We start from the raw sequence: 71,443 nt of genomic DNA, 5'->3' as shown, positions 1-71,443 counted from the left end.
TCTTAATCTCAACATTTACTAATACATTATTAAAGACAAAAGTTGTGTCTGTTAACATTAGTTAATGCACTGTGAACTAACAGGAACATTTTTATTAACTAACACTAATAAATCCTGTAAAAATATATCACTCGTTGTTTGTTCATGTTAAACTAACCCAAACAAGATCTTATTATAAAGTGTTATCAGGTTTGAACAACATGAGAGACAATAAATGATCATGTTTGGTTGAACGATCCCTTTAAGACAAGAATAGAGCGATTTTCTGTATTGATTTTTCACAGGTGTTTTAGCTCACTGGTCTTTTGAATGACGCATTGTGTTTTAGGGTTAAATCTGTGAACTTGACAGATAATGTCCTGGCAGAACCTTTTCTGTTTTTCCACAGATTTCTCTCACACACAACGGGACGAGCTCTAATCATTCTGTGTCTGTACATTATTGTCCGGCGCTGAAGGCCGCCGTGGCTCCTTTAAGCGGCTCTGCTGGTCTGTAACGTCCCATGGCCCCTCACACACACACACACACACCAACAGTGTTTCAGCCTGAAACTATGGCAACGGAATAAGAAAGCAGTCGCCATGATTAATAGATGAGAGAGGCAGTGCCAAACGCCGGGCCTGGGGACGAGACACATGCACTGTCCCTCTCTCTCTCTCACACACACCGCCGCATGTGGAAACACACACACTCATCAGAACGACACCGCAAACTCTCCCAGAACCTGTGAGAGAACACACACACACACACAAGCTTACAGCAGAAAACACAAATGAGTCTCAGCATCATTCTGTGATCATATTCACCTCCTCACAGCATTTACAGTCAGCGTATCGTCATCACAACACTTATTGATCTGCTTTCCGGCTCAAAACTCTTTCCTACGAATCCCACGACTGAAGCAACACAGACTTCAGTTCGCTGATATATAAACAAAACACATCCAGCCTGACTGACTTCAGCACAAACTTCACCTTAAACTACTGCTTTTCGAATATGTTATTATTTCCCTAGATTATATTCAACAAATGTTTGTTGGGCTTTTTTAACACCATACCAGGTTGAACAGCATAATTGAGTTATTAAAACTTAGAATAGAACCGAAGATATTTAAGCCCCATTTATTTGTATTCAATAAATAAAACACTAATAACAGGCATTTACTCCAATCACAATTTCTCCATAAATCACAACTACAATCAGAATGAAGCCATTAACAGCCATCAAAACACGCACACACTAAAAACTCTTGGGTTATTTTTTCTGCCCAAGTCCTGGGTTGAGCCTTTTGGGTCATTTTTTTGGGTTATTTTTCCAGTGTTTGGGTAGTTTTTGTGTTACACAGATCCTGGGTCAGACTTAACCCAGTGTTGTAACGTCTGACAGGTATGGACAGGTTATGGAGTTATCAGTTCCCCCGCCGAACGCGAGCCATCTCCGGCCCGAGATCCAGCGCCGTTACGGTGGAAACAGAAAACAGAGACTGGTCCATTACACTTTAAATGTTTAATTTCTACTTCTAATATTTGTTAAATGAGCTTAAATGTAGGCAATATGTATTAAAAACAATAAAATATGATCAAAAATAATCATGAAAACCAGTGGTTCTGTGGAGTATTTAAAAAAAGTTTAGAGGATTTAAGTTAATCCTTAAACATTAATTCATGTATGAAGTAAAAAAAAGAAAAAAGAAGCTAGTATTATAGTAAAAATGAATCAAGCCATTATGCTGGGTTAAATAAACAACCCAATTTGCTGGGTAAAATGAACCCAACATGTGTTCTGCCCTATGTTTACCCAGCCCTTGGGTTGTTTTTAACCCAGTGTTTTTAGAGTGCACTTTACAATGAGGTCTCATATTTGTATATATTTGTACATCATGTATTAACCTTTGTTAGTTAATACAAACGTTCATGTTAGTTCACAGTGCATTAATGCAATAACTAATGTTAACATGTATTAGTAACTGTTGACATTAACTAAGATAAATAAATGCTGTAGAAGTATCGTTCATTCTTAGTTCGTGATAACTAATGTTAACAAATGAAATATTTGAGTGTTTTAAAGCTCAACAATCAAACTGTTCAAAACCGAACCGTTAAAAATAACGAAGACTTTTTCCTGCTTCAAACACACATGCTCTATAATCCACTTAAATGTTCCAATTACGCAGTAATGTGCCGCCCAGAATCGCTCATGCATTACACATGATCATAGATGAGACGGATCGACAGCGTTTCTGAGCCTGTGATTTACACTGCGCTCCTTTAACATAATTGAGTGCAATTCATCAATAATTCAGGCTGAGCGGATCCTCCTGGCCTTGACTGAGAGAATGTAAATACACTAGTGTGACGAACAGCCATCAGTCGCGCTCAATGCCGTTCTCATCCGATGCCCCTCATTACAATCTGCTTTTGTGCCACTAAATTCAGCGCTTTATCAGCCAGACGACTGACGGCACTTCCTGCTGTTTACCTTCAGAGTTAAATTCTCTCTTTTTAATGCACCATGAACAGAATAAACACTGCTAGATAACCTTTTCCTCACTGCTAACCGCACGACATTTTCACTGAAAATGAATCACGATCACAGAAGTGTTCAAACTAGACACACATGATTATAATTCAGGTTTTTCCCACATAAAAGCAGCTGTGTGATTCTGTTCTTCAGACACTACACTCTAAAAAAATGCTGGGTTAAAAACAACCCAAGTTGGGTTGAAAATGGACAGTCCCAATGATTGCCATGTTTTAACCCAGGGATTGGGTTGTTTTAACCCAGCAATTATGTTGTTTTAACCCAGCGAGCAATTGGGTTGTTATAACCCAGCGATTATGTTGTTTTAACTGCTGGGTTAATACAAAACAACCCAATCACTGGGTTAAAACAACCCAATTGCTCACTGGGTTAAAACAACCCAATTGCTGGGTTAAAACAACCCAATCGCTGGGTTAAAACAACATAATCGCTTGGTTATAACAACCCAATCGCTTGGTTATAACAACCCAATCGCTGGGTTAAAACAACATAATCGCTGGGTTATAACAACCCAATCGCTGGGTTAAAACAACGCAATCGCTGGGTTAAAACAACCCAATCGCTGGGTTAAAACAACATAATCGCTGGGTTATAACAACCCAATCGCTGGGTTAAAACAACATAATCGCTGGGTTATAACAACCCAATCGCTGGGTTAAAACAACATAATCGCTTGGTTATAACAACCCAATCGCTGGGTTAAAACAACCCAATCGCTGGGTTAAAACAACATAATCGCTGGGTTATAACAACCCAATCGCTGGGTTAAAACAACCCAATCGCTGGGTTAAAACAACATAATCGCTTGGTTATAACAACCCAATCGCTGGGTTAAAACAACCCAATCGCTGGGTTAAAACAACATAATCGCTGGGTTATAACAACAAATCCAATCACTGGGTTATAACAACCCAATCGCTGGGTTAAAACAACCCAATCGCTGGGTTAAAACAACATAATCGCTGGGTTATAACAACCCAATCACTGGGTTAAAACAACCCAATCGCTGGGTTATAACGACATAATCGCTGGGTTGGGTTAAATGTTTGCTCAACCTGCTGAGTAGTTTTGTTTAAAAATTACTGTATTTCTTGCTTAAAATGAACCCAAATTATGTTGGAAATGAACATTTATTAATAAGTTTAATGAATAATAATTAAACAATAAACATTTATTAAATTGCTTATTAATAAATGTTCACCTTTTGATTATTATTGTTGCCTCTAGTAATTATGTGTCTGATTTTGAATTTCTAACCTATTTTGGGTTCATTTTAAGCCATCAATATAGTCATTTTTAAACAATAACTGGGTTAAATAAAACTACCCAGCAAACATTTAACCCAACCGCTGGGTTTGTCCATTTTCAACCCAACTTGGATTGTTTTTAACCCAGCATTTTTTAGAGTGTAGGTTATATATAAACTGAAGTAGAGACTGAATCAGTTGCACAGCCGACGTGTTTCAAATAAAACACCTGAAATCCACCTCAAGATGAAGCCACGTGAATTTAAAGCCCTGATAGTTGTGGAATCTTGGCTCGGTCGGTCAGGACGCGTGGCCGTCTGCCATATCACAGGGAGAAGAACACAAAACCGACAGCAGACAATGAGATTAACAAACACTATTTTATTCTGAGCCACAAATCAAACCGCTCACTGCTGAGAACGAGCGAAAGACTAAACGCTGACCACAGATGCCGTTTATTGTTATAGCCAGCTGAAGAAGTCTGTCGGATCGCGTTCATTCAGGGATAAAGTCATAGAAACGGGCCGAGCGCTGACACGGACACACCCTACACGACCTCAGGGGTCACAGGAGCAAGACCTCGCCTCACACACCTCAGGGTTCAGTGTCCAATACCTGTTACACACGTACAAATAAAGGATCTATATTGGCATCTGTAGGTTCCATGAGGAAAGAAACTTCCATGGAAACACTAAAGGTCCTTAAAATGATCTTCATACTAAGAAAAATGGTTCTGTTAGGGAAAAAAAATTTGGAACCTTTATTTTATGTCAGTGAATACAATAATAATAATAATAATACAGAAAAACTTAAAGCAAATGACCATCTGACTGTATCACATCATCTTCTGCAGACTACAACAGCATATTCATATTTTCATACCTCCGTCCATTCATAACTACAGCCCTGCGCTGCGCTTCACACATTTATTACATTGCAATGACATTTATGTCAATTTCAAAAGATCTCATAATTAATTAAATTTACAGTAAAACCCGGTGATGTTGTTCTCCGTCACACCCTCATATTCCCTGATTTTATTTACGCACCGCTAATCAATGAGTTTATAGCGATGCATTAAACACACGGCGGTAGAAGTTTAGCGGAGTGACGTCATAAAACCTCCGCGCATTCGATCAAAGTAACGCGCGAGAGAAAGAAACAAAAACGTTCTAAACATCATCATCATCACAAACACAGTACAGCGGCAGCGCGCGCGATCATATGGAAGAGCAGCTCGCGCTCAACTTGAATCTCTCTATTATACGTACCGCGTTTGACACCTTCTTCACATCGATAGATCCATCAGAAATCCCGATCACATCCGATCACTGATCGATCAAATCCGCAGAAATATGAGAGAAACAACGAAAAGAACAATGCGCGGCTCATTCAGCTACACACACACGAGCGGCTGCTCATCCTATTAGAGATGAAGCTTTACTGAGCTGAGCTCACAGCAGCTGTCACACACACACACACACACACACACTCACTCAGGGAGGAGCCTCGGTCCTCTGCGAGCTTTTGTTTCATCGGAGCTGCTGTCAGACGCTCATCGCGCGAAATTCACCAGCACTATCACACTTACACACGAACAGTGTGTGTGTGTGTGTTTACTTCACAATTAATACAACACAAGCACGTGGAGCTTCATCACACAGACTGACAGAAACTGACACTTAATTTTATTTTATTTTTTCCTTCTCTGTTTTTCCTTTAATTATATTGGTGGCATATTGATATCTTATATGGGCATCTACCACCGTTCCATGTAACCTTTAAAGTCAAATGGATAATTATCGTTTGTTATAGAATATTGCATGATTTATTGGTGCACATCATTATTCATGGTCCTCCTAATCTTTAATCAGATCAATCTCTTGCAGCATCTCTTCTCTTCTCTGATAACGAGGGCGGGGCAACCTGTCACTCACATGAGATCCACCAATAGCAAACCACAACCATTTAACTGTCCAATCAAATCAAGCCCCGCGCTACATTTATTCTTGTTTGCGAAGCCGTTTCATTCGGATTTATGTCACAATAGGCGAGAAAAGATGCAGACTTCACTGCGAAAACCCCCTTTTAGAACTTTTTTAAATTTATTTATATATTATACACTAAAAAACAAACAAACAAACAAACAAAAAACAACCCAATTTGGGTTGTTTTTAACCCAAGGGACAGAACACATGTTGGGTTAATTTTACTCAGTAAAATATAATGGGTTGATTCATTTTTACTATAATACTAGCTTTTTTTTTTTTTTTTTTTACTTCATACATGAATTAATGTTTATAGATTAACTTAAATCCTCTAAACCTTTTAAATACTCCACACATCCACTGGTTTGCACAATAATTCCTTTATTTTCAATCATATTTTATATCATTTTTAATACATATTGCCTACATTTAAGCTAGTTTAACAAATGTTAGAAGAAAAAATTAAACATTTAGAATTAATTCAAGTGTAATTGGTCTCTGTTGTCCTGTTTCCACCGTAACGGCGCTGGATCTCGTTCCGGAGATGGCTCGCATTCGGCGGGGGAACTGATAACTTCAGACCGCCGCCCTGCGTTTCACTCATAGCCGAAAAATGCTGTGACTGACTCCATAACCTGTCCGTAAATAATCAGTGTACAGTTCTGAGAACATATTTTACCATTCTAAGTATTTATATTCTGTATCTTTTTGAATAAAATCATAAAATTTTATAAAAAATTTCCATCATGCGAAAAGACAGACGTGACCCTTGTTTAGGTGACTCACATCGCTCCCCTGTATGTTGCTTTGCATAAAATTAAATGATATACAGTACAATAACGGTTTTATAGATAAAATAAAATGTACACAAACCTGTACTTTTACCGATGACATGCAGCAATTTGACGGAGCTGCACTGCTCTCTCCTGAAGAGGGCGCAAAAGCCCTGCAATAAATAACTCAAACCCTGGGTTGTTACGTCTGACCCAGGATCAGGGTAACACAAAAACTACCCAAACAGTGGGTTGTTACATCTGACCCAGGATCAGTGTAACACAAAAACTACCCAAACAGTGGGTTGTTACGTCTGACCCAGGATCAGTGTAACACAAAAACTACCCAAACGCTGGGTTGTTACGTCTGACCCAGGATCAGGGTAACACAAAAACTACCCAAACACTGGGTTGTTACGCTTGACCCAGGATCAGGGTAACACAAAAACTACCCAAACGCTGGGTTGTTACGCCTGACCCAGGATCAGGGTAACACAAAAACTACCCAAACGCTGGGTTGTTACGTCTGACCCAGGATCAGGGTAACACAAAAACTACCCAAACACTGGGTTGTTACGCCTGACCCAGGATCAGGGTAACACAAAAACTACCCAAACACTGGGTTGTTACGCCTGACCCAGGATCAGTGTAACACAAAAACTACCCAAACGCTGGGTTGTTACGTCTGACCCAGGATCAGTGTAACACAAAAACTACCCAAACACTGGGTTGTTACGCTTGACCCAGGATCTGGGTAACACAAAAACTACCCAAACACTGGGTTGTTACGCCTGACCCAGGATCAGGGTAACACAAAAACTACCCAAACGCTGGGTTGTTACGTCTGACCCAGGATCAGGGTAACACAAAAACTACCCAAACACTGGGTTGTTACGCCTGACCCAGGATCAGTGTAACACAAAAACTACCCAAACACTGGGTTGTTACGCCTGACCCAGGATCAGGGTAACACAAAAACTACCCAAACGCTGGGTTGTTACGCCTGACCCAGGATCAGGGTAACACAAAAACTACCCAAACGCTGGGTTGTTACGTCTGACCCAGGATCAGGGTAACACAAAAACTACCCAAACACTGGGTTGTTACGCCTGACCCAGGATCAGTGTAACACAAAAACTACCCAAACACTGGGTTGTTACGCCTGACCCAGGATCAGTGTAACACAAAAACTACCCAAACGCTGGGTTGTTACGTCTGACCCAGGATCAGTGTAACACAAAAACTACCCAAACACTGGGTTGTTACGCTTGACCCAGGATCTGGGTAACACAAAAACTACCCAAACACTGGGTTGTTACGCCTGACCCAGGATCAGTGTAACACAAAAACTACCCAAACGCTGGGTTGTTACGCCTGACCCAGGATCAGGGTAACACAAAAACTACCCAAACGCTGGGTTGTTACGTCTGACCCAGGATCAGGGTAACACAAAAACTACCCAAACACTGGGTTGTTACGCCTGACCCAGGATCAGGGTAACACAAAAACTACCCAAACGCTGGGTTGTTACGCCTGACCCAGGATCAGGGTAACACAAAAACTACCCAAACGCTGGGTTGTTACGCCTGACCCAGGATCAGGGTAACACAAAAACTACCCAAACGCTGGGTTGTTACGTCTGACCCAGGATCAGGGTAACACAAAAACTACCCAAACACTGGGTTGTTACGCCTGACCCAGGATCAGTGTAACACAAAAACTACCCAAACACTGGGTTGTTACGCCTGACCCAGGATCAGTGTAACACAAAAACTACCCAAACGCTGGGTTGTTACGTCTGACCCAGGATCAGTGTAACACAAAAACTACCCAAACACTGGGTTGTTACGCTTGACCCAGGATCTGGGTAACACAAAAACTACCCAAACACTGGGTTGTTACGCCTGACCCAGGATCAGGGTAACACAAAAACTACCCAAACGCTGGGTTGTTACGCCTGACCCAGGATCAGGGTAACACAAAAACTACCCAAACACTGGGTTGTTACGCCTGACCCAGGATCAGGGTAACACAAAAACTACCCAAACACTGAAAAAATAACCCCAAAAAAAAGGCTCAACCCAGGACTTGGGTAGAAAAAATAACCCAAGATTTTTTTAGAGTGTATATCAAATTAAAAGAAAGGAAAATAAAAAAGGAATTGTGTGTAAAACAATCATACTAATAATGCAGCATGCACTGAAACTGAACACACACACACACACACACACAGAGAGAGAGAGGTGAAGCGAGACGCTCTGGGCCCCTCGGCCTTTGTGTGTGAGAAACTCCTCTCCGGTGGTCCTGTCATCTCCGGCACAGTGTGACCCCTGAAACACAAGCTCCATTCAAACACATCAACACTTTATCTACGCTCAAACGTTCCACTACATCTGAATCATTAAAACACGGAGTGAACGGAGAGCGTCGCAGCAGTGTATAACGATGTGTTTATATGTGTTTCTGCGCTGCATTATTACTCTGTCAGTCAGGCTACATATATCTACATCCAGTGCTAAAGCAGTAATTAGAGGGTGTAGCGCTGCTTACATAATGACAGTTCATTTCACGACGCCTGAATCATGTCAAGCATAAAGATGAAGACTAAACCTCAAGCACACTGTTGGAGTACGTTTTCACATTTGATTCAATGTGTTACTTCCCACTTCATTGTAATTATTTGTGAAATTTATTAGAAAATTCTGAGTAAAAAGTAAATTTACAGTTAAAATTACAATAATTTTTACAGCGCAATGAACCACTGACACACTTGAATACTGACAGGAGAACAATTGAATCTCTCAGCAACTCATTGTCTATTATTTTAATCCATGTAACCGTGTTTGTGCATCTGTTTTATTTGCAGCCAGGCAACAGAATCCTGTGATATTTGATATTCACACAACAGAAGTGTTTATGTTTGAGCACAGTTTTATAAAATAATGATATACAGTATATTCTCACTGCGGCCTGTGCAAGTCGAAACAAACTCAATGTAACAGAAGTAAAACATTACACAGTATAATATATTCTCTTTTAAGGTTTTCCACTGGCCACTAAAATCATCCAGATCCGTCAGATGCATAAACTAAAGCCAGCTCTGAGGTGATTTTTCAATCACTGTGTCCTATTCATGATTTATTCCCTTAGACTTTGTCCAGATTAACATAATTCGTCTGTCCACATCAAAGCCCACTGAATGCGAAATGTGAACGTGACAAATCGCTTTCTGTGGAGAGCGTAAAATTAAGAAATCATACCTTGCACGTCATTTGAGGTAAATGTCATATAATATTCAATGTTTTCTACCTTCCACGGTCAGACTCATCTCGTCAGGGTTGCAGGTTTTCACAACAAAACCCGCCCAATTGCTGCTTAAAACTAGCCCAAAACTAACACAATTGTGTGGGTAAAGTAAATTGTAAAATAATAATATAATACTACTACATTTTTTTAAGCAATGATGCATTAAACTGATCAAAAGTGACAGTAAATACATTTATAATATTCTATTTCAGATAAATGCTGTTCTTTAGAACATTGTATTCATCAAAGAATTATGAAGAATAAAATGTATCACGGTTTCCACAAAAATATGAAGTGGCACAGCTGTTTTCAACATTAATAATAATCAGAAACTTTATTAATAATTGAGCACCAATAATATCTGATAATAACTGAGCACCGAAATAACATAGAATGGTTTCTGAAGGATCATGTGACACTGTTTTTGCTGTATTTTTGATTAAATAAACGCAGCCTTGGTGAGTAAAAGAGACTTTATTCAAAAACATAAAAAAACTTAAAGATTCCAAACTTAGTAAACCCAAGTTGGGTTAAACATGGACAAACCCAGCAAATCCTGGGTTAAAAAACAACCCAAGTTGGGTTAAATATGGACAAACCCAGCAAATGCTGGGTTAAAAAACAACCCAAGTTGGGTTAAACGTGGACAAACCCAGCAAATCCTGGGTTAAAAAACAACCCAAGTTGGGTTAAATATGGACAAACCCAGCAAATGCTGGGTTAAAAAACAACCCAAGTTGGGTTAAATATGGACAAACCCAGCAAATGCTGGGTTAAAAAACAACCCAAGTTGGGTTAAACATGGACAAAGCCAGCAAATGCTGGGTTAAGAACAACCCAAGTTGGGTTAAATATTGACAAACCCAGCAAATGCTGGGTTAAAAACAACCCAAGTTGGGTTAAATATTGACAAACCCAGTGATTAGGTTGTTTTAACCCAGCGGTTGGGTTAAATGTTTGACCCAACCTGCTGGGAAGTTTTATTTGACTCAATTATTGTTTAAAAATTACTGTATTGCTTGCTTAAAATGAACCCAAAATATGTTGGAAAATAAAAATCAGACACATAATTACTAGAAGCAACAATAATAATCAAAAGGTGAACATTTATTAATAAGCAATATAGTAATTTTTAAACAATAGTTGAGTTAAATAAAACTACCCAGCAGGTTGGGTAAACATTTAACCAAAAAACTGGGTTTGTCCATATTTAACCCAACATTTTTTAGATAGATAGATAGATAGAACCCTAAAAACATGTTTAAACATTAAAATGAAAAATGAAAAGATAATAAGTTATATTGTTTGTCATATCAAATAAAAGAGCATTTTAAAGAAAGACTGGACTGTTCGGCCTGATCTGAAGCCATGAATAAGTCACACACTTCTGACTCCAGAGCTGTAATAGACTGTGACAGTCGAGGAACGGCGGGTTCAGGCCATCTTTGGGGAGCAGCTGCACATCACCAGAGTGTGTCCTGTGAAATAATAGGAGCTGATGAGGCACTACATACGCTGGGTGAGGCGCGTTTGGATTGGAGTACGGCTCTGAAAGGTTAGATGTAGGTAAACCTGCTGGTACAGTGACAAGCACTCACAGCTTCTGCTGAATAAATAATCGTGCCAGCGCTGGCACACCATAGTGCTCATCAATTTTTCAGCCCGTGCATCGCAGTTACTTACTGGCTATGCATGCGTATGAGCAAGTCCAACATTATCTGACTATTCAGAGCTCACATTTCTTATTCATCATTTCCTGCTGCTAGAAAGACAGTCTTGGTTTTGTGCTGTATGACCTCGAATCAGGCCACCTGAAGAATCCTGCACGAAAAGCTACCCGGACAAGTCCTGATTTACCAGCAGGCCTTATTCAGCGCCAGCAGATTCCCAGATACGAGCGTCCTCACTGGAGCTGCAGGCGTGTCTAATCGTGTCTCAAGATGTTTACGAACACTGAGAACAGGTCAGTCTCTCTCCAAACACAGCATAACACAACTCCTGTGTGTCCGGCGGATCGTGTTTGAGGAACACACACAATCTCAACTGATTGATTGCTTGTGTTGGTGTAAAATGTAACTATGTTATCGCACAGCTCTAATCAGATAAATGCAACTATCATGCATGAAGATATGAAGATTTTATAAACATTAAAGCTGCTTTTGAAACCATGACAAAACATATACAAATAAATTGACTTGACTTTAGTTTAGTTTGAGGTCCACATTAAAACAGTGTTTGAAAACAGTCGATTCCACAGTGACATTATCTCTAAACAATTAATAGTAGTGATTTGTACACTCTAAAAAATGCTGGGTTAAAAATAACCCAAGTTGGGTTAAAAATGTGCAAACCCAGCGGTTGGGTTAAATGTTTGACCCAACCTGCTGGGTAGTTTTATTTAACTCAACTCTTATTTAAAAATTACTATATTGCTTGCTTAAAATGAACCCAAAATATGTTGGAAATTAAAATTCAGACACATAATTACTAGAGGCAACAATAATAATCAAAAGGTGAACATTTATTAATAAGCAATTTAATAAATGTTTATGGTTTAATTATTATTCATTAAACTTACTAATAAATCTTCATTTCCAACATATTTTGGGTTCATTTTAATCAATAAATACAGTAATTTTTTAATAATATTTGAGTTAAATAAAACTACCAGTAGGTTGAGTCAAACATTTAACCCAACCACTGGGTCAAAACAACCCAATCTCTGGGTTTGTCCATATTTAACCCAACTTGGGTTATTTTTAACCCAGCATATTTTAGTAATTTTTAAACAATAGCTGGGCTAAATAAAACTACCCAACAGGTTGGGTCAAATATTTAACCCAAGCGCTGGGTCAAAAAAAACTCAATCACTGGGTTTGTCCATATTTAGCCCAACTTGGGTTATTTTTAACCCAGCATTTTTTTTTTTTAGCAATTTTTAAACAATAGCTGGGCTAAATAAAACTACCCAGCAGGTTGGGTAAAATATTTAACCCAACTTGGGTTATTTTTAACCCAGGATTTTTTTAGAGTGTAGTAATTTTTAAACAATAGTTGGGTTAAATAAAACTACGCAGCAGGTTGAGTCAAATATTTAACCCAACCGCTGGGTCAAAACAACCCATTTGCTGGGTTTGTCCATTTTTAACCCAGTGTGGGTTGTTTTTAACACAGCATTTTTAGAGCTTATTTTACAAAACAGACACAAAAAGTGTGCCAATAAAAAATGTGAAATATAGTCTAACCAAATAATCAAGTTCTCCAAAATTTCAGAGCTGCATATATTGCTGTGCATGAACGGCTCAGGAAATGTTTAAGTGTGCAAATATATTCACCTCTCCTCATTAAACAAACGAGCTTGTTTCAGCGGCTGGAGAATTGGAACGTGTGAAGAGATTGAAGTCACTGAAGGAAGAATATATAGATCATAAATAACCAAAGATTGATTAATATGGCGTCACACTCATAGTTTTCTCTGCAGAAGCACAGGTGATGGACAGACAGCGGCAGGAGGAAGGGTGCTCGTGACCTCCTCATCCTCTTCCTGGATGCTGCTGGAAAGCTCTTCAGGAAAAGGCGCAGTTAATGGGATGGGATATCCGTATACTCCCTGTTTTTCCTTCCACAGCTATTGTTCCCACAGCCTCGCTCACCTTTGGAGGACGAGCTGTTCTTCTCCTGAACGTCTGCGCTCGGCAGAGGAGATATATGACGGATTCTGAGACGAGGAGGAAGAAAAGCCTCCATGATCTGAAGACAAAAGCGAAGGCCTCACACACACACACACAGCACTGGTGCTCTGCCAACAACATACTAAGATCTGAGAATCGCTACACAACAAAGATCCCTCTCTCTCTCAGAGATGTTCAAAGGTCTGCGCATTAAAGGATGCAGATGGTGTGTTAGCACAACATGCGCTGGCCTACGCTTTTTCCTCTCAATGCTTGTTTTTCCTCCTCGGAATATGATTTATGTGTCATTACGTATCATTGTGGTTTGCTGCAGTGCGTTTGAATCATACAGAGACAGAGTGGAAATCATTTTCCTCCATCAAACCTCAGAGAGAGAGACGGCCTGGTTCAGAGCTCAATGGCCGCTGGACCTGCAGGCCTGTAATTACGGCCCTCTGGAGTCATACAATAACATCACTTCAAGAGAACCTCAGAGAGAAAAGCTTCAGAAGCAGCAGAGGAGCCGCAGCGTTTATATAGCAGGAATCTTTTTCCATCATGAATGTTTGTGGAGTCGCTGACATCCATCAGAGGCGGTGGGTGGATGAGGAGAGAACATCAGTGCTTCACTGCTGCCACCTGCTGTCCTCCTCCTCAACATCCATTACATCTCATTCATATGCTGGCTTAAAAACAACCCAAGTTGGGTAGTTTTAACCCAGCGGTTGGGTTAAATGTTTGCCCAACCTGCTGGGTAGTTTTATTTAACCCAAATATTGTTTAAAAATGACTATATGTCTGGCTTAAAATGAACCCAAAATATGTTGGAAATTAAAAATCAGACACATAATTACTAGAGGCAATAATAATAATCAAAAGGTGAACATTTATTAATAAGCAATTTAATAAATGTTCATTGTTTAATTATTATTCATTAAACTTATTAATAAATGTTCATTTTTAAACAATAGTTGAGTTAAATAAAACTACCCAGGTTGGGTCAAACATTAAACCCAACCGCTGGGTTTCTCCATATTTATCCCAACTTGGGTTATTTTTAACCCAGCATATATATATATATTTACACTGTAAAAAATATTTTCATGAATTATAACAAATTTTTTTCTTCTGTCAAATCAGCTTAAATAATTAATGTGGTTCAGATAACATAATATTTTGAGTTTCTGTTGATTAAACCAATCGCCTTCATTGTATTAACTCAAATTTTTTATTTCAATGAACTTAAAAGGCAACCAGGTAACTTACTTTTTTAAGTTAAACCAACAATTCTTTTTTACAGTGTAAACACTTATATAAATATACTCTCCGCAGTTGATTAATCCCAGTACATTAAGACAATTGTTTTGTATTTTTCTGAAATGTTGTTTAAATATGCAAATGAGGCATTATCTAATTAAATATACACAGATTTGCATAAATTTCCAGAACAGAAATCTGAACATTGGATACAGTCAGGATAAAATTCTAGTTTGATTTTGTCGACATATTAAAGGATTTCTCTTTTTATCACTCCATAAATCAGAAAACACTGTCAACAGACAGAAAAATGTAATTTTCAACATGTTTTTAGGAGTAAAATGTTGTATATACAACAAGGTGAATGATATATGAACAAACCTTCAGAATATAGATATGAATAAAAGTTTGGTGTGTGTAAAGCTGCCGAAGTAATTTCTGACTCAAACTCACCGCCTTTAAAGATTGACATCTACAGACACAAACAGATAAAATAACAAAAAATATAAATAAAATACTTTTTTTTTTCAAGAAAGAAGACATATTACGGAAGCAAAATAGCCTAAAATCTTTGCCTTGATCACATGACAAACCTGCTTGAATATTGACCTTGACTTCTCGAGATGATTCCTGTTTGAACACAATATAATATTCACTCAGGAGCAAAAGTACATCTTTAATGACTGCGTGACCTACTTCAGCGGAACATTTACAGCAGCCGTCAGAGCAAAAACATCCTTAAAGCATCTTATTGTCAATGACATGTCAGCCGCTGCATTATTCATGTGAAGTCTGTCCGTCTCATTTAAGTCTTGAAATGCCCTTCACTCATTTCCTCTGTCAAAGCCTCACACACGCACTAAATATTGAATATCATCTGACATGCACAATGTCAGGCGATATCAATTATTAACTGAGACAGAAGATGACCAGAGGTCCATTCAGGACAGAGCAGATCTGACTGTGGACGGATTCGTTTAGTGATGTCATCTGCCGTTATTATGCTGAAATATGATTTATTGCACATAATGGGACAGAAAATTAAATCAAATTCACTCTATTAAAGAGTGAATAATGGTGATGAAATATAGGCCTATTCAATAAGAGAGACAGCTTCTCTAATTAATTATTTTTGCCATATATGCCCAGCTACACTCTTAAAAATGTGGGTTAAATGTTTGACCAATGTGCAGTTTTATTTAACTCAACTTTTGTTTAAAAATGACTATATGGCTGACTTAAAATGAACCCAAAATAGGCTGGAAATTAAAAATTAGACACATAATTACTGCAATTTAATAAATGTTTATTGTTTAATTATTATTCATTAAACTTATTAATAAATGTGTTATTAAACATATTCATAAATGTTAATTTCCAACATATTTTGGGTTCATTTTAAGCAAGAAATACAGTCATTTTTAAACAATAGTTAAGTTAATTAAAACTGCCCAGCACATTGGGCAAACATTTAACCCAACCGCTGGGCTTGTCCATTTTCAACCCAACTTGGTTTGTTTTTAAGAGTTTTTAGAGTGTAACAGAGAACATTCCCATAACTTACATAATATATAATATTCCAAATATAACATTATTAATATTGTATCTATATTCTCACAATGTTGAGAGAAAAGTTGTGTGTTGTTTTAAACACTGAGAGAACATTCAAATGTAACATTCGCATAACATTTTCAAAATATGCAAATGTTCATCTACTACACAGTGTCCTAACCAGACGCCACAACAAGCGATAAAGGCGAAAAATGCGACACACGGAACGCGAAAATTCGGCGCGAATGTTCGGCGCGATAACACTCTTGAATCGAAACAATAGATCCCGCTATTTACACTGGGTGCGAACATTCGCGGCGCGAAAAAGCGAGGATTTGTTTCCCGACCGGTGTGCCGATTTTTTTCCCCCGTCGCTCCGCGATTAAACGGGCCGTCCAATTAGATTTGTGCCTTAATCAGAGTTTTTGTCCTAACTAGCTGCAACGACAACGCGATGATTCCATTTTAGAAACGGTTTCTGTTTTTTCTGCGACGTCGCGGCTGGAACAACAACACAAAGTATGGCAATGATAATCTCAGGTAATGTTTATGTGCTTTATTTAATGTTAAACGCGTATAATGTGAGTTTGAATATCATTTTATAGCCGTACTGAAAGCACGACAATTCACCTCAGATTTTCAAAATAAATAAAAGGAACTAAGAACGTTCAAACTGTCAACTCATTGTGAACAGACAAGTGTATTCGATGACAAAGATTGTTTCAGTAACTCAGTATGTATTTCTAATAACGTTAAAATGGTGTAATATACATGAATTTGATCCATTCCGTTGCGAGTGCCGTTGAAGCTTGCCGAGAGAGCCCGCCCACGCTCTCTTCTGATTGGCTGTGATTTTTGATTGACTTTATCACGTCTCGCGCATCTGGTGTGGACAAATTTTTGTCGCTGGAATCGTATCGGCATCGCGTCTGGTTAAGACACGGTGCTATTTTCACATAACTAAGAAAAAACATTCTTACTTAATTAAAAAACTTATAATTGTGTTAGCTCTGTCATTGTGAAAAATAATTATCAAATAAACATTAAAAATGTATAGAGCATACAAGTTAAAACTCCATCAAATCAAGAATCAGTCCAGTTCTTCAACTCAAACACAGATTATTTTTGAAGAAGGACATCATGTGTGTTTGGAGAATGAAAGTTTAATATTCAGAGCTGCAGTTAAATCTTTATGAGCACTAAAATGAAATGTTACTGTCTCAACCACACCAATAAACACTGCATCAGCAGTGAGCTCGTGGCTAAAGACGCTGTTGGCAGAGATGGTGTGGATAATGTGACCGTCTCAGAGACTCATGGGAATGTAAACGGCACAATAGTCTCATCACTGAAGTGCTGATCTGGAGTCGCGCCAGACTGATCACATGACACACACTCAGCAGAATCGCTTCACTGACACGTCAACTTCTGAAGCTGTTTCAAATGAAAACAAAGCTAGAAATGTTCATGGGTCGATACTTTTGAATGTTCTGAAACAAGTAGTAACATTAAAAAAACATTAGACGAACGTCCAACTAAAATGTTTCAGAAAGTGTTTTAATAATGTTATTAAAGACCAGATAACTTTTTCTGTTAACATTACAGGAAGAACGTTTGTTTATAACTTTGAGATAACCTTGCCTGAACGTTCCCTGTGCACATTTACTTTGATGTATCTTATATTTTAACAGATGTTTTATTTTATAAATAAAGTTATGTTTAGATACACGTTATAAGGGTTATTGACAAATAAGGTTTTACACAATGGAGATATCATTAATTATGAAGTTTTATCAAGTGTTAACAATGAGATTATGTGGTTTTTATAATCAATTAAAACTGCTTTTGTTATTTTTTTACAAAATTTGTCACCAAAAAAGTCATTCGGTTTATCCAAAATTTCGGTTTTACCGAATGACGATATTTTCAAACAATGCTAACAGGCTGATATCTAGCTAGCTAGTAAAATCAAACATTTTATATTTAGTACAAGTTTTTAAAATATTACAACATTTTCCATGTTTTATAGCGGTTGTACCGAATGACCTGATGTTTCAGGATACGCGTATGAGCAAGTGAAAACATGAATTTTTCAAATAGTTAAAAGAGAGTTAGTTACTTTGCTTCACGACCATGTGGTCGTTTGCAGGTGTCTGAATGATGTCACATGATACTGACCACATGACTTGATCCAAAATGGTCCCTTTATATTGGTTACTCCGAATGACATCAATGAAATTCATTTTTCCAGACATTCTTTCTCATAACAAAGCAACGTCTTCTACGCTTAATTTTAATACCATTTTGCACTATGTTGATATATGATGTTATTAAATCATGCCAGAATAAAAAATATATACATTTATTACATTTTAAGATATTTTAATCACAAATGAACGATTGGACGGTTAAACCGAATGACCTTTTGACACTTCAAAATCTTTAAAATACCTTTATATGTAGAAAAATATAATTAAATCCTTTTGGATTCAGTAAAAGAGATCTAGTTACATACTTTGGATGTCATATCTTTGTTTTTTATTATTATTTAGGCCTTTGGACAAAAAAAAAAATAACACGTCACGTCATTGACCCACAAACATTGTTGGGGTGTGTTTAAAATCCTGTTTACATAGTAGCGTTTTTGTATACGAATGAGACATGTGACTCATATGATGCGTTTAACGGTCGGAAAGCAACTACATTTCCCATAATGCAGTGCTCGCTTGACTTCCTGACCCGCACCGCAGAGTCTCCGCACACAAACACCACCAAATCACTGTGTGTCTTAATTATCTCTCACAATGAGAGGAACACGCATTATATTTGAACTTGGGCATAAATGAAACCCGTTTCTGAGGTAAGACGCGTGTGATTTTATTGATTATTTCTTATTGCAGATGTTCGCCTGCTGTCATGCTAATGCTACGCGGCTAATAACATCAACGGTTTCCAATGAAAATCACCAGACGTGCATTAATCGTGATATTAATGACACGAATGACCGAAACGGTCCAGAACCGTGGCATTTAGATGTTTGTAATGGATTGTCATGAAATGTCCTAGTTGCAGCTGTCAGTGTGATGTTAGCACGGCTAGCTGAGGAGCTCGAGCTCTGACTGGATTCTTTGAGAGAAAATCATACAACTGTGTTTTCTTAAACTCACAGATGATTAAAGATTGTATATGTATATCTGCAACTGGATCAGAACCGAAGCATCGGACAGTTGAAACGTTTAAAAAAAGTTTAAAGCTCGTCAGTCTTGACTGACATCACGTGATTGACTGACACATCACAATATGATCATAGACTGTCAGGAAAAAATTGACTTGCATGATGTCATTTCATTGCATTGAATACAATAGTGGTATTTATTTACATCTGTTGTGAAATGACATGAGTGAGTAAAGGAGCTGTTTAATAAAAATGATGAAATAATGAACAGGAACAGTGGCCAGTTGCAGGATAAATACTTCCACTCATACATTCATTTAAAATTTTAATGTAAAATATTGATGGACACATAATGCATCATCTATATATCCGGCACTCTTCTCGTTCGTGTACCTGGCTCTCCATCGATCTATCAGCGGGTTCTGGTTGGGAAATCTCTCTGTGTTTTTACGCTCTAGTTTGATGTAATGAAGGTCAGACTGGACAGGTGTGTCTGTGAGTTTCATCGCAGTCTCTGATTCTCTGTCTGTTTCAGGGGTTCGTGCTGAAACTCTTGTGTGCCAAGAACCATGAACCTCCACCAGGTGCTCACAGGTGCTGTCAACCCTGGAGACAACTGCTTCTCTGTGGGCAGCGTCAGCAACCGGCCGTTCACGGTAAAAACACGCCATCAGTGTCACACTCTGTGTGAGTGTGTGTGCGTGAGAGAGAGTGTGTGTGTGTGAGTGAGTGAGTGTGTGGTGCTGATGTGACATCATGACATCATGTTTCATCCGTGTGTGACAGGCGTACGCCTCCGGCTGTGACATCGTCATTCTGGGCAGCGACTTTGAAAGGATCCAGATCATCCCGGGAGCCAAACATGGGAACATCCAGGTGGGCTGTGTGGACTGCTCGCTCCAGGGCGGACAGGTGAGACACAAACACACAGACACCAAAATCACAACTGCAAGGTCACGTGTTCGATTCCCAAGGAATGCATGAACTGATAAAACAGTGTAGCTTGAATGCACTGCAAATATTAGCTGTCATTAGGGTGTGTTGATCTTATAAACATCAGTGAGAAGTATAACGTTATATATCCACATACATACACTACAGCACAGTCACGTGAAGCAATATATTCTGTGAAGTGCTTTGAAATGATAAAATACAAATAAACATGAATGAAATTGAAGCCCTGCATCATCCATAAGAGTTTCCTGAAGTCCCCGAACCTGTAAACCAGACATCATTTACATGCCAGACATGTGGTGGTCTAAACGTCCTCTTCGCCCGAAGAGCTCTGAAATGCTCTCTCACTTTCCCTTAATTAAAACCATCCAGCCGTAGTGTGCTCACGTTACCAGCTCATTGTTCAGTCAAACACATGAGCGTGGGAACGTTCCTGAAGTGGGGAAACACAACAGACACCGAATGAATTGGTCCAAAGGATGGAGAGCGTTTGAAGTGGCAGGTTTAAAATTCAGCAAGTGTATCAGAACGGGATTATTACTGTGCAAACTTTCTACATCTGCTCTGTTTTCAGATCGCGGCATCGTATGGAAACATTGTTTGTGTGTTTGAGCCGGTGGAGGTCAGTCCGCAAGGGAAAGCACAAAAAGTGAGTTTCTTCTGGGCTAAATGCGCTCTGTTTTATGTGGCGTTAAATGTGCAAGACTTTCCTGAATAGTGCCGCTTGCAACACCAAGATCATGGGTTGGATTCCCAGGGAATGCGTGAACTGAAGAACTGATGAAATACACTGGGGGTCAGGAGTAATAAAGAAATGAATAATTAACATTTTTAATGTTTCTGAAAGAGTCTCTTCTGCTCACCAAGGCTGCATTTATTTGATCAAAAATACAGTAAAATTTTTAAAATATTTTTGTAATGTAAAATATCTGTTTTCTGTGTGAAATATATAATAAAGTGTAATTTATTCCTGAGATCAAAGCTGAATTTTCAGCATAATTACAGTGTCACATGATCCTTCAGAAATCATTCTAATATGATGATTTGCTGCTCAAGAAACATTTATGATTATTATCAATGTTGAAAACAGTCATATGTTTGTGGAAACTTTGATGCATTATCATTCAAAATTTTGCGATAAGTACGATTTAAAATAAAAAGAAATAAACAAATACTTTTATTCATCAAGGACACATTAAATTGATCAAAAGTGAGAGTAAAGACATTTATAATGTTACAAAAGATTCTATTTCAAATAAATGCTGTTCTTTTGAACTTTATATTCATCAAAGAATCCTGAAAATAAAATATATCAGTTTCCACAAACTGATTTCAACATTGATAATAATCATAAATGTTTCTTGAGCAGCAAATCATCATATTAGAATGATTTCTGAAGGATCATGTGACACTGAAGACTGGAGTAATGATGCTGAAAATTCAGCTTTGATCACAGGAATAAATTACAATATATTCAACAGCTGTTTTAAATTAAACTTTTGACCCCCAGTGTATAACTTGAATGCAGTAGATAAAAGCATCTGGCAAATGATCTGTCACAGTGTGTCATGCTGTTTTGTGTTGTTCTGTTCAGCAGAAGCTGAATTATCATTGGCAGAAGAGCGGGCAGTTCGCCCTGCAGTCAGTCGCACACATCCTGACGTGGCACCCAACCGGTACGTGAGCTCAGCGTTTGCTCCTCGTGTCTGAGACGAGCCGCTCGCCTCATCTCTCTTCTCTAACGGTGTTCACAGGTACGTGTCTTCTGACCGGCTCGGCGTGTCTGCAGCTGTGGTGTAACGTGCGTTCCAGCGCAGATCCCGAAGACAAGGCTGCGGCCGCCGATCCTCAGCTCTCCTGGAGATGCATATGGCAATGCAAGTCAGTGTTCATCCTTCACGTCACACTGAGTTTCTCTGAATACACCTCAGACTGCTCCAGTAAATTCTCTCTGGATGTTACAGGTCCGCCGCTCCGACTCACTTCATCAAGTTTTCCCCGGATGGAGAGTTTTTTGCGACAGCAGGACAGGTTTGTGCTTGTACTTGTGATGTTTGATTTGTGATAATGACAAAAAATTATATCTAGATATTTTCTGGGATTTTGTCAATAACGATTATTAGAATATTTTCATATTCATATTCTGAGCAGTGTTCAGTTCACAGCACTGACAGAAATTAACATTTTTATTATGAGCTGATATTTACCAACATAAATTGATTTCCAGGGGGGTTTTTAGCTTTATAAGGGCAATTTTTTTAACCCTATTTCATGTATGCATCATCTTTTAATCAGTAAATTCAATTATAAATATAGCTGCAAGCAGCCATTAAGGGGCCAAAGAAAGCAAGCAAGTAAAATCATCATTAAAATATAGCATTTTATTTCATATACTTTATTATAGTTATTGGCAATTTAATATTTTGTTCAGTTATAGCACCACCAACAGGTGCAATTCCACCTCTTCTTTTTATGTGTCCTCAGAGTGTGCCCATAAATAAGTGTGTCAAATTTGGTGAAAATATCTCATTTCGTTTAGGAGTTATAGACATGTAGATGTAAGAGTACATAAAAATGACCCATGCGTGACTTTGATTGCATTTTTTGCCACTTACTATCAAATTTTGGCATTTGGGCAATAACGTATGGCCAACGACCTATGTTTTCAAATTTCCTACAGTGGTTTTGTCTTGATTGGACTAACGGTTTTGAAGATATTCGCGAACATCGTTTTAACGCTAAATCGCAACGTTGCACAAACCTTAAGGCGAAACCTAGCATGTTGGGTATCGTTGGACTCAGCAAGGATTCGTGAATCTAAGGAGATGGGTCGCATGAAAATAAGTTAACCACATCAAAAGTTATGAGCATATGAATATTTGAATTCACCACTAGGTGGCGCTGTCTCGAAACTTCTCAGGTTCCTTCAGGGCATCGTGCTGATGACCCATACCGAGTTTCGTAACAATACGCTAATGAGTTAAAAAAAATATAGCATTTTGCTACAAAATGCAAAATGGCCGACGCCCAAAATGGCCGATATGGTAAAATTGGATTTCATTCAACTCGGCATTCTTCCCTGAATCTAACAAGATCAGTTTTATAATTTTTGGCGTTTATAAGCAAAAATAGCCATCTCATGACCAGCAGGTGGAGCTGTGCCGAAACGCAGCATGTAACCTCAGGTCATGCTTGTGATGACATGTACCAAGTTTGGTCAGAATACGCTAAACCGTTGTGGAGCTATAGCCTCACGTCAAATTTTGGCATGATCTTCTTCGAATTTGTTTGTGCGTTAATCGAGAATAGTTGGGTTTATCAAAAAGCTTTTGATAACTTTATAGCCAGCATAGTCTGAAGATGATATGATTTGATTTTCATGAAAATTGGAGCAACCGTCTAGGAGGAGTTCTAAAAAGTATTTTTTTTTGGCGGGAAAATGTGGCGGGAAAAGTTTCATGACGGAAAATGACGTGATATGGTGCAATCGAATCGTATTGAGCCAAGGAATCAGAGGAAAAAATAATTTTGTTTTCAAAAGTTATTAGCGTAAACATGAGTGAAACTTTGGACAAGTGGTGACGCTACAGAGTTTGATCTAGAGGCACCAAATTTGCAGTAGTTAATGTTGGGACTTTCCTCTATCAGTGTGCCAAATTTAATTAATTTCCCGCAAGCGGATCTATGGGCTGCAGTAGCCTCCCAGAGCGGAAGAAGAAGAAGAATAATAAGAAGGCCAACGGATAAAATAATAAACCGCAGTAGGCCATTACCAGCCAAATTAAATCAGTATCAACAAAGTCCATTTTTGCACTTCAGAAGTGACACAGAAGCTGCATATAAAGCAGTTACAATTGCATAAATAATGCTATGAAATTAATTTTTTAAAAATAGTATTTTGCATATTGAAATATGAAATTATTTTTCTAAAATGAAACGATACTTTAAATATGAAGCTAATACCGCCAGTTGGTCTTAATGAGTGAGTCAGGTGAAACGATTCAACCGATTCGTTTAAACAGCTGATTCATTCAACTAAGTGCTTGTGTTTATTAATAGATAATTGAATCATTGATTCGTCCAAAAGTGCTGATTCATTTAGGAGCGAAGCACCACTGTGTGTTGCTCAGAGATGCTACGTTTACGTTGGTAAAATAGCGTGCACGTTATTCCAAGTTCATTTGACTGCTTTGTATTGAAAAAATCACAAAATTAAACTCATTGTTCAACCAAAATCTGGTCATCCTCCATTTGAATTCTGTCTCGTTGCAGGACGACTGTTTGGTGAAAGTGTGGTACAGCGCCAGCAAATGGCAGGCGGACATCACCAAATTCTTCACCCCGCTTGACCTGCGCTCTGGGGCAGAGATCAACTTCTCCTTCATTTACCTGGCTCACCCTCGATCCGTCACCGGCTTCTCCTGGAGGAAGACCAGCAAATACATGCCCAGGTGAGCTGAGGCGCAACGGACGCCCTGCAGACGCTCGTCGCACTCACTGCAAAAGCTTTTTGATAAACTCAACTACTCTCGATTAACGCACAAACACATTCGAAGAAGAGCATGCCAAAATTTGACGCGAGGCTATATCTCCACAACGCTTTAGCGTATTCTGACTACACTTGATACATGTCATCACAAGCATGATCTGAGGCTACATGCTGCTCTTCCAGAGGCGGCGTGTGTAACGTGCTGCTGACCTGCTGCAAAGACAGCGTCTGTCGACTGTGGGCGGAAACGCTGCTGCCCAGCGACTGCCTGCTGTCCGGACACAGACACAATCACTGCAACAACGACCTGCCGAAGACAAACAACATGAAGAAGTCCTCCAGCAACACCCTGAACCAGAGCCCGCTGGAGGTGAGCTGAAGCAGAAACCCTAATGTGTGTGTTCACTGATGAAGGACTAGAGCTGCATCTTCTGTCTGTTCACAGCTGAACCTGAAGCCTTCGTGGCGAGAGGAGGTGCGATGTTTATCTCAGCTCTCGTACACGGGTCCTCTGCCACAGCAGCAGAACAAGCACTACGCACACCGAACCAACATCCTGCACGCCAACGCCCTGTGCCACTTCCACATCGCTGCCAGCATAAACCCAGCCACGGGTAACGTGACCTTCAGTGTGACACAGACATGATGCTTACTGAGACGCTTAGTTGATGAAAAGCTAATCATTAAAATGCAATCAATAAATTCTCCTACTGTCGCTCTTGACTCTCATTTCTCTCTGTAACTCTTTCAAACCTGTTGTCAAAATACATGCAAGAACCAAAGGCCTTTGTAATGTGTGCAGACATCCCTCTGCTGCCCTCCATCTCGTCCATGAACGGCTCTGATGAGGAGGAACCAGGAGGCTCGTTCACTGTTCACTGGCTCAACAACAAAGAGCTGCACCTGACGCTGAGCATGGAGGTGTTTCTACAGCAGCTCAGGAGCAACGGCGAGCAGAACGGACCCGGAGAGCGCTACGGTACTGTATAGTACATCGGTATATTAGAGAGATTTACCATATTAACACTGGGTGAGATGAGGGAGAACAGTTTATTCAGGTGCTAGCACATGTTTACATTGAAAAACAACGGAAATGTAGTGCAGTGCAATGGAAAAAGGCATTCTGTGTGAACGGCCCCTTTACTGTGATATGAGATTTAGGTCACACTAGAGCACTAGATGTTTATCAACACATATTGCGTGGGTAAAAAAAGCCGTCGGTGTGTTTACAGTTTTATTGATGACATTTGTACACTAATAAGCCTGTGAGGATTAGGGTTGGGTATCATTTGAATTTTATTGATTTGATTCCGTTTCTGCTTATCGATTCTGATTCTTAGTTTCAATTCTTGCACTTAAAAAAAGCACTTTAAAGGGTTAGTTCACCCAAAAATGTAATTTCTGTCATTAATTCCTCTCCCTCATGTCGTTCCACACCCGTAAGACCTTCGTTCATCTTTGGAACACAAATTACGATATTTTTGATGAAACCCGAGAGGTTTATGACTTGTCCTATAGACCGCAATATAATCAACACTTTCAAGGTCCAGAAAGGTACTAAAGACATCGTTAAAGCAGTCATGTGACTGCAGTGGTTCAACCTTAATGTTATGAAGAGATGAGAATACTTTTTAAACTTTGTTCAACAATCTCTTCTTTTCTGTGTCATTCTCATACATTGTTTACGTCCAGGCACTTCCAGGTTCTACGTCAGAACGACTCATTATTGGCCGGCTCCTGCATCAACATCAACGCATGCGTCGTGCTGATCACATGATCAGCTTTGGCCAATAATGAGCTGGCGTTCGGATGTAAACACAGCAGCGCTGAACTGCATTAACTGCGTCACCTGCGTACGAGACTGACAGGAAAGAGAAGAAATTGTTGAATAAAGTGGTTATTTTTGTTTTGTTTTTGCGCACAAAAAGTATTCTCGTCTCTTCATCACATTAAGGTTGAACCACTGCAGTCACATGACTGTTTTAACGATGTCTTTAGTACCTTTCTGGACCTTGAAAGTGTTGATTATATTGCTGTCTATGGACGAGTCATAAACCTCTCGGATTTCATCAAAAAAATCTTAATTTGTGCTCTGAAGATGAACGAAGGTCTTACGGGTGTGACATGAAGGTGAGTAATTAATGACAGAAATTTCATTTTTGGGTGAACTAACCCTTTAAATGATTTAAAATCACATTAAAATGCAAACACAGGAATCGTAAAGCGGAAGCGAAATGCACGTCTCATCAAATCCCTGGTTCTTGGAAATTCAGAACCGGTTCTCGATACCCAACCCTAGTGAGGATTCACATGCATAATATGAAGCGATCTCTCTGTTCTGAGCAGATGAGGATGAGGAGGGGAACAGCGCTGATGGTGCAGCTGCGAGCTCCGTCGCTCTGCCTACGGTGGCTGTAGATCATCAGGTGGACGTGCTGCTGGGCGACTGGAACAGAGGAGCAGACATGCTGTTCAGCATCCACCCGATGGACGGGTCGCTGCTGGTGTGGCACGTCGACTGGTTGGACGAATACCAGCCAGGCATGTTCCGACAGACACAGGTACAGACCACAGCTTTGTTTGCATCATTAAATCGTTTTCCTGCTTTGAAACAATCTGACTTGACATGGTTAATTCTCTGTTTCCAGGTTTCTTTCGTGTCCAGAATTCCCGTGGCCTTCCCCACCGGTGACGCCAACTCTCTCAGCCGCAGCGTGGTCATGTACGCCTGCAACAAAAACGTGGACCTGGCCATCCAGCACGGACGTCAGCGGCCTGCGGGTCTGCCGCACTCTTCCTCCGCCCTGATCGGCTTGAGTCAGAACAAACCCTCCTCCAACAGCCTGCGCCTCAGCATCTTCACCCCCAGCGTCCTGATGATCTCCAAACATGCCGACGGCTCCCTCAACCAATGGGCTGTCAGCTTCGCTGAAGATTCGGCCTTCTCCACGGTGCTCAGCGTCTCTCATAAGTCGCGATACTGCGGCCACCGCTTCCACCTCAATGATCTGGCCTGTCACTCTCTGCTGCCCCTGCTGCTCACCACGTCACACCACAACGCCCTGAGGACGCCCGACGGCGACGCCACTCTGATGCGCCCGCCGGACCCGTCCCGCAGGAGCAGAGTGTCGTCCGGTGGCGTCTCCCAGGACCCCAACGCCATCTACAGCGAGCTGATCCTGTGGCGGGTGGATCCGGTGGGTCCGCTGTCGTTCTCTGGGGGCGTGTCAGAGCTGGCCAGGATCAACTCGCTGCATGCGTCGGCCTTCTCTAACGTGGCCTGGCTGCCCACGCTCATCCCCAGCAACTGCCTCGGTGAGGACGTCTACCTTGGTTTCTGACAAACGTTGCATAAAAGCAAAATTCAACCTTTGCGTTTGCTTCTAGAATTCAAATTAGTTCAGCCAGACAGTCTTAAGTAAAAAAGAAAAAGAAAGCAAGAGTACAAAACAGGAAAAAGCACTCTGTGTGCGGATTATTTGGGATATTTTTGGAGGTTCCTGCTCGCCACAACCTTTAATGAGTTACTGTGCCGTCAGTCTCATAGAATATTCATAAATGTGTATTCAGCTTATGAATATTTACTGTGCATCTCTAAAAGTTTAATTGATGAACCTTCGTTCTGCTTGAAGCTGATTGGATGTTGGATGTTGGTCTATTTATATTTCATTTCCTTCCCAAAAGGTGTGTATGGAAACTCACCCAGTGCCTGCTTCATTGCAAGTGACGGACACTCGCTGAGACTGTATCAGGCCATCATAGAGGCCAAAAAACTGCTGAGTGAACTCTCGAACCCTGACATCTCCGTAAGAATGAACCTGGCTTTAATATCCATGTGTCAAATAGTAGAGTTCTGCATATATGCATCATGTCTTGTTCTTCCAGAAATACGTTGGAGAGGTGTTTAACATCATCAGTCAACAGTCGACGGCCAGACCGGGCTGCATCATTGAGCTCGATGCCATCACAGACTTTGTACGTATAAGATCCACCACTAAACCAGAGTATCATGTCATTTCCCACAGTGCCCAGCGCTCACCAGGTCTCTCACTGTTTGTTCAGCAGGGGAAAGAGACGCAGCTGTTGCATGTGTTTGAGGAGGACCTGATCTTGGGAAATGAGAAATCGGACGATTGCCTGCAGGAGTCTGGTAGGAGGTCATTCTCTCTGATAACGCAGCAGTGTTGGTTGTGTTTCTGTGCTGTATCCTAAACACTCGTTTTTCTTCAGTTCCCAGCCAGACTCTCTTCTCCGCTCGCTTCTTCCTGGTGGTGGTGGAGATCGCTCAGAGCGGCAGGTCGCTCCTGCACATGTGGCATCTACAGTTAGACGCAGTTCCAGTCATTATGGGTTTGTAATGGTTTTTATTAAGAAAAGTGACATGCTTCCAAGTGAACTTGAAGTCATTCTCAGTAGCTGTTTCCATTCAAAGTTGCGAATTTAACGTATGCACAAATTTGGAATATGCTATAAAACATTTGCGAATAAAGCAACGTTTAAATTACATGTGTACCGTCACTTCCTAGGAAATTGGTGCAAAATATCTGCAATAAAATTGGAAGTTGCTGCAATCGGGCTCTTTTTTCACCATCTTAAATGACTTGCGTTCGGATGGCGTTTGGGAATGCAATTGTCAGCGGAGATCGACTGATAGTGATTTTTTTTATTTTTATAACCGATACCAATTATTTGCATGTTTATGTGCCCGATAATCGATATACAGAGCCGATATTTGTTTTATTTCTGGTTTTGACAATTATAACAACAGCACTGAACTGAACAAACTGTTTTATTTACCACTTTTTAAATACTGTAATTTCTGCAGTTTCACTCCCTCTTTGCATACAGAACAAAACACACATCTACATCAATAAATAGAGTCTGAAAGAGTGCAAAAAATGAAAAATATAGTGCACTGTCACTAAAGTGTCTGAAGCAAGTAAAAATAATTCTAACAAATTTTTAAAAAGAGCATAAAACATTCTAAACTGCCTGAATAAAAAAACATTACTAGTTAATCCCAGTTGCATCTTTTTATTCATAACAACAGCATTAAACAACAGACAAAATAAATATACAAAGTCAAATGTTTTCATATGGAGAACATAAAACGTCTGGAAAAATATTGGTAAAATCGATTATGGGTCAATCTCTAATTGTGAGAAACACTTCTGGGAGGGAATTAAACCAAATCATGCTGATGATAGACTTTGACTCAGATGTTTCAGAACCACCAAACCATTATTTGAGATGCTGTGCAATGCGATTGGTTAGTCCCAATTATCCACTCGTCACGGGACTTTTTTATTTGTGCATCAAAGTATTTTTTTAGTAAATGTGTTTCCATTGTAGTTTTTGCACACATAAAAATTATCCGCCTCAATTGAGCTCGTAAGAATTTATTTTTTAGAATTTATTTGCATAAAAATAGGTGGATGGAAACAAACCTACATGATTGGACTGTTAAAAGTCAGACATGAATACAGGTTAAATGAAATAAAGCCTAAATAACAGCATAATCGCTGCTTTAACATTGTCAGCTGTAAAGGAAAAACATTTCGATGAAAGGATATGCACACAATCATTATATTTCACTGTTTCTGTCAATTAAACTGATTTGTTTCCGGTGTTTCAGAGCAAACTCAAACTCCTGCAAAAAGTGAGATTGCGTCTCCATCACCCACAAACTGCTCACAGTTTAACTTTGAGACGGCCGGCTCACCGCAGGCTCAGAGATCGAAACTCAACACATCCAACCTCCAGAGCGCCTGTCGCCTCACTCTTACCAATACGAAAGTGTTCAGCCAGGAGCTCGACCTCCCGCAGGGTGTTGAAGTCATACGTGTAACACCTGCTGCAGGTGACGGCAAACTACATTTGTGATCATATAGTGCTGCGTGATGCTCTGTGTTTATATTCTGACAGATTATCTACCTTGCAGGACATTTGAGCTCTTCATCCCTGCAGCCAGCTGGACGGGCTCCGTATCTGCTGGCCACATCCTGCTCAGACGGAACTGTCCGGTTCTGGAGGTGCAGCGCTGTCTCTGACCCCGATAGCTCTGAAGAACCGTCATACATCTGGGAGGAGTGGCCTTTGTTAGTGGAGGAAGGCGTGGCCAGCAGCAGCGCTCTGAGCGTGTGCGGTCAGCTCATGGGTCTCAGCTGCTGCCACACCAGCAGAGTTGCGGTAGCACACCGGAGCGACGGACCGGGTTCCAGCGAGCCGCTCATGCATGTCAGCATATTCCAGTGCGACTCCACCGGCGGCTCTCAATGGATACTGGAGCAGATACTTAAAATCAGCGGCTCTTATAGCCCGAGTAGTAATGACTGTGATAAAAGCCTTATGGTACTGAGGGATGGGTTGGTAAACAACAATTGCTTAGCTCTTGGCGGTAAGAGGCAGGTCCACTTAGACTGGGTCTCCAGAGAAGACGGTTCTCATATATTAACTGTGGGTCTGGGATCCAAACTTTACATGTACGGGATGCTATCGGGAAAACCTCCAGATCTGGGACTGTCCGATAGCAGCAGGGAGCACCGCTGTTCCCGCCTGGTTCTTCTCAGAGTGGTGGATTTAGTGTCGTCTGTTGAGGGTTCGCTACCCATTCCTGTCTCTCTGTCTTGGGTGCGAGATGGGATCTTAGTAGTCGGGATGGACTGCGAGATGCACGTCTACTCCCAATGGCAGCCACCCGCCCCGGCCAAGCCGGCGCTCACCACCGGAGAGAACAGTATCGGTACTGGCAGCGTGACATCTCTGAAACAGGAGGGACTTAGTCCGAATCCTTCTAAAAAGACTCTCACTAGGTCCATGACTAGTTTGGCTCAGAAACTCAGTGGAAAGAGAACCGTGTACGACCTCCCAGCTGAGATGGAGGATTCTGGGTTGTTTGAGGCTGCGCACCACCTTTTTCCCACTCTGCCCCAGTATCATCCGGTACAGCTTTTGGAGCTCATGGACCTCGGAAAGGTGCGACGGGCCAAAGCCATCCTGTCTCATCTGGTGAAGTGCATCGCCGGAGAGATCGTGTCTCTGAAGGACACGACTGTCAACCAGGAACGCCGTCTGCGCTCACTCACGATCAGCGCCAGCGGAAGCACGACCAGAGACCCAAAGATGTTTAGCAAGGGCGAGAGCTCGGACTACACTGAGATTGACTCTATCCCGCCACTGCCGTTGTATGCGCTGTTAGCCGCCGATGATGAAACGGCCCCCAGTGCCAAAGAAAGAACGGACAGCGCGAGCGCTCACGGAGCCAGTGCATCCAGCCAAAGTGTTGCTTACGATGAGCTCTTCTCGAGCACCGGTGTCAGTGCGGATGATTTGGACCCTTTTGATGCAGACGAGGAAGATGATAATGCCAAAGTCATTGATCTGTCGAAGTACAGCCCCACGTTTTTCGGCTCCGAGCATGCTCAGGTGTTATCCGGACACCTGCTTCACTCTAGTCTGCCGGGCCTGACGCGGATGGAGCAGATGTCTCTGATGGCCTTGGCAGACACCATTGCCTCCACCAGCACCGACATTGGAGAAAGTCAAGGGAAAGGCCAAGGTCATTATCTTTTATTGATGATTGCAGTTGTTCATTTGTATAAATGTGTTAGATGTGATGAATCTGATGGCATTTTTCAGGTGGAGAGACACTGGATGAATGTGGACTGAAGTTCCTGCTGGCTGTTCGCCTGCACACCTTCCTCCTGACATCTCTGCCTCCGGCTCATCGAGCTCAGCTTTCCTGTCAAGGTATTACAAGTGTTCCAGTATTGGTTCTGCATCGTTGTCCTGGAGTATGTTGGGGGGAGTATGTCAAACTGGTTTGTAGGCAGGGGTATGTCAGGGAGTGTGTCAGGCGGGTATGTCAGAGTATGTCGGGTGAGTATGTAGGAAGGAGAATGCCAGGTGATTATGTCGGGCGAGTACGTGGGGGGGAATGTGTCGGGCAGGTATGTCGAGGGAGTATGTCGGGTGAGTACATAGAGGGGAGTATGTCAGGCGAGTCTGTCGGGGGAGTGTGTTGGGCGGGTATGTCGGGTGCATATGTCGTGCATGTTGGGCAGGTATGTCGAGGGAGTATTCCGAGGTGAGTATTTCGAGGGAGTATGTCGGAGTATGTTGGGCGAGTATGTAGGGGGGAGTATGTCAGGCAGGTATGTCAGGGAGTATGTTGGGTGAATATGTTGGGTGAGTATGTCGGGCGAGTCTGTCGGAGGAGTATGTTGGGCGGGTATGGCGGGGCGTATGTTGGGTGAGTATTTCGAGGGAGTATGTCGGGCAGGTATGTCGTGTGAGTATGTTGAGGGAGTATGTGGGGGGAGTTTGTCGGGCTGGTATGTCAGGGAGTATGTTGAGGGAGTATGTTGTGTGAGTATGTATGGGAGAGTGTGTCGGGCATGTATGTCAGGGAGTATGTTGAGGGAGTATGTTGGGCGAGTATGTAGGGGGGAGTGTGTCGGGCGGGTATGTCAGGGAGTATGTTGAGGGAGTATGTCGTGTGAGTATGTATGGGAGAGTGTGTCGGGCAGGTATGTCATGTGAGTATGTTGAGGGAGTATGTAGGGGGGAGTGTCGGGCTGGTATGTCAGGGAGTATGTTGGGCAGGTATGTCAGGGAGTATGTTGGGTGAATATGTCGGGCGAGTATGTTGGGTGGGTATGTCGGAGTATGTTGAGCACGTATGTCGGGGGAGAATGTCAGGCGAGTATGTCAGGGAGTATGTTGAATGGGTATGTCGGGCACGTATGTTGAGGGAGTATGTCGAGCGAGTATGCGTCAACACCAAGGTCATGGGTTTGATTGCCATGGAAAGCATGAACTGATGAATGTATACCTTGAATTCACAAGGTAAAAATCTTTGGATAAGCCTCTGCCAAATGCATGAATGTAAATGCTAGGGGTGTGACGAGACAAGACACGAGATTGAGTTCACGAGACGAAACAAGACGAGATTTTTACACAGTATTTTTAAGAAATCCTCAATGACGAAATACATGACAGGTGCATTTGAAATGTTTTAACTAATCATCTTGTAATGAATGTCATTTCAGTTCTACTTTCTGAGTATGAATAATCATATGCATTGAAAGACAACAATACTCAAGCACTGTAAAAGGTTATGCCACAAACTGACTGTCTTCTTCTCTCCTGTATGATTTCATATGAATCTCTTCAGACCTTAGAACTGTACAGTTTTATTTATGAGCTTCTACAGCTTTTGACCTCCTAACTGAACACCTTTCCACAAATTGATCATAGAAATAAAAACAGTATAAATAAAAATTAATAACAGTTTTCTCCTAGTTTTAAGTGCAAACAATAAGTGCAAATAGAGACCAGATTTTTCTTCAAGCATGATACAGAGCTGAGAGATGGTTATAACTACACAGCTCAGCCTGAGATCGCTTTCATATTGGGAGATATTTGCATCAGGGAGCCACTTTCAAAATGCTGGGTATTGCTGGGAGTCCTGCTGCACTACTTACGACTCTGTTGCTCATGTTGGATGAGATGGATGGGATTGAAGCATCCATTATCCAACTGAATCAAATGATTTTTATTTCTATAAAAAGCTAAACGATAGTGGAGGCGTAATGTAAACATAGCGGTGGTACATTCTATTCTAATTTCACCCTCGCATGCCGTCACAGATGTCTTGGCACGAGATCTCGTCACACCCCTAGCAAATGCAAATCTCAGTTGTTCGTCCTCAGCTGTGATATGTTGTGTGAGCTTTGAGCTCAGAAACTCAATAACTGCTGCTGGTCTGCAGGATTGTCCACCTGCCACTACGCCTGGGCGTTCCACTCCGAGGCTGAAGAGGAGTTGCTCAACATGCTTCCAGCCCTGCAGAAAGGTGATCCCACGTGGCCGGATCTGAGAGCTATGGGTGTGGGCTGGTGGCTGCGGAGTACTAATAAGCTTCGCAGATGCATTGAGAAGGTCTGATCCCATTTTCTGTGCATGTTATGTGATTTATGTGTTGGTTTTGCCAGAATTGGTACATGTGGGAAACTCGAGTTAAGAAAACATATGTTCATCCTCTCTATCCTGCCAGGTGGCAAAAGCTGCTTATCAGAGAAACAACGACCCTTTAGACGCAGCCTTGTTTTATCTGGCCATGAAGAAGAAAGCTGTGGTTTGGGGATTGTACAGGTAACTTACACACACACATGCTGAAGTGTCATTCGCCCGTCATTCGCCCCGCTTCAGTCCATTGACAGCTTCTGTGTGTTGAAGGTCTCAGCAGAACGCGAAGATGACTGCGTTCTTCAGCAATAACTTCAGTGAAGATCGCTGGAGGAAAGCAGCTATGAAGAACGCTTTTTCTCTGCTCGGAAAACAGCGCTTCCAACATTCTGCGGCTTTCTTTCTGCTGGCTGGATCCCTGAAAGATGCTGTTGAGGTACAACATTTGCATCTGATCAATCTGTTCAGTCTCTCTCAGACACGTTTATGTTCTTCTCTGAACTTGCTCAGACAAGATCATTGTGACCATTTGTAATAAGAAAGTATAAACTGTCTACCTCCCTGTTTTTGTCATAATCATGATATTGTGAGGTTCTCATAAGATCTGTTGGCTTTACACACATGATCAGGTTTGTATAGAGAAGATGCAGGACCTTCAGCTGGCTCTGGTCATCTGTCGACTGTACGAGTCTGAGTTTGAGATGTCCTGCACTTACAAACGAATCCTGCAGAGGCATGTATTGGGTCAGGACCACCAGATGGCGGCCCACCAGGACCCGTTCCTGCGCAGCATGGCTTACTGGGTCTTAGACGACTATAGCAGGGCCCTGGACACTCTGCTGGAACAGCCCAATGAAGGTGAGAGACTGGAACATTTGGTGCGGACCTGAGACCGCTTCACATCAGAGTTCGGTTTCTTTTGGTCTGTGTGAAAGCGGTTTTCCAAACTTCGATTCATGTACAATGATGTAAGCAACACTAATGAAAAGAAAAGGCAAGAGGCTTTATTCCTCAGGCTAGCTTTGACTCAGTTTTTTTCCTCCTCATGTGCTTCCAAAATGTTGACACTGAATGTTATTGACACAAATTGATCTCTTTCAGGAACCGCCGGCACATCTCCCTGTAATCCTGATGTCTTCAACTTCTACACGTACCTCCGGACGCACCCGCTGCTGCTGCGCCGTCACTTCGGCTCCTCAGATAAAGCTAAAGTGGGTCTGACGGCTGAGGGCCGCGTGGCCGACTCCATCACCCTCACCGAGAGGAGACTCTTCTTCACCGCTGCTCACGCACATCTACAGGCCGGCTGTCCCATGCTGGCTTTAGAGGTGCTCTCCAAAATGCCGAAAGTAGTTAAGCGATCCAAGGCACGTGAGAGTCCGTCCATGTCACTGAGCGCCTCTGAAGGTCTAGAGAAGCCGGTTCTCAACGGCTTCCAGTCGGTGTCCTCGCTCTCGTCTCCCAGAGACGACAGTCAGTCGGACTCGGTGCTCAGTTTCGACTGGAGCCAGCCCTCCGTCACTCTGCAGGATGAGCCTCTGGACCTGAAGTGGGACTCGGAAGACTCTGACGTAGAAGAATCGGGACTGGCGATGAAGACCATCCACCCAGAGAACAACGGAGATGCTCCGGACACGGCGTCCACCCCCACGGACCACAGCGAATCGCTCGCCCTGACTGAGGACATCCTCGCCGCCCGGCTGAAGTTCAGCTCCTGCCTAAAGATCCTGACCACGGAGTTACGGACGCTCTCCACGGGCTACGAGCTGGACGGAGGGAAGCTGCGGCATCAGCTGTGCCACTGGCTGGAGCGAGAGGTGGCGGCTCTGCAGAACTGCTGCGGTTACAACCCCTTCCTCCAGCACCTGCCTGAGGGCATCTCGGCGGACCTGAGCCAGCTGGAGGATCTGGAGGTGCAGGGCGCAGCGGAGCAGGCCAGAGAGGTGCAGCGGCGGCGGAGGCTGTGGCTGAAGAGGAACCAGCCCTTGCTGCGGATCTTCCTCAGTTACTGCAGCCTGCACGGCTCTCACGGAGGAGGACTGGCCTCCGTCAGGATGGAGCTCATTCTGCTGCTGCAGGAGTCTCAGCAGGTAACGGGCTTCAGTCTGGAGGCATGTTAACATCCTGTGGCAAAATTTGACATTGAAGCTATAGAAGCTGTAATTTATTTTCTGTGAATAACATAACAAGGGGGTGGGAGCAGCAGCTCATTTGCATTTAAAGGGACACACACAAAAACGGCGTGTTTTTGCTCACACCCAAATGGGGCAAATTTGACAAGCTATAATAAATGATCTGTGGGGTATTTTGAGCTGAAACTTCACAGACACATTCTGGAGACACCAGAGACTTATATTACATCTTGTAAAATGGGCATAATAGGTCTCCTTTAAAAGAATACTGAATGACAGCAGCCTGTGTTGACCTTATCAGTGTGTTTTATCTGTCTCATCAGGATGATGCTCTGCAGATCTCTGTTCCCGCTCTGCAGCATGTATCTATTCCTCTTCTTCTGGCATGGACCGCCAACTCCAAAACAGTGGTGGCCAATCCCATAGTGCACCTGACCAATCTCACTCACGACATACTGCACACCATCAACGCTCTCGATGCGCCTCCGCAGCCGGACGTCGTCAACAACGAGGTAAAGCGCAGATCATTGGACCACTGCAGAAAATGATTTACAGATTCCAGCACAAATATCTAAACGTTCTTAAATCATCTGAAGAAGCAAATTGACTGAAGATATTAAGTCTGAAAAATGAATCAAAATGAAGTGAGTTTGTGCTTAAAACAAGAACAAATATCTGCCAATGGATCTGCCAACATTATTTTTCTGACTCCATTAGCAGATATTTGTTCTTGTTTTAAGCACAAACTCACTTCATTCTGATTCATTTTTCAGTCTTAATATCTTCAGTCATTCCTCTTCTTCAGTAAATGTATCTTGATTTAAGAATGTTTAGATGTTTGTGCTGGAAAACAAGACAGAAACACTGAGGAAGAACATCATTTTCTGCAGTGAATGATGTCTAACACGTCTCCCTTCTGTCTCAGATCTACGTGATGCACACGCTGGCAGCTTCCCTGTCGGCCTGCATTTATCAGTGTCTCTGTGATGGACACAGTTACAGGTGGGTGTTTCTGTCGGCCTCATCTTGACCTACTTCTGGCTGCTTCTACACTGATTTGATTCCATGTTACAAAATGTTTCTCTTTCTCTTTGCAACATTTGCTCGTCTTGTAATTGTTCAGTCTCGTAATGACCAAATGACCTCTGAATGTGGCGCTCATGTGACGTGCGCTCGCACCGGCCCGACATGTGACATTTGTAGAGGATGCAGTCAAATGGTCAAATGAATGTGGCCTTTGTGTGGGTCCGTTTGCACATTTATACTCCGTCACCACAGATTAAATCTGTGTTTATCAGCGCTAAATGTTTTAAATGAGTCATCATTTACTCTTCACCCTGTCTAGTTTCTAAATGCATGTTATAGATCTTATTCATCTGTGCATGTTTTAGTTTTAATAATGTTTTGACCTTGTAATGTTTGATCAAAATGTATGGAAGCCCATTTCCATCACATTAGAAATAGTTGTTATGACATCAAAAAATCTAAATTAAGGGATAAATTGTATTAAAAAGTTATATTTGCTATGGTCTTCCACTCATATAGCAGTTTATCCTAGTGTAGTTTACATCTCTTATAATCACTGCTTGAATTTTACTCTTAAATGTTTGTACTGTTTATCTGTTTTTCATCAGCCATGTAAATCCGTTCACGGGCATCACCTACCAGAGTGTCCTGCTTACCCATCAGACCCCTGTGAGGAGTGTCAGCATGGAGGAGGCCGTCCTGCCCAACACTTCTCCTGCGCAGTGGCCCGGTAAAGCGCAGTCTCTGTGACCTCTGACCCCGGACTGACCGTCATCATGAGACTCTAGAATGATCTGTGTGTGTCTGTGCAGGTGTGAGCGTCCTGATGCAGCTGCTGAACACGTCCGGAGACGAGAACCAGCCCGGATTGTCTGTGCTTCTGTGTGAGATTCTGACCGCTGTCTTCCTCAGCTTGTTCGTCCACGGCTTGGCCACACACTCAACACACGAGCTCTTCCGCATCGTCGCTCACCCGCTCAACGCAAAGCTCTGGGTGGCCGTGTTCGGCGGCGGCGCTCGTGTTCCTGTGGCGGAGAAACCCAGCTCACCCACAGGTTCTGCTCTCTTGTGTTTTTCTGTCTCCCTTAAAGTGCCTCATTATGCTTTTATTGGGATATTCCCTGTCATGTAGTGTGTAATAGACCTGTTTGTGAGTGTAAAAGGTCTTAAAGTGCAGATAAATGGAGTTTTTGTCGATTCTGAACTGCCTGAAACGAGTCGTCAGTAATTCAGTCTCACTTCCTGCTCGTAGGTTTGTAACTAATTTGCACAATGCCAGTCTCTGGTCTTCATTGGCTGAACAGCGTCTCTTTGCCCCGCCCTCAATCACTGTAGTTGTATCTGAGGCTGGAAGAGTTTGGTTCGTGTTGTTCATGTCGAGAAGACGCTGTTTTCTGCTGCCAAAGCAAATCCACTTTGATGAGATTGATACGGTAAAACTGACGCCATCGTTACTGTTCGTATCACTGAATCAAGAGCTGAGATTCAGATATGATAATGAGCGTTTGATTTCTGTCCGATCATAAGAGACTAGGCCATCTTACCAGTCAGAGCAGAGCATGCTCTCAGAAAGGCGGGGTTTAGAGAGACCGAATATTTGAACGAACCGTTTTAGACACTCTGAGAAAAGAGCTGATGCTGCAGTGGATATTATGAGAAAATTAAAGTGTTTTTTGACCGTGGATGAATGTGGTCCTGTTGTAGGAGACGTAAAACAACATTTAGCATAATACAGGCACCTTGAAAGTAGCACTGCATGTTTTTAATTGTTTTATGTGCTGTCTGACCTCTAAATATTCCGTATTTTATTAATTATTTGGTTTTTATCAATTCAAAAACCCCAAATGGTGATTATCACGTTACGGTTTTCAGTGTTCAGCTCCAGTGATATTAAAGGATTAGTTCACTTCAGAATTAAAATTTCCTGATAATTTACTCACCCCCATGTCATCCAAGATGTTCATGTCTTTCTTTCTTCAGTTGAAAAGAAATGAAGGAAGGAATTCCAGGATTTTTCTCCATATAGTGGACTTCACTGGGGTTCAACGGGTTGAAGGTCCAAATGTCAGTTTCAGTGCAGCTTCAAAGAGCTCTACATGATCCCAGACGAGGAATAAGAGTCTTATCTAGAGAAACCATCGGACATTTTCTAAAACTAAAACTAAAAATGAAATACTTTTTAACCACAAATGCTCGTCTTGCACTGCTCTGTGATGCTCCACGCATTATGTAATCACGTTGGAAAGGTCACGCGTGACGTAGACAGAAGTACCGATCCAGTGTTTACAAAGTGAACGTCAAAGACTAAGTCAAGCGGAGGAGTTGGAGGAGAAAATGAGTTTTTCGCCCTACCGCGGTACTTCCACCTTTGTGGTTAAAAAGTATATAAATGTTTATTTTTTTTTAGAAAATGTCAGATGGTTTCTCTAGATAAGACTCTTATTCCTCGTCTGGGATCATGTAGAGCTCTTTGAAGCTGCACTGAAACTGACATTTGGACCTTCAACCCGTTGAACCCCAGTGAAGTCCACTATATGGAGAAAAATCCTGGAATGTTTTCCTCTAAAGCCTTCATTTCTTTTCCACTGAAGAAAGAAAGACATGAACATCTTGGATGACATGGGGGTGAGGAAATTATCAGGAAATCTGAATTCTGAAGTGAACTAATCCTTCAAAGCGTGTTGTTGTGATTTTATGGTGCTGCTCACTAAAGCTGCTGACGCTCTCTATTCAGTGGAAGATGCGGAGCGGAAGCAGCGGCGTTTCCGGCTACGCTCGTCACGCAGCAGCTCCAGAGAGGTTCCCGACAGTCCGGTCAGCCCCAGACCCGTGATGGAGCCAGAAACATCCATCTGTAAAGAGCGCTTCGTGCCACCTGAGCTCAGCATCTGGGATTATTTCATCGCAAAGGTTTGTGTTTAATTCTTCGGCTTCCAGCGATTTGATATGGTGCAGATGCTTTAATGTTGTTTGTGTGTTTGTAGCCGTACCTTCCTCCGTCCGCCAGCCGGGTGGAATACGATTCCGAGGAAAGCCAAGACAGCGAGGATGAGGAAGATGATGACGATGAGGAAGATTCTTTTGATCCCAACTCTCCTCTGGCAGAACATTCCAACAGTAACTCGTACAGGTGAGCTGTGAGTCATGTGACGAGGTGCGGCTGTGCTGTGATGGACTGTGATGATGACATGTGATGATGATGATGTTCCTGTGCAGCTGGTGTCTGATGCGCTTGGCCATGGTGCAGATGGTGCAGTTCAGCCTCAAGACCTTCTACCCAACGGCAGGTCATGACCTCTTAGGTAATGAGACTTTAACTGCAGACATGCGTGATGTTAGCAATTACATTTTTTATTTTTTGAAATAAGATTTTGGACATAGTATGATGTGTGTGTGTGTGTGTGTGTGTGTGTGTCAGATCTGCCCGTGTGCTCGCCGCTCTGTCACGCCGCTCTGAAGACCCTGCAGCGATGGGAGCAGCTGCTCCTCAAGAGGCTGGAGATTTTCGGAGGTCCTCCATCAAAGTTCATCTCCACGCAGCTGCTGGACGAGAGCGTGTCGTCGGGACCGGCCCTCCTGCGGCACAAGGCCCTGTTCGAGCCCTCAAACACACCCTTCAGGTACGTGACGCAGCTCACGCGTGTTGTTCGCGATGGCGTTCTGAGCGTGATCGGTGTCGTTTCTGCGCTCAGGTCTCGCCGGCGCTCTGTCCTGCCCGTCAGACGACTCTGGCAGTATCTGGTCAAACAGGAGGAGGTTCAGGAAACGTTCATACGAAACATCTTCACTAAGAAACGAGATCTGAATGAGGTATTTGTGCTCGCTCTTTTTCCCAGAATGCCCCTGTTCACTGTCAGCTGCTTGATTTCACCCCTTCTGATTGTGTTCGTAACAATCACTCGAGTCTGTTTAGCCATTAATGCCTGTAATGTCATTAATATTTGTGTTATACATGTGGTAATTGTGTAATTAATCATCTAATTGTGGATTGTGATGTGTGATTGACCTGCATGTTTCGTCGTAACTCTTGAATCAGGAGACTGACAGTGTGCTGCTGGATTCCACACACAACCAGGTATCTAACACAGCTTCCGCTCCTCATCCTCATCCAGTCATGTGATCTGTAACGAAGGCTCTTTAAGATGCGTCACCTTTATCCTGAAATCACAACTGATTATAACTCATGTTCCTGCTCTGATTGTGAACGATTCATCAGTGCTTCACTTCTGAAACCACTTTCCATTTGGCTGACGGTCACATGAGCTAAAAGTCAAATATCTGTGCAGCTGCTGTTGTAGGTCATGCAGCTTTCTGGGATCTTGTCACGATGGTTAATGTGATGAAACTTACAGTAACATCAAATAATGATAGAAATAAATGTCACCGCTAGGGTTGCAAAGTTTCCAGAAACTTTCCAGGATTTTTTGGAAAGTTTCTGAAAATTTCCCGGAAATTTTCAGCCCCTTTGCAACCCTAGTCACCGCTGGGATACGTAGTCTTCAGCCTCTACATCCTGCTGGACTCAGTTGCATAAACACGTTAAGACAATCCACATACTTATGCACTATTTTATGTCATTTTGTAGTATAAATAGTGTGATTTGTGTGAAAATTCCAACAAGAAAAGGGCACTTTAAATTAAAATTTTATTTTGGATCATTAAAAACTCAAAATAACCTTGTTAAACTCGTACACTAGATGGGAGAGTACATAGTGTGTAGTGCATCATTTGGGACACAACTTAAGTCTTACAAACTAGTTTAACCAACTAGCAGTTATTTAATTTTTATTGTTAAAAATTCAATAATCTATATTCACCTTCCAGACTGTTTAAGAATACCACCTATAATATTCGACCCTCAATTTCATTAGGGGTTCAAGCTCGTAGCTCTGAAACTCTATTGTAATTGTTAAATTTTCCAAGGATCAGCATTCTCCCCTAAAAGTGATCGGGCAGATCAAACCGTAAGACTTGAAACTTTGAGGGCTGGTAGTACTCACACCGTGTACAACGTCACCAAGGCTCGCCCCGATCGGCCTGACGGGGGCGCTACAGTGGTCAAAAGTACGAAATGGCTCATAACTTGGAATCCTTGGCTCAAGATTTTCAGGTATTTTGGATTTTCTGAAAAACTTTTAGCGAACTAGTCCTAGGTATTTGACCAGATCGGAACCAAACCAGTGCAGTGAGGTTCTCCGGAGTCTGATTGTCAATAGTTATCAAAAAAAAGTTGAAATTTCGATTCACGGTCACAAAACGTTAGAAGTGGGCGGAGCCACATTTACTAAAATGGCTATAACTCGTGAACGGAATGAGATATTTTCACCAAACTTGGCACACCTATGTAAGAGCTCATTCTGTGGTCGCGTGAAAAAGGACAGGGCGACTGGCCACTTGGTGGCGCTATAACAGGGAAAAAAAACATGAAAACGGCTATAACTACGTCACCGTTAGTCCAAACAACTTGAAAATTGCCATGCAGTGTCTTCATCTGAGGTGGCACGACTGTCTTTGAGGACATTAACGCATCTCAAAAAACATGTCCGCCATCGGCCAACAAAGTTTGAGCAGCTATCAGACAAGGTTAATGGAGGTCGATCGGAACGAAACTCGCTGGGCCTGTTTGACTCACGACCTTGGAGGCCTGTGAGGAATTCGAAAGAAATCGGCCACCAGGGGGCGCATTCATGTTTTTCACGTGCGTAAAGGTTCGTGTATTGCATGACAGTTGTACCACATGGTAGAACTCCTCATTCTGAGCAACTTTGCCTCTGGGACCGCTGCCGTCCATCGAATCGCTCGTTAAATATTGGAGATTATTTCAAAAAACAAATTTGGCGAACTAGGTTTTTGGCTCAACCTTGATAACTGTTAAAAAGCTTTAAAAACTATATATTTTCTATGGTAAATTACCTGTATTTACTGTAAATGGTCTTTTCCATCTATGATTGAGATGGTTACAGGCTTGCTAAAAAAACATAATACCTTTTAAAAAAAAAAGTTTCAAATTAGACCAGTATATGTTTTTATGTAACTGACTAGTCTAAGCAGTTTATGCAACCTGGCCATTGGTCAGAAAGCGTCCTCAGAAGCATCCATCCCCAACAATTCACTGCAAACTCACATTCAGATCTGAAGTGCATGGCATCAGTTCAGCTGGGGAACATCAAGTCCTGACCTAGATTTGTTTTCCTTGTCTATCAGGACATATTCAGCAGGTTGCAGAAGTTATTTTCTTGTTTTTGAAGCATGAACATTAGTGAATGAATTGGATTGTTCCACATTTATTCTGACAGAAAGGCCTTTTAAAGAGTCTGTAAACACGCACAACATGTGATTCTGCTCCTAAATGTCATGAGATGTGATAGCTGTGCGCCCGTTCATTCAGATCACCGAGTGTTAGTGATGTCACTGTACTCTCGCTTCTCCTTCAGATTGAGGCTGATCTGGGATATCCAGGAGGAAAAGCGCGCATCATCCACAAGGAGTCTGACATCATCACGGCGTTCGCCATCAATAAGGTGCCGTGGCGGGAAGTTCTGCTGTTGCGTTCGATCTCTGTGACGGGCTGATGTATAAAGAGCCTCTCTTTGTCTTCCAGGCCAATCGCAACTGTTTAGTGATCGCCTCCACCCACGACATCCAAGAGCTGGACGTGTCCTCCATCCTCGCCACTCAGGTACTGACGTGGATCGATGACGAGGCGGAGACGGAGGTCAAAGGGTGAGTCTCGCAGTCATTCCAGCAACATACGTGATCATGTGTTCGTGATCAGTCGGGGTGTAAGTTCAGCTTGTGTTCTGTGACAGGACGGATGATTTCCTGGTAGTGCACGCACGGGACGACTTCGGCTCGCTGCACGGCAGCACGCCCTACACCCACAGCAGCCCCGGGACGCCCATCAACATGCCCTGGCTGGGCGGCCTGCAGACGGGCAGAGGAGCCGCCGTGGTGAGCAGCACGTCATGACGCCGCTGGCCGTCTCGCTTTCACTCCGTACAGCTGATTTTATGCTCTTTTGTTTGTTTACACAGCTCATCAAACGAAACATTAACAACGTGAGGCGGATGACGTCACACCCCACACTGCCATACTGTAAGTGACGGCGGCTCGTCTTCATCCGCTTTCAGTACTCACATCATTCTGTGTGAATGGAAGTAAATTAACGACAAATGTCTCTGAAACAAAAAAGCATGTTGAATTGAACTGGAACAGAATTGCATTTTTGGGGGCTGAAATTCAACATGGCTGTATATTTAGGGCCCTATGAAATCTTATTTTTTTCCAAATTCTGTTTTTTCCGTTTAAATTTTTCTAGATTCTGTGTTTTTTTGTTTTTTGTTTTTTGTTTTTTTGCTTTACCTGTTTTAATTTTTTTGGACTTTTTTGATTTTAAGTTTTAGTAATCAAAAAGCATGTCTAATTAAATGAAATCATGAAACTCATTTAACAATTTATCAAAAGTTTTTCAGGACCCTATGAAATATGTTTTTTTTTTTTCTCAAATTCCATTTTATTTTTTACCGAACTGTTTTCTGGATTCTATTTTAATGGTTTAATTAAATTGTAATAATTAAAAGCATGTATAATTAATTGAATTCATAAAAACAACAACATTTTTTATTATTATTATTATTATTATTATTAATATTATTTTAATTTCATTTCTATGAAAGGTTTGTTGTTGTTTTTTTCAGAATTTCGGTGGTGTGTATTTTAATTTTTCTGGCAATCAAATGAAGGCATAAGATATTAATTTATCTTTTAATCATGTGACATTTAAACACTTTTTTTTGTCAAAGTGCTGCACAACAGAGCTTTACTATTAAAATTAAAACATGGTAGAATTGTGATTATTCCTTAAAAATTAAATTTTAATAATAATTTATTGTTAGTATTAGTGTTAGTATTATTATTGAGACGTAGCTAAATTCTACTGTACAACAGTAATATATTTGTCACAATTTCTTCAAGTTAAACCGAACTTTTATTTTGATGGGAAATTTTGAAGCCTTTCGAGTTTCGGTGTATTTATGATACGACGATCGTTTTTCTCAAATAAAATGATAAAATGCTCGTGAAGTGACTCTGAGCGGCTCTGGAGATGAAGTTCATGTGTTCATGTACTCATATAGTGAGATGAAACACAGCGAGTGTCGTGTGTTTTAGTGTGTGTGAGGTAAATGAAACCGCACGTCTGCGCCATTCATTCACACAGAACATGCAGGATTCATATTTAAATAGTCTTTTTGCAGTTTAATATTCACAGACACTTAACCCTACCCTGTTAAAACACAAGCTCTGTTATTGCAGTGCATTGTGTATCAATTAGTGCAAATCAACATGCTTTTTTGTTCCCAAGAAGTTTGTAGTTCATTTACTCCCATATATGTGTCAGCGTGTTTGGATGATCACCCAGCATGCTCAACGTGTGTGTGTGTGTGTGTGTGTGTGTGTGTGTGTGTGTGTAGATCTGACGGGGGCTCAGGACGGGAGCGTGCGGATGTTCGAGTGGGGTCATTCACAGCAGATCACCTGCTTCAGGAGTCCAGGAAACTCCAGGGTCACCAGAATACGCTTCAATTACCAGGGCAATAAGGTTCGTCAGCTGAAAGCACAGCGTCAGACAGAGAATGTGAGAGCGGCGCGTGTAAACCAGCTCTTCTGTGTGTGTTTTACAGTTTGGGATCGTGGATGCGGATGGAGCGCTCAGCCTCTGGCAGACCAGCACCTCAGGAAACACACCCAAACCCTATCTGGTGCGCATCTGTTTATATCGCCCATGTCTGATATCATACCATAGTAGTTACTGTTAAGAGCAACATCCTGTAGATTCATTCCTGCTTATTCATGTCATTCATTATACTGTAAATGTGTTTATTCTGTCTCAACCTGTGTCTTTATACATTTTTATTCTTTAATTTGTTGTTGTATTTATATGTATGCACTGGAAGTAAACAGTTCTGCTCTTGTCCGGGATGCTCCGTCGCTGAGCCGAGCCGTGTTTTCCTCATCATATTCTCCTCCTTATTTTCCTCCAGACGCTGCAGTGTCACAATAAGACGGCGAATGACTTTGTGTTTGTGGGCTCATCGTCTCTCATCGCCACCGCAGGCCTGTCGACAGACAACAGGTACAGCAGGACACGAACAGATCTAAAGAGCAGCGTGAACTGAGCGTCATGAGTCCATGAGAAGAAGATAATTGTTATCTATCTATCTATCTGTCTTTGTTTTTCTTGACAAATTTTATCTAGTTAAATCATAAATTTGTTTAGCTGCATGTCATGTGACATCAGACATCTGTGAATGTGTTGTTAAATTATTGAAATATTAAAGGGTTAGTTCAGCCAAAAATGAAAATTTCTGTCATTGATTACTCGCCCTCGTAAGACCTTCGTTCATCTTCAGAACACAAATTAAGATATTTTTGATGAAATCCGAGAGGTTTATGACTCGTCCATAGACAGCAATATAATCAACACTTTCAAGGTCCAGAAAGGTACTAAAGACATCGTTAAAACAGTCATGTGACTGCAGTGGTTCAACCTTAATGTTATGAAGAGACGAGAAAACAAAAATAACAACTTTATTCAACAATCTCTTCTCTTCCCTGTTATTATCCTTACGCAGGTGACGCAGTAACACAGTGAAGGCTTCCGTGTTTACGTCTGAACGCCGGCTCAGTATTAGCCAAAGCTGATCACGTGATCAGCACGACGCATGCGTGTGATGCTGATGCAGGAGCCGGCCAATAATGAGTCGGCGTTCTGACGTAGAACCTGGAAGCGCTGGACGTAAACAACGTATGAGAATGACACAGAAGAGAAGAGATTGTTGAATAAAGTCCTTATTTTTGTTTTGTTTTTGCGCACAAAAAGTATTCTCGTCTCTTCATAACATTAAGGTTGAACCATATACCTCGGATTTCATCAAAAATATCTTCACTTGTGTTCTGAAGATGAACGAAGGTCTTATGGGTGTGGAACGACATGAGGGTGAGAAATTAATGACAGAAATGACGTTTTTGGCTGAACTAACTCTTTAACTGCAAATCTCAGGAGGTATTTTTCATAAATGTTTTAGCTGATGAAAAACATTCGAGAACTAGATGTTCCTCTCCCTGATCGTCTTCATGTTTCCTCTCGTCACAGGAACGTGTGTCTGTGGGATACGCTGGTCACGCCGGCATACAGTCTGGTTCACGGTAAGTCATCGTCACACGCACATTCACACATGATTCATCCGTACAACCCAATCACTCTCAGTCCTGTGTGTGATCCAGCCTTCAGCTGCCACGACTCCGGCGCCACGGTTCTGGCTCTGGCGTCCAAACAGCAGCTGCTGATCAGCGGCGGCCGGAAGGGCTGGATCAGCGTCCTGGATCTGAGTCTGAAGGTCCAGCGGCAGAGTTTCCAGGCGCACGACTCGCCCGTCAAAGCGCTGGCTGTGGACGCCACCGAGGGAAGCTTCATCAGCGGCTCCGCCGAAGGAAACATCAAGGTCGGACTAGATCTATTATAGTATTTTAGTACTTATTGTTGAGCACGATGAATAAACGCATGTGTTGATCCGTCAGGTGTGGAGCATGTCGACACAGACCCTCCTGCACACCTTCACCAACGAACACGCCCGACAGTCGCTCTTCCGCAACCTCGGCACGGGCGTCATGCAGATCGAAACGGCCCCGGCCAATCACATGTTCTCCTGCGGAGCGGACGGCACCATGAAGATGCGCATTCTGCCGGACGCCCTGAGCGTTTACGGCAGCGGCGCGAGGAACGATGTGAAGTTTATCATGTAGCACATTCTTGACTTTCTTTGCACACGGTAAGGCAAGCAATACGAGAGAGGGAGGAAACACACGTCACCGCTCGAATCCTCAGCCAATCATACAGGGTCAGGACGGACGTGTTCAAAGCACACTGTACCTTTAGCATATACAGTTACCCTGACGTATAGATATATATCAGTAAAGCCTTAACTAGCCAAACTGTTGCTAAGCGGTGTTGTGATCGTGCTCTAGATTTAAATATAGTGATAAGTGTCCTTATATTTCTACCGATCATCCATGATCTCTGGCGCTGGAGTGTGTGGTATTTCCTGCTGTTGTAATAATCATTCTGTGGGAAGGTATTGTATATTACGAAGATAAGCAGTATTTAGTCGGCGGAGATGACGAGCTTTAACACAGGTAGCGTAAATCGAGCGTACCTGTGGTTAAATGGCTCTTCTGCACATTAAGCACTTCTGTAGAGATCCGCCGCGTCGAGCTGAAGCATCATTCCATAACCAATAAACCCGAGAACAGACCTCGTTGATCCGCTTCGGCTCGCGTCTGTGATTTCAGAGTCAGTAACTGGAATGAAGATCACAGCTACTTTTATTTTCAGATGTAAATATGAGACTTGATGAAATGATTCTGTTAAATATAAAGCTTATTTATAATCGAGGCTTCTGCAGACGTTTGTTTTTAGGAACGTTGTTCAGGGTTTATTTTTTACGCTTTTCTTTTACCTGTCGACTCGGGCACAAGCGTTTTCTTCTGTTCTTTCGAGAGATTTTTATCTGATGAAGGTCATTGTGTTCTTCTCTCTTCACCCAGTTAATGACGCGAGGAATCGGCTGTAGTGATCATGCTTTCTGCCCTTTAACCTCTCAAATGTGAATATATACGCAAATGAATCTAATTTTATAATGAGAATGAAGAGACCTGTAATATACATTACTGTAATGAGAAAATAAATGACTTAATGCAACATTTCATTGTTTTTATTCATGATTTCATATCATTAGAAGCTCTGTTCAGCGTCAGTACGGTTAATGCGTTTACATCCATCATTATTACAACTAATGTCTGAATGTGAATGAATCAGTGATAAGTCGAACACTTGAAGCTGATTGGCTCAGAGTTTGGCGTAGTCCTTCAGTACGGCCTCCAGCTTCTGGCTCAGCATTATATTCCCTTTGACTTTCAGCTTGCCAGCGAAGAACGCCTGTGGAGAAACAGACGCGAGCGTTAGTAACGGATCAGCTGGGCGGCTGAAGCCAGAGGAGCGCAGGTACCTTCTGCGGGTTCAGTTTTCCCATCACCACGTCCATGAAGTCCTCGTCTGCGACGGTGAAGGTCACGTCAGCTCGGCCGCCGTCGGCTTCTCTGAGCAGAGCGCCACGTCCAGACTTCAGATCCATGGCTGAAAGAGGAAACGCATCGTCTGCTGTTCAACAAGGATCCACATCCTTACATTTTACAGGCAGCTCATACATGAAGACCCAATTTATACTGCGAAAAATGTACATTATAAATATGTGGAAAAAAATTTGTTTCTATTACATTATTTTTTCCCTATTCACTATAATACTGTACTGTTAGATGCAGTATTTCTTTATTTTAATAATTTTAATTTTTTGTTTTAATATAATTTATTTTAATCTTGTTTTTCTTCATTTTTATTTAATAATTATTTATTTTAGTTAATTCGTATTTTTATTATTTATTTTTATTATTTTTTTATTTATTTTAATCATAGTTTTTATTTTAATTTATTTTGTTTTAATACATGTTTTATATTTATTTTAATACATTTATTTTTTTATTTTAACCAAATTTAAATATCTCTCTATTTTAATACATTTTTATTAATCTTGATAATTTTTTTTATTTTTTATTTTTATTTAGGTTAATGTTATTTTATATTTTTATTTTAATACATTTTTATTATTCATTTAAATACATCTTTATTTAGTTAATTTCTTTATTTTAATAATTTTTATTTATTTAATCTTATTTTTTATTACTGCTTTAATACAATCTTATTTACTTTAATCTATTTTTATTTAGTTCATTCTTATTTTTATTTCTTTATTTTAATACTACTGCTTTTTTAATTTTTATATTTTAATCTTTATTTAATTTCACTTTTTTATAATTTTAATGCATTTTTCATTTTCTATTTAGTATCTTATTTTTTAATTTATTTTAATCTTATTTTATTTATTTATTTTAATACATTTACTTTAATCTTATTTTTATTATTTATTTTAATACATAAGTTAATATTGTTTTATTTTTTTTATTCTAATACATTATTTAGTTAATTTACTTTTTTCTTATTTTAAAACATTTTTATTTATTCTAATTTTTTTATTATTATTTCTTTAATACAATCTTATTACTTAAGAAAAAAAAATAAACTAAAATAAAAATGGATTAATTTTAATAATTTATTTACTTTTATCTTATTTTATTAATGCTTTATTTTAATATATTTTTATATTTATTTTCATCTTTATTTAGTTTCATCTCATTTTTAATCATTTTTTTTAATACATGTTTATTATTTATTCTAATAATTTTTTTTATTTAGTTTAATCTTAGTTTTTATCGTCTATTTTCACGTTTGGAACCCTCTTCTTTTCTCCTGCACACACTCACTCCAGTGTCTGACGCGTTTCCCGTCCTTCGTGATCTCCCAGGCCAGGACGGCGTTGACCTTCTTCACCAGCTCCTCGCCCAGATCTCTGATCCTGCGTCCGATCTCAGCGAACACCAGGTCGCTCTGCAGGCCGTCCGTCTGCGTGAGAGAACACGACCCTCGTTCAGTCGTTCAGTGTGTATGTTAATGTGTGTGTTAACAGCGTAGTGAGTGCTGACGTGCCTGCGGCGGCCCGGCGCTGACAGAAGCGTCCGCAGCAGCGTGTAAATCTATATACGCTCCCGACAACACGACCGTTCCCGTTTCCTTGACCTAGAAAGCCAGAACAAATCATGATTTCAGAGGCGTTCGCCCCGCGGCTACTGCGTTCAAAAATAGGATTCTGGGAGAACAAATGTTTCCTCACCTTACACTGAATGTGAATTCTGTTTGCTTCCTTCCACATCTCCGTCTGCAGAGACTGTCCTGGATACACGGGCTTTACGAAACGCACCTGAGTTTCACAGTGGTGTTCACAGGGTGAATTTTGAGTGTTCAGGCTTTCAAATGATACAAAATGATCCTGCTGACCCTGAACAGGTTAAAGTCTCGCTGTTGCTTTACCTTGATGGACTTGAATCTGGAAACATCATTTCCTGCGTACTGTTTGAGAACGTGACGCGCGGCGAAGCCAAACGAACACAGGCCGTGGAGGATGGGAGATTTGAATCCTGCGGGTCAACAGTCAGAAAACAGAACAGCTTCTGTCATTGGTCGGTCAAACAGATGGCCCCGCCCCAAACTCACTCCATTGGATGACTCCGATATTAATCTGGAATATTTTAACATTCACAAAGAGCGTGTTGTACCTCCCATAGCGGCGAAGCTGGGGTCGATGTGCAGCGGGTTCCAGTCGCCGCTCAACCGGTACAGAGCCGCCTGAACAGAACCAGCAAACTCACCGTCATAAATGACTCTTATGATCATAAACAACATTCATATACACTAGCATTCAACAGTTGGTTTCTGAGAGAGTTTCTTCTGCTTATTTTATTATTTTTTTATTTTGATATATTTTTATATTTAAATACATTTTTGTTTATTTAGTTGTAATTATATATATATATATATATATATATATATATATGTGTATATATATATATATATTTATATATATATATTTTTTTTAATACATTATTTATTTTAACCAAATTGTAATATTTCTTTATTTTAACACATTTTTATTATTCTTGATCATTATTTTATTATATTTTTATTTTAATACATTTTTATTTAATTTATTTTTTTATTTTAATCATTTTTATTTACTTTAATCATATTTTTTTTATTATTGCTTTATTTTAAAACATTTTTATATTTATTTTAATAATTTTTCTATTTATTTATCTTGTTTTTATTATTTATTTTAATACATTTTTATTTATTCTAATTTGTTAATTATTTCTTTACAATCTTATTTAATCTATTTTTTATTATTATTATTATTATTTCTGATTTTAATCATTTTATTTATTTACTTTAATCTTATTTTATTATTGCTTTTATTATTTTTATATTTATTTTAATTTTTATTTATTTAGTTCGTTTCATCTTATTTTTTATAATTTTAATACATTTTTATTCATTTGAATCTTATTTTTTATTATTTCTTTAATACAATCTTATTTATTTTAATCTATTTTTAAAGTTCATTTTTATTTTTATTTCTTTTAATAATTTTTATTTATTTACTTTAATCTTATTTTATTATTGCTTTTATTAAATATTTTTATATTTTAATCTTTATTTTCATTTCATTTATTTAATACATTTATTCTAATCAATTTGATCAAAAATACAGAAAAAACAGTGAAATATTTTTGTCATTTAAATATGTTTTCTATGTGAATATATATATATATAGTAAAGTGTAATTTATTCCTGTGATCAAAGCTGAATTTTCAGCATCATTACTCCAGTCTTCAGTGTCACATGATCCTTCATTCTGAATCATTCATTGATACATTTTATTTTTCATAATTTATTTGAAATAGAATCTTTTGTAACATTTTAAACATCTTTACAGTCACTTTTGATCAATTTGGTGTGTCCTTTATAGTATTATTTCTTTTAAAACCCAAACTCTTGAATGCTGGTGTAATTTCAGTAAGTTGTGAGGTCGAATCTCACCTGATCTCGAGACGTTTCTTCTACTATGACGGCGTCAGCAGGTCTGTCTGGAGGAGGAGCCGTGACCTGAAACATCAGAAACACACTGGGAAATTAATGACTGTTTGCGACACAAACCAGCTGGCGTTTGTGAGCGTGACGCGTCATTCACCACGGCCTTCTGGGACGTCCGCTTCCCCCCGAACCCTCCAGCGCCGACGATGAACACCGAGAACTGATTATAACACACCAGCTCTCCACCGCTGTACGTATGAACTGAAACAGACATATAGACAAACACAGGACCGCTCGAAAGTGGTTTTGTAAGACGCTGACACTTTTATTCATCAAGGTGCATAAAATTGATCAAAAGTGACAGTAAAGACATTTATAAAGTTACAAAAGATTCTATTTCAAATAAATGCTGTTCTTTAGAACTTTCTATTTATCAAAGAATCCTGAAAAATAATCATAAATGTTTCTTGAGCATCAAATCATCATATTAGAATGATTTCTGAAGGATCATGTGACACTGAAGACTGGAGTAATGATGCTGAAAATTCAGCTTTGATCACTGGATATAAATTACACTTTACTATATATTCACATAGAAAACATCTGATTTACATTACAAAAATATTTCACAATTTTTACTGTATTTTTGATCAAATAAACAGCCTTGGTGAGCAGAAGAGACTCTTTCAGAAACATTCTTCTGTTGATCCTGTAACTCACCATCGAGCAGGACGATCATCCCAGATCCTTTATCCAAGACGTCCGCCACCGTGGCCCGTGACGTCAGCGTCCCTGAGGAGAGAGAAACGTCTTCAGCAACACATGAGGCGAGGGCATGAGGAGAGACGCTGAGTGTGTTATACTGATGATCACCTGATGTGGGCAGCGGTTTGAACAGCTCCAGATACTGCTCCCCGTGCAGCAGCTGAAAGACACGCATGCGGATCACACACACACGCTCTGAAGAAGCACACAGACGACATGCGGTAACTCACGGGACACTCACCCTGGTGAAGTCGATGTCGAGTCCCGGAACACTGCCGAGGCCCGTCATGGCGCTCTGGGCCACGATCACGCCGAACGTGGGCAGACAGCTGAACTCTTGATGGCCTTCATAGAGGAACTGCAGGTGGTCGGGGTCTTTGGTGGACATTCCCACTCCCAGAGCGTACAGGATACAGTTCATGTGTGTGTAAGTGAAGGTCATCTCCGGCAGCGTCTGTCCGACCGCCGCAGACTGCAAAACACCACAACACACTTCACTGGACCTGATTGAGAGCTGCTGATGGTTACTGATGCAAACAATGAGTTTCTTCATCTGTAGTTTTCCAGCACAAATATCTAAACATTCTTAAATCAAGATACATTTACTGGAGAAGAGAAATGACTGAAGATATTAAGATTGAAAAATGAATCAAAATGAAGTGAGTTTGTGCTTAAAACAAGAACAAATATCTGCTAATGGAGTCAGAAAAATAATCGTGGCCCTCTAGCGCCACCAACTGTCCAAAGTTGCGCTTACGTTTAGTTATTAAGGGCTAGAAACAAAATTAATTCCTAAAAAAAATAAATTCCTTGGCTCAAGACTCTTCGATTGCACCCGATGCCGTAATTTTCCATCATGAAAATTTTTCCGCCATTTTGAATTTTTCTAAAAACCTACTTTTTCCAACTCCTCCTATGCCGTTGCTTTGATTTTCACAAAAATCAAACCAGATCATCTTTAGACCATGCCGACAAAAAGTTAAGGAATTCAAGTTGATCACTGGTCTCTTTAGATTCGCAGCATGCCGAGTCGAGCACTACCCAATTTTCCCGTATCGGCCATTTTGGGCGTCGGCCATTTTGAATTTTGTTTTGCAAAATGCTGTATTTTACAAATGCATTGCCGTATAGTTAAGAAACTCAGTATATGTCTCTGGCACCATGCCCTGTCGGTACTCAAAAAGTTTCGGAGCAGAGTTATAATGAAATTTCAATAAATGCTAATAACTTTTGATTAAATTAGACTATTGTAAAGAAACTCCGTGCAGGCCAAAATGGACGTGAGGCTATATCTCCACAACGCTTTAGCGTATTCTGACTAAACTTGGTATGTGTTATGAAAACTGTGCGAGTAGCCTCAGATTATGGTTTTGACGCAGTGCCACCTAGTGGTCAGGAGATATGAAAAATGGCTCTTTTTGCTTATAACTTTTGAATGGTTAGGCCAAAAATCACAAAGCTGGTCTCTTTAAATTCGGTGCATCATGCCGAGTCGAACGATACCCGATTTTCCCATATCGGCCATTTTGAATTTTGTCGCAAAATGCTATATTTTACGAACGCATTGGCGTATTGTTACGAAACTCGGTATATGTCTCCAGCACCATGCCCTGACTGTACTCAAAAAGTTTCGGAGCAAAGTTATAATGAAATTTCAAAAAATGCTAATAACTTTTGATTAAATTAGCCTATTGTAATGAAACAGTCTTAATAGATTCCTTGGGTCATGCCGAGAACATGGATACCAATTTTGTCGTAGTCGGCCGAACTTCCAATCTGAAATTTAATTTCTTTCAAAACCCACTTTTTTGAACTCCTAGGCCGTTGCTCAGATTTTCACCAGAATTGATTTGTATCATCTTCAGACCATGCTGAGAAAAAGTTAAGGAATTTAAGTTGATTCATCAAATCATTCTTAAATAACGCACCAACGAATTCGACAAAGAGCACACCAAAATGGACGTGAGGCTATATCTCCGCAACGCTTTAGCGTATTCTGACCAAACTTGGTGTGTGTTATGAGAATCATAATCTAAGGCTACCTGCACAGTTTCGGCGCAGTGCCACCTAGTGGTCAGGAGATATGAAAAATGGCTCTTTTTGCTTGTAATTTCTAAACAGTTTGGCCAAAAATCTCTTTAGATTTGGTGCAGCAACCGAGTCGAACGATACCCAGTTTTCTCATATTGGCCATTTTGAATTTTGTCATTGTCACCTCTGACCACAATAAAATTCAATTAGGTCATAGCGCCACCTATTGGTTGAAAGTGATAAACCATTAAATCATATTACTAGTGACTAGATTTGTTTTTTTAGGCATTTTGCTTAAAATCATCTTAATATGTCTTTAATGCTCATTGTTGTAGCTGTTCTGATGCTCCCAGCCATGATTTATCGTGCCGCCTTTGTGCTTGGCCCCTAAATTGCTGCTTCCAGCTATTTTTGTTCTTGTTGTAAGCTTCAACTCACTTCATTTTGATACATTTTTCATATTAATATCTTTAATAAAATGCTTCTCCAGTAAATTTATCTTGATTTAAGAATGTTTAGATATTTGTGCTGGAAAACAAGACAGGAATACTGAGGAAGAACATGACTGTTTGCAGTGTGTTGTCGGTGTTTCTCACAGGGTTTGTCGCTGTGGCTCCGGTCGGATTGGCTCCGATTCCTCGTCCAGTGTCCACTTTAGACAGAACCTCCACCAGCGTCTGCAGCGACTCTTCATGAACACAGTGAGCAGGTTCATTAACTCTATGTGACGGACATGTGTACATCTGGACGTTCTGGATGGAAGCGTTTGATTTGCTAATGAGCTGTAATCACTGCATGAGTGTGTGTGTGTCCGTTACCCTGAATGCTGGCGGGTTTGGTGGCGTCGGTAAAGTCACAGATCTCGTTCCAAGCGTCTCTCACGGCCTCCGGCGTCATGCTCTTGTTCTTCTGCCGCACGGTTCGGCCTAGACTCCTCTCCCAGCGCACTGCACACACACACACACACACACACACACTCACTCTCTGGAGGAACAACTTATATATGCAACAATATATATATATATATATATATATATATATATATATATAAAATGTGTTTACACATATATATAAAATGTTTTTATATATTATATATATACAAAAATAAACACATTATATAACCAATATATGTAAAGGCGGTCTAACAGTGAGTCATGAATCTATTTGTGCTGCTGATGCTGATCTTCTCCCACAGAGATCAAGAGTTTCAGCGGAGCAGAACTTACATTTGCCGATCCAGCCGGCGCCGACCTAAAAACACAAACAGCAGCTGAAGTTTGTCATGTATAAATACCATATAAGTTTGAGATGATGGATAAACTTTCATTTACATTTGTGGATTTATTAGACGCTTTTATCCAGCAATTAATGCATGCAAGGTACAGTATATACAGTTTGTGGATTCATGCATTGCTAGTGCCGTGATCTACAGGAACGATCCTGATAAATGTGGCTCTTCGCACCTCAAACAGACCGCCGTTCTCCTGACACGCCTCGTGACACAACCAGAGCACCAGCGGCGCCACGTATTCGGCCTTCAGCGACTCCACCAGGTCTGAAAGAACACAAGCGGTCAGTCTCACGCTCAAAATCATGTGCTTCTGCAGAGTTTCATTCAGGCACCTGGTGGCATGACGGTCTCTGTGAGGCGAGATCCTGCGGTCGGCGCCACCGTGTTGCAGTGGATGTTGTATTTCTGTCCTTCGATGGCCAGCGTGTTGGACAGACCCAACAGACCCAGTTTGGCCGCGCTGTAGTTGGCCTGTCCGAAGTTCCCGTAGATGCCCGCCGCGGACGACGTCATGATGATCCTGCCAACAGACATCAGGATAAAACCATCACACGTTCAGGTGAAAGAGTCAAACTCGGTCGTACTCTGTACCTTCCAAACTTCTGGTTCTTCATGTGGTTCCACGCGGCTCTCGTGACGAGGAACGAGCCTCTCAGATGCACGCGGTGAATCAGGTCTGAAACAAACCAGGATTTGTACAGATCATGTCAAATGAACTTTTCAAGGAGAAGTTTTCAAGGACTACGTTCAGAGATCTCTCTTATCAAACAATATCTTTATTAAGGGTTCAAGCGTGTAGTGCTAAAAGTTATCGGGCAGACCAAACCGTAAGTCGTAGAGACTTGAAACTTTTGAGGGCTGGTAGTGCTCACAACGTCTACAACGTCACCAAGGCTCGCCCCGATCGGCCTGATGGGGGCGCTACAGCGGTCGAAAGTATGAAATGGCTCATAACTCCTGAACCGTTAGGCTCAAGTGTCTTATATCGTTGGAATGGGAAATTTTTGGGTATTTTGGATTTTTTTGAAAAACCTACTTTTGCGAACTAGTCCTAAGTTTTTGACCCGATCTTATCAAACCAGTGCAGTGAGATTCTCCGGAGTCTGATTGTCAGTAATTATCAAAAAAAAGTTTAAATTTCGATTCAGGGCCCCTAAGGGGCGCCAAAATGTTTGAAGTGGGTGGAGCCACTTTTACTAAAATGGCTATAACTCTTGAACGGAATGAGATATTTTCACCAAACTCGGTACACATGTGTATGGGCTCAATCTTTGGTCACAGTAAAAAAATTGCAGCAACTGGACACTTGGTGGCGCTATAACATGAAAAAAACATCTAAACAGCTATAACTATGCAACTGTTAGTCCGATTGACTTGATAATTGGCATGCAGTGTCTTGGTCCAAGGAGCCATGATTGTCTATGAGGACATTGGCACATCTCAAAAAACATGGCCGCCATCGGCCAATGAAATGTGACCACCTATTAGACAAAATTAACAGAGGCTAATCGGAATGAAACTCGATGTGCATGTTCAACTCATGACCTTAGAGGTCTGTAAGAATTCTGAAAAATCAGCCACTAGTTGGCGCTAACGAGTTTTACGCCTCTGTAATCACGTGGTGTTTCACCAGTGTTGCCAATTTAGGGATTTTATCACTAGATTTAGTGATTTCCCCGCCCCTTTTGAGACTTTTTTTCAAAAGTTTAGGGTCAAATCTAGCAACTTCTTGGACAAACCTTATCTAGATTATTCTTTTGCCCACTGATCTATATTCATATTTATATAGATCAATGATTTTGCCATTATGATGTCATCTAGTGACATTTAGCTACCAATTTAGCTACTTTTAACTGAAAGCAGTTGGCAACACTGTGTTTCACACAATATTCATATCATTTAATACATTTGCTCATACTGAACAACTTTGCCTCAAGAACCACTGCCGTCAATCAAATCGTTCTTTAAATATTCGCAATTATGTCAAAAAACTACTTTTGCGAAGTAGCCCGAGGTTTTTCGGCCGATCGGAATAAAACCAACGCAATATAGTTCTCTGGACTCTCCAAGTCAATAATTATCAAAAAAACGTTTAACTTTTCCCTTTGGATAGCTATAATAGGGGCATTTTAAAAAAATGGCCGTGGCTAAATATACTCAATAGCCTATAAATCCTAAACGAAAACTCGGAACTTCATTAAAATAGGTGAGCACATGTGACATAAGATTCTAAACAAGCGTGCAAACTTTTATGGAGATCGGACCATAGGTGGCGCTATAACCCATATATGTCCTATGGTAAATTTCCCAGGGATCGCTCTAGAAATAAAGCTGCTTTACTCTACATGTCGGTACGTACCCCAGTCAACGTCACTGGTCCGAGCGAAAGATCGGTCCCGCAGAATCCTGCAGAAAACACCAGAGCAGAATTACAGCTCACGCCATTCGCTCTGAGAGTCACATGATCAGAATCATCAACTTACCCAGCGTTATTCACCACGATATCTGAAAAACAACACAATGCTCTCAGTGCACACAACTACTTAAATATTTGTGTATGTATATATGCATATTTTGCGATGAACAGTTTTCTATTTCTCCATTGTTCTTTAATTTGATGATGTCATTGGCAATGCATTATGGGATTGTAGTTCTTTCCCTCATTAAAGCTGTAAAGTCTTGTATCTTTGTGTTTTTGTTAGTGTTTTTCTTCAAATCAAAGTTTGTAGCTTGTTGGTTTGATTTATAACGCTTTAACCAATACTATTTTCTTTTAAATCCCTTGAATGGACAAAATACTTCCGGAACGCTGTGGAAAAAGTGGGCGGCACTGATGCACAACATCGTGAATAATTATATCACATCATATTTCAGATCACCTATTCGTCCGAACGCATCCAACGCCGTCTGGATGAGCTTCTCTCCGTCTTCCACTGAATCTGTGAGGTGAAGATACAAGATCAGGACTGCATCTCCATCAGGACAGGTGTGATTGACAGGTGTGTCGCCTACCGTAGTTGGCCACGGCTTTCCCTCCTTTAGCTCTGATCTCCTCCACCACTTTATCAGCGGCCGCCGAGCTCCTGCCTCCTCCTTTAATATCTCCTCCCAGATCATTGACTGTGTAAAGAAGTAGAACACAAAGCAGAGTTCTAGAAACCGAATCATCAGCAGCGACTCATTTGAACTGAATCATATAAGGATCCGATCACCGATGACAGCGGCTCCTCTCTGACCGAACGCCAGCGCATATTCCCTCCCCAAACCTGCACAACAACACATTAACACACATGATTAACATGATTTATCAATATCAGCTTCATATAATCATGAGGGCATCAGTCATTCAGTCTTATCTGCTGTTTGAACTTTGATCGGCACACAAAAGCTGATTCACTGCCAAATAACACGCTTAAGCGTTTAGAAAAGCCTTTAAGCTCAATATACTAAACAAAATAATACAAGTTCATGAATATTAAACATCTTTATTCATGTGGCAGCAGTAGTCTTCACAATAAAATCAGGATAATAATACAGAATAGTCTTGTGGTTTATTATGCCCTCCGTTTACTGCTGTAAAGCGTTTGTCTGATGCATAAACACATTATATTTCTGCACAGATAATTACATCTCTCTGTTAGTGAACACTGCATTAATTTACTTGTATTTATTTGCACAAACGCATGAGTTTATGCTGCTCAAACTGACCTCCGCCGGCTCCTGTCACCAGCACCACTCGACCGTCGAAAGTCAAAGACATGTTTAGATGATATTTATGTTTATGATGATGTTTTTTAGGAGAGATCAGCGTGAAAGTCTTCGGATCTGGTATAAAACTCTCCGCCGTGACTTTTGCCCCACTTCCGCGACGGAGCGCTGACGTCACCTTGCAGCAGCCAATCATATGCGCACGTCTTCACTCCACCAAACGGCAGTAGGAGACACTCATTTGTAATATTTGCGCGCTATATTTATTGTGATTAATAATCTAATTTAAATCAAAATCACACTTTGAGCTGATGTGTCGTTGAGAGTGCATAATGTTTCATGAAAATGACAAAAACACACTAAAACTTAAAATAAAAACTAATTCAAAATATGAATTAAAAAATATAATAGCATCCCAATGATGTTAAAATAACACTGGTGTGAAATGTACAGTTTTTATCTGGTTTGTTGGCTCTGCTGCTGTCAGGATTATTTACATATATTTGAATATATACAAATCCTGATCTACTATTTAAAGGTATAGTTCACCCAAAAATGAAATTTCTGTCATTAATTACTCACCCTCATGTCGTTCCACACCCGTAAGACCTTCGTTCATCTTCGGGAACACAAATTAAGATGAAATCCGAGAGCTTTCTGATCTTATACACAGCAACGTCATAACCAATTTCAAGGTCCAGAAAGGTAGTAAAGACATTGTTAAAATAGTCCATGTGACTACACTAGTTCATACGGAGCCCCGCACATGACATGCAAGAAAAAAATAGTAGGCTAAATCATGTGCATGGTTTACTAATTCGTTCCTTCGATTTACTAAATCGTGCGCATTCGATTTCGGATGCAGCAATAGAGTATTTAAGCTTTCTATCACTAGCAAAGCTTAATGACTATTCTAGGACAACGTGCTAGCAAATCATGTTATCAAGATGGTAACAACATGCTAATCATGTTAGCAACATGTTAAATAATGCTAGCAAGATCTTAAAACATGTTAAATCATGTTGGCAACAATGTTAGCAACAATGCTAACAACATGTTAACAAAATGCTAATCATGCTAACAACATGTTAATACATGATAGCAAAATGCTAATCATGCAACATGCTAAAACATGCAAGTGATGTGAAACAGGTGTAATTTCACTCGGTTTCTATTTCATCTGTCAGATAATACCAACATTTTATGTGTGATATAGCACAAAATAAATAATATTTGCTTACAGCGCTATTAAATTGCATTTGTATATTTTTCTGTTTCTTAAACACTAATCAGCACAGACAGGCATTCATTAATCAGTGTGAGCTGCTGCTGTAAGTGTTAGTATGTGAAAACTGTTTTTCACATACTATATTGTAGGGAAGTATTCGATTTCAGATGCAGCGATAGAGTATTTAAGCTGTCTATCACTAGCAAAGCTTAACGACTATCCTAGGACAACATGTTAAAGCATGCTAGCAACATGCTAATCATGCTAGCAACATCTTAAAACATGTTAGCAATAGGGGTGGGAATCTTTTGTCACCTCACGATCCGATTCCAATTATGGGAGTCACGATCTGATTCCAAAACGATTCTTGATCCACTTTTTTTCTTATTAATTGATTCGTTTCGTGACCTTATTTTTTATTTTTTTATTTAATACATAGTCTATGTAATTATAAGTACTTTTTAAATAATTACTAGTTTAAAAAAATAATTAATAAAATTGTATGTTAAGATTTTTAAATATAGGCTATACACAGCTTCAAAACATAAAAGCAAGTAGCCTAATAAATAATAATAAAGAGGAACAACGAAACATTACAAGCAATAAACAAAGAGTGCTTTCAGTATTCAGAATACTGTTGTTTCTGATGGTGCTTGTCCACTGGCGTGGAGCGAGCGTATCATTCCTATGGAAGTTGAGCATCTTCAGGCTCGCGAGAGTGAAAACGCTCGCTCTGCTCCGCGCCGGCGGACACGCACCGTAAGCACACGCAGCGTCATCTTGAAACGGCGTTTAAAAATAAGCTCAGAATCGTTGAAGAGAGAATTGCGATGAATCGATTTTTTTTTTTTTTTTCTCCCATCCCTAGTTAGCAATGTGTTAAATGTTGCCAACAATGTTAGCAACAATGCTAGAAACATGCTAATCATGTTAACAAAATGCTAAATAATGCTAACTACATGTTAGCGACATGTTATGCTGCCTTCATGTGCTCTCGGAATTATCGTAAATACGAGTTTCCTAGGTAAAAATTGCACATGAACGCCTTCCCATTTTGAAACTTGAATGCGATTAGCTTGTAATCACAACTTCAGCACACTTCCGATAGCACATAAAGGCAGCATTAAATCATGGTAACAACATGCTAAAACATGTTAGCAAAATGCTAATCATGCTAACAACACGTTAAAACATGCTAGCAACGTGTTAAAACATGTTAGAAACATGTTAGCAAAATGCTAGCAACATGCTAAAACATGCAAACGATGTGAAACAGGTGTAATTTCAGATAATACCAACCTTTTATGTGTGATTTTAACAAAAAATAAATGAATAAAAATTGCTTACAGCGCTATTAAATTGCATTTGTATAGATATATTTTTCTGTTTCTTAAACACTAATCAGCACAGACAGGCGTTTATTAATCAGTGTGAGCTGCTGTAATGTAAATGTCAGATGAGCACTGAATCATAACAGATCATTTCTAATATCTTCTCTGTATTATTCAGTATTCATGAGGTTGGTGGTTTCCAGCAGCATCAGTGTTTGTGTGCGGACTGCGCATGCGCGTGTTCACCGGGACGCGCTGCTCGAGATTCTTCTGCATCTATAAGAAAACATGCGAACATTAACATGTGTGATCGTCATGAGAGGACACGCAGTACACCCGTGACCGGGTCCGGTTCGGAGGATGTCCGGGAGCGCGGCGGCGGACGCGGACGGAGGCGTGAATAAAGTTCGAGTCAAACGACAGATCAGGGGCATCGTGAAGGATCTCGAGAACATCTTAGGAGACCTGAAGGATGTGGCGAAGGAACTCAAAGAGGTGCGTGTGACTGCGATGATGAGGAGGAGGAGGAGGAAGAGGAGGATGAAGATGAAGCTGAGCTATGTGAGGTTTGATATGATGTTCATGTCCATCGAGGCCTCATGTAAACATGACATTTACTCGACACGCGTACATCATCACAAACCTCCCGAGTTCATTCGCGTGAGTCAGAATCAAAGATTCGACTCCTTCTGACGCGCGTGTTGTTCGTATTGCTGACAGCTGTCATTCATTCGTCTACTGTTGTTGTTTTTCTTTTTCATTGAGTACACCGTGTCTGTCAGATATGAACAAGCAGCTGTTAGTTACCTTCACAAGAGGAGCATTGGTGAAATCAGATCTTATCATCATGAGTATACTATTTATAAAACTGACTGAATTTTTTTGTTGTTGAATTTATAACAATTTTGCATAGAATTAGGATGGAGTCTGAAATGTTTGGATCTCGGTATCTGTAAGTGATGATTCTACAGTATGTGTGGAAATACACACATGAATTCTTCAGTACTGTACTATAAATTTATTATGGCAGCACTGGATGAGTCGCTCATGTTCTCTTTTGTAAGTCACTTTGGATGAAATTAATGAAAAACACTTGCAGCTTCTTGTCCTTTAAACTGAACATCAGAGGTCATTCATGACTCACGCCTGATAAAGTAATATAATTCACCTGGAGACGTTCAGACACAGAGCGCTATTGATTTGATTCATTATTGCTGTTATATAACGAAACACGTCTCTTTCACAACGTTCTTTTGAATAGGCTCAAAAATTGCACTGGCATTAGTGGAATCGCATGGTTCAAATCGTACTTATCTGACCGTCATCAGTTTGTAACAGTAAATGAAGAGTTATCATATCAATCACAAGTTCAGTAATGGAGTACCACAAGGCTCAGTACTCGGACCGTTGCTTTTCACCCTGTAGCGCTATATAAACTTGACTAGAGTGCCAGCTTTATCTAGTTTATTTTGCAATTTCACCTTTTTATTTCTATAGGGCTTTTTCCAATACAGATTGTTTCAAATCAGCTCCACAATAATAAACAGGAATCAATAATACAAACTTCATCAAATTCTGCTGTAAATCAGCTCATTACTCAGATCAATTCAGTTCAAGTTTTGTTCTCATCTGATCGTGTCACTGCAGTCAAATCAATAATATTACTGAATATTAAGTGTCGTTTAAACCCCAAACTGATCAGGTCAAAGGCGACAGTGGCACTGAAGCGTCCGTCACCGTCAGTCGTTTACGTTTGACTCTCATTGTCTTTCTCAGGTGGTTCAGGAGATCGACTGCCTGACGTCAGATCTTCATCTCGAAGAGGACAGTTCGAAGACCGACACGCTCAACAGCAGCTCCAGCAGCAGCACCACCACAACCACCACGGCCTCCAGCACCGACCGCATCAAGATCTACCCTGAGGAGACGCTCTTCAGACCGGCACCGCTGTCTCCCGCCGTCCTCACGGTCCTGAAGAGACCCACGCCTCCGCTCCCTCCGCCCCGCACCACCCCGTCCAGCACCGAGATCACGGCCAACGGCGTGCTGATGCGGAACGGCGTCGCGGGCAGAGACTCGTTGTGTCGCGGCCCGAAAAGCGCCGGCGAGAAGGGCCACACGAGCCGCTGTCCTCAGACCACAAGGGAACGCGTCCGGTTCAGCGAAAAGGTCCAGTATCATGGCTACTGCCCGGACTGTGACCTGCAGTACGACATGAACAACACGGATCTGCACTTACACGCCGAGCTGATGGATCCCAAACCGAGTCCCGTCCATCAGTGCTCAGCGCTCATGGAGAACGGCGGCCTCACATTCCCCTCGCAGAAACCACAGAAGACCATTTTACGCAAGTCCACCAGCACGACCGTTTGATGCAGACTGAGTCTAAACGAACTATTTTTGCACTTCTCTTTATAGTTTCCTTTTGTTTTGGAGAGCACCGGATGGAGAAACGGGAGAAATGCAGAAGATGTTAAACGGTATTTTGTTTGCTCGTGAAGCATCCATTTATCATGCTAATCTTCATCTTAAAACAAAAGGGGTGGTTGATTATGATTTCACTTTTTAACTTTAGTTAGTGTGTAATGTTGCTGTTTGATCATAAACAACATCTGCAAAGTTACGACACTCAAAGTTCAGTGCAAAGAGAGATATTTTCTCTTACAGAAATTGCTTTTTAAGGACTACAACAAACAGCTGGTAGGGACTACAATGAGCTTCTTCCTGGATTAGTGACATCACAAACCCTAAAATTTACATAAACCCTGCCCCCGAGAACACACAACAAAGGGGGTGAGGCCATGTTGGGCTGCTTTAGAGAAGAGGAAAAGTTGTTGTTGTAAATGCCGTCATTTTACGCCGGACTGCTTCACAAACGAGGGTCAATTCAACACAAAAGATTAACATGACGGCACATGCTAGTGGATGAGTTGAATCAACTCCACAGCAACTACATAAATTTATCCACTAACCATTCAGAAACGTCTAAAAGTTGTAACTTCTTCCTGAGTCTCTCCATCAGTGTCGACTCCGGTTTGAACAATGTAAGGCTGAACACCGTTACTGACAATCCTCATTTTGGCTGCGTGAGATTCTCCAGCTTTGTTGTTGTTGAGCTGTTAAAGCTCCGCCCTCTTCTGGAAAGGGGGCGGGAGCAGCGGCTCATTTGCATTTAAAGGGACACACACAAAAACGGCGTGTTTTTGCTCACACCCAAATAGGGGCAAATTTGACAAGCTATAATAAATGATCTGTGGGGGATTTTGAGCTGAAACTTCACAGACACATTCTGGGGACACCAGAGACTATATTACATCTTGTGAAAAGGGCATAATAGGTTCGCTTTAACTTTCAGAACTCCAAACCTCCTGAAAAATGTTCTTTAAACGTTTGCATAACCAAGACAGTGACAGACATGATCTTCCGTCAGTAGATCCTACAGTCAAAAACACGGTTATAAAACAGTTTGAGTCTGTTTTTATGCAGATCTGCAGAAGCTGTAGGACAGAAATCAATATTTCTCATGAGTGTCTCCTACACACCAGCATCTCATTTCATGATGAGCAATATAATGATCATCTGTCCATCTGTTTGTTTGTCTGTCTGTCTCTCTGTCCATCCGTCCTTTTGTCTGTCTCTCTGTTTATCCATCCGTCCGTCCATCCATCCATCCGTCCGTTCATCCGTCTGTCTGTCCATGTTAATGCTGGATGTTCTGCGCTTCTTCTTCTGCAGGTTTGATGAATTCAACTGATGCGTTTCTCTTGTTTCCCTGCAGGCTTCTCGTACGCTGATCATCTTCATTTCATCACGTGGCGTTCAGCGAGCGCTCGCGGTTTCTGACAGAAACGAGCCGGAGGCGGCGGGATAAAGCATCAGAAGAAGTGGGATTCAAATGAAAATCACATTGTTATTCCTCACAGCCGGTCCGCAGGGGAACAGCAGCGTCCCACAGATGATCTGAAAGCATCTGATGTCTCTGACCCTTTAAGAAGGAGCCGGTGTGACGATCGCTGACCGCCGCTGATGTAATGCTGCTGCTAGCGAAGAAAAACCAAAAAACTACAAAGTATGTGACATCCAACCGCCGGTAAACAGTGTAACGCAGATCACGTCTACAGTCCAACGCTGCCATCAGAACACAGAGGTTTCAGTTTGTAAAGACCTTATATGTGTTTTTGTAAAGAAAACCTTCAAATATAAAAAGCATATTTTTGATATTTTATAAGATGATTTTAAAGATGTCACACAGTGTATGATGGAAAATGTATTTATGTACCGATTAAAAACATGAGCCAATCTGCATCTGAACATGTCTTTATTAAATCACAGATGGTGAAGCTGCTGAGAGAATAAATAATGAAAACTGAACACAAGGGGGCGACCTGTTCTCATTAGAAGTGTCTAAGCTGGCAAGCTACTGCTGATGTGTTAAAGTTGAGTGTGTTTGAATGATTCCTCAGATCATGTGTTGTCAAGGAGAGTTTTCTTATGCTTTACTAAGTGTTTTCAGACAGAAAACAGCTGGAAAAACCCCTCAGACATTCAATGAAGGAGGAAGCTACATGGGTTAGTTAAAGGGGACATATCATAAAAATGACTTTTTCCGTGTTTAAGTGCTATAATCGGGTCCCCGGTGCTTCTACCAACCCAGAAAACGTGAAAAAGAACAACCCAGTAACTTTGTTTTGGTAAGCCTTTCTCTGCAAGCATGAGAAAAAACATAGAAGTTGAGTCTCAAAGATGGATTGATACCAACTGTTCATGATCCAATTTCATATATATTTCGTGATGTTTGCAAAATGTCTTTCTGAATGTGTTTCGTTAGCACGTTGCTAATTGTTAAACGTGGATAATGTTTCTTACTGTATTCACGGAGACCAGAGCCATGTTGTTATTTTCATTTTTAACCCCAAAACACTTTCAGTCTGTATAATATATAAACGCATCTTCATTCTTATCGAGTCTCTACAACAGTGTGTAGTGTTAGCCGTTAGCTGTGCAGCACGCTATCATTCAGAAGTTTAGCAAACAAAATACACGCCATACCTACATGATCTGATGTGCTGCATCACGAACAGTTTGTAATGATCCATTTTGAGAGTTATATTTGCTGTGTGGGCTTCTCCTGTATTATTTATGCCTCGGTGCATTTGAATCGCGAGCTTGGGGGCGGGAAGCACGAGCTCATTTGCATTTAAAGGTACACACACCAATTTTTTTTTTTCACCATTTTTTCTCCCACCCAAAAATAGGCAGTTAAAACATGGTATAATAAAAAATCCATGGGGTATTTTGAGCTGAAACTTCACAGACACATTCTGGGGCACCAGAGACTTATATTACATCTTGTAAAAAGGGGCATAATTCAAAGGCACCATCACTTTTCCAGTCATTCGTGATTTACTACAATTTTTGTTTTAAAATTACAATTTCTACCCAAGCTTGGCATAACTAAGATGTATTTTTGTTTTAAAAATGCCCATGGCATATTATTAAAGATTTGATTAAATTCCAATATTTATCCAGGTCTAGAAATCACACTTTTGAAGAGGCTTCCTTCAAACATCCTGGTTTTCCAAGAATGTGAGAATCCTCAAAAAAAAAAAAAAAAGTTGAGGCAGAGGTGAATTAAACCATGTATCTTGATTTTTGCTTGTTTTGTCTGATTTTAAATCAGTCATCTTGAGCACCACTGATTTAAAGGCTCATGTTGTATGTTTTTTATTACTATACTGTAAAAAAAAATGTTGGTTTAACTTAAAAAAGTAAGTTACCTGGTTGCCTTAATTTTGAGTTCATTGAAATTAAAAATTTGAGTTCATACAATGAAGGCGACTGGTTTAATCAACAGAAACTCAAAATATTATGTTATCTGAACTACATTAATTATCTAAGTTGATTTGACAAAAGAAAAAAATGTTGTGATAACAAATCAGGAAAATAATTTTTTACAGAGCATATTTCTACTTTTCCCCCTGAGGTAAAAAAAACAATTTTTTTTTTTTTTTTCTTGGTTATGTGAACGTTAAGGGAACATTTCATTGTATCATTCTTCAAACATTATGGGAACGTCATTTTTGAATGTTCTCTGAAACAAGTGGTAACATTTAAATATAACTCTCTGGGAACGATAAAACTATGTTTTTGTGCTGTTTTGAGAACATTATTAAAGACCAGATAACATTGAACGAACGTTCTATTAACGTTACTGGAAGAACGTTTGTTCATAACCTTGCCAGAATGTTCGCTGGGAGCCTACTAATATGTTATCTGAATCCTTTATTTATAAAAAATAAATTAGTGTTATATAGTCTATTCAGTAACCTTTTTTTTGCCCGTGACCTTTGACCTCTGAGTAACCACTGGTTAGAAAAGATAAACTTCAGCAGAACTGAAGCTTTAGATGATTGTTCTCAGTTTCTGTTCGTCACTCTAGAGTTTCTTCAAAGAGCTGTATGTTTATCCTTCACATGTTGATTTATGTCCCGTGTGATTTCCTAAGAGCAGCCGTCCTGAAGCCAAACCTGTCTTTGTCTTCACTGTGTCCAAATTACAATGATCACGAAGATGCTGCGACCGCTGGAATGAGCTTCTGCTGCACGTCCTGATGTGAACATATCTATGAATTGTGCAACAGAGATGAAACTCTTACGGTTTCAGTGAAGCAGGGCACACGCTTGCTGCCACGTCTCATGGAAAGCTGTAAAGTGCACCCGCTGAGATCTGCTCACAAACCCAGGCGATGTTTACAGCATCAACAAACACAACGGCCTACATATTTGATGCTAGATGGAAATCAAAGATTTATTGAGTATTACATTATCATCAGTCATTCCCCTCATGCAGTGCGACGCAGAGAACTAAAGCGTGAAATACTGACATGCTGCGAATAATCTGAGAACGTGGACGCACATGCAATATCTACGAGTTTGATCATGATCTCATGAAGGATCAGAAGCTGAGTCTTAACGTAAAAAGTTGAAATGATGACATAAAAGTGGAAACTGACATTCTAAGTTATAATTATGAGATTAAAAAGTCAAAATTATGACATAAAAAGTCATAATTATGACATTAAAAATGAAATTATGACATATTAAGTCATAATTATGACATTGCAAGTGATAATTATTAGATGAAAAGTTGAAATTATGACACTTATTTGTAGAGTAAGAAGTCAAAATTATGACTTTTTATGTTATAGTTATGACATTTTTATGTCATAATTATGATTTACAAATCATTATTTATTCTATATGTGGCGGTAATATGGTTTTGACATCATCAGTTTTCGGCGTGTTTGTGAGGAGAAAGTGTCTGGTGTTTTACAGCGCGGTGAGTTTGCCATGTTTTTAATACGTCCTGTGTGTTACTAGTAGCTGGTCTCCCTGCGGAGCGACGCCTCGTTA

The 71,443-nt window shown here is 40.7% G+C and overlaps 4 protein-coding genes across 12 annotated transcripts in view; 2 read left to right on the top strand and 2 right to left on the bottom strand.

Moving 5' to 3' along the window:
* sema6a (sema domain, transmembrane domain (TM), and cytoplasmic domain, (semaphorin) 6A) overlaps window positions 1-5,290 on the bottom strand; it is a 64,850-nt gene extending 59,560 nt beyond the window's left edge. For 2 of the 4 annotated variants that reach the window (XM_051902782.1, XM_051902784.1), the window contains exon 1: window positions 5,060-5,290. The gene's annotated coding sequence lies outside the window, so the exon portion shown is untranslated. The remainder of the gene's footprint in view (window positions 1-5,059) is intronic. The other 2 variants (XM_051902783.1, XM_051902785.1) reach the window with 2 other exon arrangements.
* A 13,757-nt stretch (window positions 5,291-19,047) lies between these two features.
* Window positions 19,048-49,839, top strand: dmxl1 (Dmx-like 1). 4 transcript variants are annotated; one of them, XM_051902779.1, is made up of 45 exons: window positions 19,048-19,194; window positions 20,045-20,165; window positions 20,296-20,421; window positions 21,038-21,112; window positions 22,061-22,139; window positions 22,218-22,344; window positions 22,428-22,494; window positions 24,736-24,914; window positions 25,136-25,322; window positions 25,398-25,566; window positions 25,755-25,931; window positions 27,299-27,513; window positions 27,601-28,267; window positions 28,637-28,758; window positions 28,838-28,927; window positions 29,015-29,102; window positions 29,183-29,302; window positions 30,588-30,812; window positions 30,894-32,510; window positions 32,591-32,701; window positions 34,725-34,894; window positions 35,010-35,107; window positions 35,192-35,357; window positions 35,551-35,779; window positions 36,023-37,011; window positions 37,377-37,565; window positions 37,979-38,055; window positions 38,688-38,809; window positions 38,892-39,134; window positions 40,814-40,989; window positions 41,064-41,209; window positions 41,296-41,381; window positions 41,498-41,699; window positions 41,772-41,889; window positions 42,116-42,154; window positions 44,514-44,600; window positions 44,681-44,802; window positions 44,889-45,030; window positions 45,114-45,174; window positions 46,551-46,678; window positions 46,761-46,838; window positions 47,121-47,212; window positions 48,233-48,285; window positions 48,364-48,581; window positions 48,658-49,839. In XM_051902779.1, the coding sequence occupies exons 2-45, from the start codon at window positions 20,079-20,081 to the stop codon at window positions 48,880-48,882; spliced, it is 8,784 nt and encodes a 2,927-aa protein (XP_051758739.1). In that variant the 5' UTR covers window positions 19,048-19,194; window positions 20,045-20,078; the 3' UTR covers window positions 48,883-49,839. The 4 variants fall into 4 exon arrangements, with proteins under 4 accessions (XP_051758739.1, XP_051758740.1, XP_051758738.1 ...); XM_051902780.1 differs by having other exon boundaries at window positions 22,058-22,139; window positions 29,018-29,102; XM_051902778.1 differs by having other exon boundaries at window positions 22,058-22,139.
* hsd17b4 (hydroxysteroid (17-beta) dehydrogenase 4) lies at window positions 49,835-61,661 on the bottom strand. Its single transcript, XM_051902788.1, has 24 exons — window positions 61,473-61,661; window positions 60,977-61,030; window positions 60,777-60,884; window positions 60,644-60,703; window positions 60,248-60,269; window positions 60,124-60,170; window positions 58,356-58,440; window positions 58,097-58,284; window positions 57,937-58,028; window positions 57,700-57,724; window positions 57,292-57,420; window positions 57,070-57,161; window positions 54,684-54,914; window positions 54,551-54,602; window positions 54,398-54,469; window positions 53,835-53,938; window positions 53,684-53,749; window positions 52,363-52,432; window positions 52,118-52,224; window positions 51,921-52,007; window positions 51,737-51,826; window positions 51,514-51,652; window positions 50,145-50,272; window positions 49,835-50,074 (listed from the first exon to the last, which is right to left on the bottom strand). The coding sequence occupies exons 1-24, from the start codon at window positions 61,522-61,524 to the stop codon at window positions 49,985-49,987; spliced, it is 2,190 nt and encodes a 729-aa protein (XP_051758748.1). The 5' UTR covers window positions 61,525-61,661; the 3' UTR covers window positions 49,835-49,984.
* prr16 (proline rich 16) lies at window positions 60,632-68,334 on the top strand. 3 transcript variants are annotated; one of them, XM_051902801.1, is made up of 4 exons: window positions 60,632-60,763; window positions 64,210-64,592; window positions 65,808-66,511; window positions 67,810-68,334. In XM_051902801.1, the coding sequence occupies exons 2-3, from the start codon at window positions 64,392-64,394 to the stop codon at window positions 66,402-66,404; spliced, it is 798 nt and encodes a 265-aa protein (XP_051758761.1). In that variant the 5' UTR covers window positions 60,632-60,763; window positions 64,210-64,391; the 3' UTR covers window positions 66,405-66,511; window positions 67,810-68,334. The 3 variants fall into 3 exon arrangements, with proteins under 3 accessions (XP_051758761.1, XP_051758760.1, XP_051758762.1); XM_051902800.1 differs by lacking the exon at window positions 60,632-60,763 and having other exon boundaries at window positions 63,436-64,592; XM_051902802.1 differs by lacking the exon at window positions 60,632-60,763 and having other exon boundaries at window positions 63,482-64,526.
* Window positions 68,335-71,443: the final 3,109 nt, after the last annotated feature.

This window comes from Ctenopharyngodon idella, chromosome 8 (assembly GCF_019924925.1).
Source record: "Ctenopharyngodon idella isolate HZGC_01 chromosome 8, HZGC01, whole genome shotgun sequence".
NCBI lineage: Eukaryota > Metazoa > Chordata > Actinopteri > Cypriniformes > Xenocyprididae > Ctenopharyngodon > Ctenopharyngodon idella.
The sequence above is the reverse complement of the archived record's forward strand: the minus strand, read 5'-3'. Positions and strand labels throughout refer to the sequence as shown.

Bases quoted from the DNA above. Each gene is read 5' to 3' on its own strand.
- dmxl1 (XM_051902778.1), top strand. From the start codon at position 20,079: ATGAACCTCCACCAGGTGCTCACAGGTGCTGTCAACCCTGGAGACAAC. The intron at 35,358-35,550 runs GTACAACATTTG...ACACATGATCAG, and splicing joins CCCTGAAAGATGCTGTTGAG to GTTTGTATAGAGAAGATGCA. The intron at 41,210-41,295 runs GTGAGCTGTGAG...GTTCCTGTGCAG, and splicing joins TCCAACAGTAACTCGTACAG to CTGGTGTCTGATGCGCTTGG.
- hsd17b4 (XM_051902788.1), bottom strand. From the start codon at position 61,524: ATGTCTTTGACTTTCGACGGTCGAGTGGTGCTGGTGACAGGAGCCGGC. The intron at 58,029-58,096 runs GTGCCTGAATGA...GTGTTCTTTCAG, and splicing joins AGAGACCGTCATGCCACCAG to ACCTGGTGGAGTCGCTGAAG. The intron at 54,470-54,550 runs GTGATCATCAGT...CTCTCTCCTCAG, and splicing joins CAAACCGCTGCCCACATCAG to GGACGCTGACGTCACGGGCC.
- prr16 (XM_051902801.1), top strand. From the start codon at position 64,392: ATGTCCGGGAGCGCGGCGGCGGACGCGGACGGAGGCGTGAATAAAGTT. The intron at 64,593-65,807 runs GTGAGGTTTGAT...TGTCTTTCTCAG, and splicing joins TGAAGATGAAGCTGAGCTAT to GTGGTTCAGGAGATCGACTG.